Consider the following 67,846-nt stretch of genomic DNA (forward strand, 5'->3'; position numbering starts at 1 on the left):
CAGGAGTAAGACAGAGAAAGATGGGATGTGCTACACACTTTTCAACAACCAGATCTTGTGATAACTCACTATCATGAGTACACCACGAAAGGAGAAACCTACCCTCATCATTCAATCACCTCCCACCAGACCCATCTCCAACACTGGGGATTATAATTTAACGTGAGATTGGGGCAGGGACACAGACCCAAACCATATCACCCTCATACCCAAACCTGCCATACTGAAGTCGCGCAGTTAGCCTTGGGGAACTGTGAATACGAAAAGTTGGGCCTTTGTATATTCGAGTTTCACATCCCTCAAACACTGTATTTTCTATCTGAGTTCAGTTGAAAAAAAAAAAGCTGCATGTAAGTGAATCTTCGAAGTTCAAACCCATGGTGTTTGAAGGTCTAAGTAGTGCATTTTTCTCCCACTGATCTAAAATGCAAATTTATACAGGAATTTTGAGAAGTTAAAGTAATAGACATAAAAAGAACTGAGTTAAAAACATCTTGGTGGCTAGGCATGGTGGCTCACACCTGTAATCCCAGCACTTTGGGAGGCTGAGGTGGGAAAATCACCTGAGGCCAGGAGTTTGAGACCAGCTTGACTAACATAGTAAAACCCTGTCTCTACTAAAATTGCAAAAATTAGCCAGGGGTGTGGGTGCATGCCTGTAATCCCAGCTACTTGGGAGGCTGAGGCAGGAGAATTGTTTGAACCTGGGAAGCGGAGGTTGCAGTGAGCCAAGATCATGCCATTGGACTCCAGCCTGGGCGACAAGAGTGAGATTCCATCTCATGATGTAAAACCACAAAAAGGAGCAGACTAATAAGCTGGTTGCAGTAAACAGATTCTGCAGAAAAATAATGACAGTTAAGGCTGGTCATGGTGAGTCATCCCTATAATCCCAGCACCTTGGGAGGTTGAGGTGGGCAGACCACTAGGTCAGGAGTTCAAGACCAGCCTGGCCAATATAGTGAAATCCCATCTCTACTAAAAATACAAAAATTAGCTGGGCATGGTGGCACACGCCTGTAGTCCCAGCCACTTGAGAGGCTGAGGCAGGAGAATCACTTGAACCTGAGAGGCAGAGATTGTGGTGAGCTAAGATCATGCCATTGCACTCTAGCCTGGACAACAGAGCAAGACTCTGTGTCAAAAAAGAAAACAAAACCTGACAATCTGTATAAATAGATGAAGAGGGCGTGCAAAGGCTACTTATTCAGAGCGTGCCATAGCAAGGGAGTCAGTCACCTTTACATGCATTTTGGCAAAGACTCCCAAGTGTCCACAGAGTTTGGTCCAATCAGGAAGACTGGAATCTCTAATGTCATTGGTTATTCCAAACTGGCAGCCAGTTTGAAGAAAAACATAGAGGGTGGGCAAGGTGGCTCACGCCCGTAATCTCAGCACTTTGGGAAGCCGAGGTGAGCAGATCATGAGGTCAGGAGTTCAAGGCCATCCTGGTTAACACAGTGAAACCTTGTCTCTACTAAAATATAAAAAATTAGCTGGGTGTGGTGTGGTGCCGGCCTGTAATCCCAGCTACTCTGGAAGCTGAGGTAGGAGAATCGCTTGAACCCAGGAAGCGGAGGTTGCTGTGAGCCAAGATCGTGCCATTACACTCCAGCCTGGGTGACAGGGCAAGACGCCGTCTCAAAAAAAAAAAAAAAATGAAGTGAGCAAGAGACATTAAATTTCAGAGGGCACAGCTGAAACTGCTTTTGTTTTTTGATTTTGTTTTTATTTTATTTTATTTTTGTTTTTATTTATTTATTTTTTGGAAACGGAGGCTCACTTTGTCACCCAGGCTGGAATGCAGTGGTGCAGTCTTGGCTCACTTGCAACCTCTGCCTCCTGAGTTCAAGCGATTCTCATGTCAGACTCCTGAGTAGCTGCAATTATAGGCATCCACCACGAACTCAAATGATATCTATCTACTGTGGCTTTTTGAAATCCCTGGGTGAGGGGGGCAGGTGCAGTGGCTCACGCCTGTAATCCCAGCACTTTGGGAGGCCGAGGCAGGTGAATCACTTGAGGTCAGGAGTTTGAGACCAGCCTGACCAACATGTTGAAACCCTGTGTCTACTAAAAATACAAAAATTAGCCACATGGGGTGGCATGTGCCTATAATCCCAGATACTTGGGGAGCTGAGGCAGGAGAATCACTTGAACATGGAAGGCAGAGCCTGCAGTGAGCTGAGATCACATTGCATTCCAGCCTGGGCAACAAGAGTGAAACTTTGTCTCAAAAAAGAAAAAAAAAAAAAAAAGAAATTCCCCAGGGGAGTACCTGGGCTTATTTCGTAAAGAGGTACTGAAGGAAGCAGAGACATTCGGATGACTTTCCCACCCTGTGCAGGTATCTTGGCTCTGACATCTTGAAATGTATTATTTCATAGTCGCCCCTTTGATGACCTTGGCAGTGGACCAAAGTAACTTGTTAAGCCCTTTCGACAGCCCACATCAGTGCCAGAATTTCTGTTGCATATTTGATTTCCTTATTATTGGCATTGAGAAGGCCCCCTTTTCCAGATCGCCCCATGGGCCTGGACCACAGAGTTTGCGTCATGTGAGTCTGTAGAAACAGTCAAGTCCTTGTCCTGTCTCAGATCCAGGGCTCAGGTTCATGCAGATTTTCCCTGCCCTCTGTGCTGAAGTCCCTGTAAGAGGCTCTGGGCTGCTTTCCTGTAGGTAGAGTACTTCACATCCTGCCCTTCACTGGCCTCTTTTCCTGCAGCTCCTGCTGCCAACAGACCATGGCTTCCTTTTCTTCAACCACATCTGTGTTATTAAAACTCTGGAAGTCAGCCAGGTGTGGTGGCTCATGCCTCTAATCCCAGCATTTTGGGAGGCCAAGGTGGGCAGATTACCTGAAGTTAGGAGTTGAAGACCACCCTGGCCAAGATGGTGAAACCCCACCTCTATGAAAAATACAAAAATTAGCTGGGCATGGTGGCGGTCGCCTGTAATCCCAGTTACTCAGGAGGCTGAGGCAGGAGAATCGCTTGAACCCAGGAGGTGGAGGTTGCAGTGAGCCAAGATTGCATCATTGCACTCCAGCCTGGTGACAGAGCAAGACTCCAACTCAAAAATAAATAAAGGGAGAAATACATAAAATTTTCCCTATATTTATATTTATGTATATACATGTTATATATAAATATGACATATTTATAAAGCAATCTATATATTTAATATATTAATATGTTGAATATATATTTTATATACATTATATATACACACATATGGAAAGGAGTTTATCTGTTTCTTTGCTGTCTGACACTTCCCCGCTTATTCCCAGTTGTTTCAGTCTTTGTCTCTGATTCCTGGAGACAGACTCTGTGTCCTTGGAATTTCTTGGGTCATAGGCGCGTCTGTTACTCTCGGTGGCCCCCTAGGGTTACACCTGAGTTCATGCCAACCAGATGGCTTGGCAAGGGGTCACCCACACCAGATGATCAACCATGTGATTTGAAGGTTGCGACTTTGAGCCACGTGGTGTCAGCCCGACTCCCAGAAAGGAACTGGGGGCCTGGAGATGGACTCAGCTGCCTGGCCAGTGACTAAATCAACCCGGCCACTGTAATAAAAGCCCTGGATGTGAAAGCCCAGGGGAGCTTCCCTGGCTGGTGACACACATCCGTGTGCTGAGAGGATGGGGTGTCCTGAGGACACAGAGAGGGTGTCTTTGACACCCTCTCAGAGTGTGTGCTTTGTGTCTCTGCTTTTGGCTGGTCTTAACTTTTGCCAGTGATTTTCTTATATAAAACAGTTATGAAAGCATCAGGCCAGGCACAGTGGCTCACACCTGCAATCTCAGCATTTTGGGAAGCAAAGGTGGGCAGATCATCTGAGGTCAGGAGTTCAAGATCAGCCTGGCCAAAATGGTGAAACACTGTCTCTACTTAAAAAAAAAAAAAAAAAAAAAATTAGCTGGGTATGGTGGCATCTGTGTGTAGTTCCAGCTACTCAGGAGGCTGAGGCAGGAGAATCACTTAAACCTGGGAGGCAAAAGTTGCAGTGAGCCAAGATAGCGCCACTGCACTCAGCCTAGGAGACAGAGTGAGACTCCATCTCAAAAAAAAAAAAAAAAAAAAAAAAAAAAAAAAAAAAAAGGACGTATCATGTTTGGCTAGGCACAGTGGCTATGCCTGTACTCCCATCACTTTGGGAGGCTGAGGCGGGCATATCACCTGAAGTCAGGAGTTCGAGACCAGCCTGGCCAACATCATGAAACCCTGTCTCTACTAAAAATACAAAAGATAGCCATGTGTGGTGGCACACACTGTAATTCCAGCTACTAGGGAGGTTGAGGCAGAAAAATCACTTGAACCTGGGAGGTGGAGGTTGCACTGAGCTGAGATAGTGCCATTGCACTCCAACCTGGGAGACAGAGTGACACTCTGTCTCAAAAAGGAAAACAAAAAACAAAAAACCAAACACACTCTAGCTTGGGATCAACCCTCTCTTCTATTTTTTCCTTTTAAAAAAACTTTTTAAAAAATAGATGAAGATGCCATGTTACCCAGGCTGGTCTCAAACTCCTGGCCTCAAATGATCCTCCCACTGTCACCTCCAAAAGTGCTGGGATTATAGGTGTGAGCACTGCACCCAGCCTTATGTTTTTTTCTACATAAAAAATAATACAGGATTATCCTCCAGAGCTAATAAATATATTCAAGTAACCACAACCCCATTAATGAAAAATGTCACTTGACAGCTAATAATCAATTCAGAGCAATCTGATTGCACTTGCTGTGAAGGCGAGAAAACTTCATGTTTATTACGTTTTCCAAGAGATGCACTGCACTGTTCCCTTGAAAACACACAGCTCGTGGCCTCCTCCAAAACACACATCCTCTTCAAAGTAACTTACAAACATGTCAATACAAGGCAAAAATTACATCTGAATTCTCGCATTTCAGAAACATACACTTAACGTCAAATAAAAATTTATTTTTACCTGGATTTAGGGGAACTATCACATAGTGATAAATGTAATAGATATACTAAGTAGTATAGGTAAAAAGAGTGCTTGCTTCAGCACCACATGCATTAATAGATACAAAGATTTAAAGATAAAAGATTTAGAATAAAAAGAATCCTCTCATAAAAAGGAAAACAAAATTACATTTATGTGCATATAACAGCTATAACACCTATCACACAACTTTATAGGAACAGCATCTATTAAAAAATACTCGTATTTCCAAACTATTTAAAATAAATGTAGTAGTCATTCTGTGCCCATCTTTTTCAAAATAAACCACTAAATGTATAGTACATATTAGACATATTAGTATATATCTAAGACATGTTAAAAATCACAACTAAATTCTCAGAATTCAGTAACAAACACTAAACAGAGAAAAATTTGTATCACAAAAATTTAGGGGAACTACCACATAGCTATAAATACAATAGACGATCATGTAAGTATCATAAAGAGGCTCACTTCAGGAGCACATATCATAATAAAACAATTTAATAGAAGATTTAGGATAAAAAGAATTCTTAAAAATGAAAAGAAAATTATATTTATGTATATATAATAGCTATAACTCATAAAAAAACTCTACAGGAACAGCATGTTTTCAAAAGTACAATTTCCAAACTATTTGAAATAAACATATTAATTATTTGATGGTCAACATTTTGCAAAGAAACCACGAAAATGCATAGTATGCATGAAGTTATCTGTTACAATCCTATGGCACTCATATTTTACAAATTATTCCGTGCCAATCTGAGTGCCTGCACTGTGCCTTCAAATTCTCCTGGACTGTGGCGTCCAAGTCCATAGGAAACAGGACCTCCAGGTTCCACCCCAGGGAGGCTGGAATTCAGTAGCATAAAAAGGGAGGTGGCGCCGCAGGAAGGGGTGGAACCAGAAACACCCCTGGTTTCTCACTGTCCTCCATGGACTCCTAGAAGTACCATCTCCCTGCCCCCTACTCCTAGGAGGACAGCGTGATCACTCTATTCAGCTCCTTCTAGAACAGTCCAGGTTCTTCTAGTTGATCTCCACAAATGGCTCCTCTCCTCCTTTCTGGTGTCTGTCTGCCATTAGCATTGGAATTAACTTCGTGCTGAAAATCCGCATCTCCCCTGGGCCCGGTGTTCTGGAAGTGAGAGAGAGGATGTAAGGCTTCAAGGAGGCAGTTCTCTAGGAAGATTTTTTTTGGATACAGAGTATCGTTCTGTTGCCCATGCTGGATTTCCGTGGTGAGATCTTGGCTCACTGGTTCAAGCAATTCTCCTGCCTCAGCCTCCCAAGTAGCTGGGATTACAGGCGCACACTACCACGCCCAACGCATTTTGGTCTTTTTAGTGGAGATGGTGTTTCACCATGTTGGCCATGCTGGTCTTGAACTCCTGACCTCAAGTGATCCACCTGCCTCAGCCTCCCAGAGTGCTGGGATTACAGGTGTGAGCCACAATACAGAGTTTTAAAAGGCTCTCTGTTTTGATTGGCTTATAGCGCTACATAAGTACGTATGTAAGTTGAACTTGCCTGAATTCTTAGAAAAAGGGAAATTGAACTTCTAATGTTTTGATGTACTAGGAAAGCATTTTTTACTGAAACTAACTTAAATGTTTCAGGAATTCAAGTTCGCATATGGTTCTCACATATGTTACGGAGCAGTCAATGGGCTCGCTCCCCAAAGTGTACAGCAGCCAATACCATGGCTCCAGCTTTTGAGAAATAAAGCTTTTTTGGCCAGGTACAGTTGCCCCTGCCTGTAATCCAGCACTCTGGGAGGCGGAGGCGGGCGGATCACTGGAGGTCCGGAGTTTGAGACTCACCTGACCAACATGGAGAAAGCCCATCTCTACTAAAAATACAAAATTAGCTGGGCGTGGTGCAGGGCGCCTGTAATCCCAGCTACTCGGGAGGCTGAGGCAGGAGAATTGCTTGAACCCAGGAGGCAGAGGTTGCAGTGAGCTGAGATCGCCCCACTGCACTCCAGCCTGGGCAACAAGAACGAAACTCTGTTTAGGGGAGAGGGAAAGAGAGAGAAGTAAAGCTTTTGTGTAAGTCAACTGGCAAGAACACAGGAGGAGATGCTTAAAAACTGGTAAGAACACAGGAGGAGATGCTTAAATCTCCCTTTCCCAGCTGGGGGCTGTGTCAGGTTTTCTAAGTTTAGGATTTGATTGGATCTTGCAATGAAGGAATGTTGGGAGGTGGGATCTGACTGGCTCCTGCCATGGGGTGATACCAAAACTCAATCTGATTGGTTCCTGACTCCTGCCGAGGGTGATAACAACACTCAATCTGATTGGTTCCTGGCTCCTGCCGTGGGGTGTCCGCTTATTAGGCTTCTTAAGTGGATCGCGTCGCGTCTCCTCAGTCCGAGCTCTTAGGTTCCAATCCACGTTTGCACGCTTGGTTAATCTGGGCATGCTCAGGGTATGTGACCTTTAACCTGGGAGTCTTTGGCAATTGAAAAGTAACTGACAACTTTATTACTTAAAAGTTGAACGGAGGCCTGGAGCTGTGCCTCATGCCTGTAATCCCAGCGCTGTGGGAGGCTGAGGCTGGTGGTTCGCCTGAAGACCAGGGTACAAGAACCTGAGGTAAGGAGAGACGGAGTTTTGCCAAAAACGGTAAAACCCCGTCTCTACAAAAAATACGAAAATTACCCACGCGTGGTGGCGCATGCCTGTAATTGCAGCTACTCCGGAGACTGAGGCAGGAAAATCGCTTGAACCCGGGAGGGGGAGGTTGTGGTGTGTGGAGACTGCGCCATTGCGGTTAGGTTTCACTCCATGGTTGCACGCTTGGTTAATCTGGGCATGCTCAGGGAACCGGGAGATTGCATTGAGCTGAGATCTCGCCTTTGCACTCCAGTCTGGGCGACAAGAGTGAAACTCCATCAAATAAAAACAAAACAAAACAAAACAAAAAACACTAGTTGAACTAGCTTTGGTCTGATACAGTTACACATTTACAAACTGTGCCCCCAACCCCCTGCCAACACATTCCACTCCTCATTCATGAGGGAAGAGGGATGGAGGTCATGTTTCTGTATCTACTTCATGCTGACCAGGGACACTGAATCCCCTAAAATTGGAGGATTTAAACTCTTGGGATGCTGAGTCCAGGTGAGTTTTGGGGTCCCCCGGAGTTGCTGGAAGGGCTGGTATTGTTGTAATACAAACTGAAGGTGGAAATGTTGGCGCCTGGAGGAAAAACAGCTTACCATTAGTTTAATATACAGGACTGAAAAGTAAAAGAAGAGGCCAGGCGCAGTGGCTCACGCCTGTAGTCCCGGCACTTTGGGAGGCCGAGGCAGGTGGATCACCTGAGGTCGGGAGTTTGAGACCAGCCTTCCCAACATGGAGAAACCCTGTCTCTACTCAATATTTAAAATTAGCTGGGCATAGTGGCGCATGTCTGTAATTCCAGTTATTCAGGAGGCTGAGGCAGGAGGAATGGCTTGAGCCTGGAAGGTGGAGGTCGCAGTGAGCCAAGATTGTGCCATTGCACTCCAGACTGGGCAACAAGAGCAAATCACTGTTTCAAAAAAAAAAAAAAAAAAAAAAAAAGAGAAAGAAAAGTAAAGTAACAGGAAAACAGTGGCCATGAGGGGCCCCAGCAGAGGAAGAAACCAGGTGATCTCAGTGGTTGGCTGAATGTGGTGGCTCATGCCTGTAATACCAGCACTTTGGGAGGCCGAGGCAGGCAGATTACCTGAGCTCAGGAGTTCCAGACCACCTTGGCCAACATGATGAAGCCCCATTTCTACTAAAAGTACAAAAATTAGGCAGGCGTGGTGGTGGCATGTGCTATAGTCCCAGCTACTCAGGAGGCTGAGGCAGGACAATTGCTTGAATCTGGGAGGCAGAGGTTGCAGAGAGCTGAGATTGTACCACTGCACTCCAGCATGGGCGACAGCGAGACTTCATCTCTAAATAAATAAATCAATCTCAGTGGGTGAACTACCCTTGATATGGTTTGGCTCTGTGTCCCCACCCAAATCTCATGTGAAATTGTAATTTCCATTATTGAGGGAGAAACCTGGTGGGAGGTGATTGGCTCATGGGGGCCGACTTCCCCCTTGCTGTTCTTGTGATAGTGAGTGAGCCTCATGGGCTCTGGTTATTTAAAATTGTGTGGCCCCTCCCCCTTCACACTCTCTCCTGCTCCACCATGGCAAGATGTACCTGCTTCCCCTTTGCCTTCTGCCATGATTGTCCGTTTCCTGAGGCCTCCTCAGCCACGCTTCCTGTACAGCCCCCAGAACTGTGAGTCAATCAAATCTCTTTTCTTCATAAATTACCCGGTTTCAGGTAGTTCTTTATTGCAATGTGAAAAAAAGAGGAACGGAGGCTTCTGGTTGAAGGAATGCAGCCTTTCTGCTTATTTGACTATTTCCTTTATATGAACCTCTATTTCCCGGGAGGTGTTTATCCAAGTGCAATGGGAGGTATTGGTGACCGCACATACCCCTCAGTGTTCTGCTAGTAAATAGTTTAAGGTTGATTAGCGATATCCTGCTTTTCAGTCTGGCCTGGACTGAAAAGGTAACTGGTGATGGTATCAGTAAGCACCAGGAGGTATGGACATCCTCCAGGAGCCGCAGGCATCACATTGAAGTCCATTTGCCAGTATTCCCTGGCATGGTTCTTCTGAATTGTACTGCCTTGGCCAAAAGAGATATGGGAGGGGCTGGAGACAGTGGCTCATGCCTTTAATCCCAGCACTTTGAGAGGCTAGGATGGGTAGATCATTCGAGATCAGGAGTTCAATACCAGCCTGGCCAACATGGTAAAACCTCGTCTCTATTAAAGTACAAAAATTAGACGGGCGTGGTGGCGTGTGCCTGTAATCCCAGCTACTCAGGAGGCACTGACAGGAGAATCACTTGAGCCGAGGAGGTGGAATTTGCAGTGAGCCGAGATGGTGCCACTGCATTCCAGCCTGGGGGTGGGGAGAGAGAGACAGAGACCCTGTCTCAAAGAAAAAAAAAAGAAGTATGAGAGGTCTGGTTGGAGCATTGATATTCTTATGATAGACACAGTGGTCAGCCACTTGATCTATTATATTGTTTCCTTTCATCATGGGGTCCTTATAATGCCAACGAGCAAGCCGTGTCCTGCCTCTTTCCCTTAGTGTAAGGAGTCATGGACATCTTTTACAATAACCCAGTTTACATTTGCAGGCACTCATATCCTGCCTCTTCTATTTAGGCGCCACCTTACGGAACTCAGGTGATATCTATCTCTAGTGGTTTTTTAAATCCTCCAGGCAGGTGCAGGTGCAGTGGCTCACACTTATAATCCCAGCACTTTGGGAGACTGAGGTGGGTGGATCACGTGAGGTCATGAGTTTAAGACCAGCCTGGCCAACATGGTGGCACCCATCTTTACTAAAAAATCCAAAAAATTATCCAGGTGTAGTGGCAGGTGCCTGTAATCCCAGCTACTTGAGAGTTCGAGGCAGGAGAGTCACTTGAACCTGGGAGGCAGCCATTACATTGAGCTGAGATTACCCCATCCCACTCCAGCCTGGGGAACAAGAGTGAAACTTCGTCTCAAAAAAGAAAAAAAAATTCCTCAGGGAAGTACCTCGGCTTATTTTATAAAGAGCTACTGAAGGAAGCAGACACATTTGGAGGACTTCCCCACCCGTGCAGCTATCTTGGCCATGGCTTCTGAAATTTACTATTTCAGAGTCACCCCACTGATGACCTTGGCAATGGACTACAGTAAACTGTTTGGGCCTTTCCGTGGCCCAAATCAGTGCCAGTATTTCTGCACATTCGATTCCATGTTATTTGCATTTAGAAGGCTCCTTTTTTTTTTTTTTTTGAGACAGAATTTTGCCCTTGTTGCCCAGTCTGGAGTCCAACGGCACAATCATGGCTCAAGGCAACCTCCGCCTCCCGGATTCTAGGGATTCTCCTGCCTAAGCCTCCCAAGTAGCATGTGCCTCCACGCCCAGCTTATTTTGTATTTTTAGTAGAGATTGAGTTTCTCCACGTTGGTCAGGCTGGTCTCAAACTCCCAACTTCAGGTAATCAGCCCTGCTCAGACTCCCAAAGTGCTGGGATTATAGGTAAGAGGTCCCCTTTATTCCAGATCGCCCCATGAGCATGGACCACACAGATTGCATCTTGTGAGTCTGCAGAAACAGTGAAGGCTGGGTCTTGTCTTAGGTTCAGGGCTCAGGTTCATGCAGATTTTCCCGGCCCTCTGTGCTGAAGTCCCTGTGGGAAGCTCTGGGCTGCTTTTCTGTAGGTAGAGAACTTCATGGACTACCCTTCACTGGCCTCTTTTCATGAAGCTCCTGCTGTCTACAGACCATGGCTTCCTTTTCTTCTTCAACCACATCTGTGTTATTAAAACTCTAGAAGGTCAGCCAGGTGCGGTGCCTCATGACTCTAATCCCAGCATTTTGGGAGGTTGAGGTAGACGGATCACTTAAAGTCTGAAGTTTGAGACCAGCCTGGCCAACATGGTGAAACCCTGTCTGTAATATTTACAAAAATTAGTCAGGCATACAGATGGGTGCTGATAGTCCCAGCTACTCAGGAGGCTAAGGCAGGATAATCGCTTGAACCCGGGAGGCTGAGGTTGCAGTAAGCTGAGATCACACCACTGTACTCCACCCTGGGCAAGAGAGTGAGACTCTGTCTCTGCAAACCAAACCAAAACAAAACAAAACTCTAACTTGGAATTAGCCTTCTCTTCTAATTTTTAAAAAAATATTAAGAAAAAATAGATGTAGATGCTATGTTGCCCAGGCTGGTCTTAAACCTCTGGCCTCAAGTGATCCTCCCTCCATAACCTCCAAAAGTGGTGGATTATAGGTGTGAGCACTGCTTCCAGACTTCTTGTTTCTATATAAAAACAAATACAGAATTATCTTCCAGAGCCAATAAATATGTTCAAATAACCAAAACCTCATTAAGGAAAAATGTCACTTGACAGCAAATAAGCAATCCAGACCAATCTGATCGCACTCGCTGTGAAAGCGAGAAAACTTCATGTTTATTACGTTTCCCAAGAGATGCACTGCACTATTCCCTTGAAAACACACAGCTCGTGGCCTCCTTCAAAACACACATCCTCTTCAAAGTAACTTACAAACATATCAATACAAGGCAAAAATTGCATCTGAATTTTCGCATTTCAAATCATACACTAAACATCAAATTAAAATTTATTTTTACAAGAATTTAGGGGAACTACCGCTTAGCTATACAGGTAATAGATATATTAAATAGGTATTGTAGATAAAAAGAGGGCTTGCTTCAGGAGCACGTGTAATAACATACAAAGGTTGACAGATAAAAGATTTAGGATAGACTCCTCTCTTAAAAAGGAAAACAAAATTATATTTATATATACATAATGGCTATAACACCCATCACACAACTTTATAGAAATTCAAAAACAGTATTTCCAAACTCTTTAAATAAACGTAGTAATAATTCCATGCCCATCTTTTTCAAAATAAACCAATAAAATGTATAGTATATATTAAACATATTACTATATATCTAAGACATGTTAAAAATCACAACTGAATTCTCACAATTCAGTAACAAACCCTAAACAGGAAATAAAAATTTCTGTTAGAAGATTTACCGGAACTACTACATAGCTATAAATATATTAGATTATCATGTAAGTATCATAAAGAGTGCTCGCTTCAGAAGCACATATCATAATAGATAAAACAATTTAATAAAAGATTTTGGATAAACAGGATTCTTTCTTAAAAAAATTATATTTCTGTATATGTAACAGCTATAATTCTTATCAAAAACTCTACAGGAACAATAAGTTTTCAAAAGTACAACAATGTCCAAACTATTTGAAATAAACGTAGGAATAATTCAATGGCCAACACTTCCCAAACAAACCACGAAAATGCATAGTATGCATGAAGCTACCTGTTACAATCCGATGGCACTCATATTTTACAAATAATTCTGTGCCAGTCTGAGCACCTGTACTGTGCCCTCAAATGCTCCTGGAGAGGCTGGAACTCAGCAGTATAAAAAGGGAGGTGGTGCCGCAGGAAGGGGTGGAACTAGAAACACCCCTGGTTTCTCACTGTCCTCCACAGACTCATAGAAGTACCGTCTCCCTGCCCCTCCACCCCTAGGAGGACAGTGTGATCACTCTATTGAGCTCTTTTTAGAACAGTCCAGGTTCTTCTAGTTGATCTCCACAAATGGCTCCTCTTCTCCTTCCTGGTATCTGTCTGCCATTAGCATTGGAATAAACTTCGTGCTGAAAATCCGCATCTCCCCTAGGCCCGGTGTTCTGGAAGTGAGAGAGAGGATGTCAGGCTTCAGGGAGGCAGTTCTCTAGGAAGGTCATTCACATCCCACATCTATTCTAACAGAGTTCAGAGCAATTGATCAATCCAGTTTCATCTCCTGCCCTTCATTCTCTAGCCTGCTTCTGAACCGTGGTGTTCAATTGTGATACGCACACTTTGGTGACCCTGACTCCAAAACTCACTTAATACACCCAAGGCCATCCCCAGTGATCTGCTTCCTAGCCAGGACTTTGTGTGGGTCTGCCCAGGGAGTACAGCACCCTCAGACAATGTGGCTTTAGACTTCATCACACGTGGGGCCTTTTGTGTCACTTAAGATCTAAACTGGTAACCACACTAGATACGTTTCTAACGTGACAACATCACGAATCATGAGTCCCGGAGCCTAATCCATAATCCTACTTCCTAATGTTTAAGTCTCATGCTGAGTCCTCAACGTGGTTAGCTGCACAAGATGTAAACCAAAGCTTCACTGAATCCCTGACCCAAATAGGTAATCCAAGTGTGTCAATCCTACAGAACCTCCCGGAACTCAGTATTTCTGATGAATTTTGAGACAGGGTCTCGCTGTGTTGACCAGGCTGGAGTACAGTGGCAGGGTCAGGGCTCCCTGCAGCCCCGACCCCCCAGGCTCCAGTGATCCTTCCTCAGCCTCCCGAGTAGTTGGGAATAGAGATGCCTCCTACCCTGCCCAGCTAATATGTGAATTTTTGTGGAGAGTGGATCTCGCCATGTTGCCCAGGCTTGAAGCCGGGTCAAGCAATTGGGTTCCTTGGGTTTCCTAAATAGACACAATATTCTGCCTTGACCCTGGGGGACGAAGACATACTTCCCTCAGGCCGATGACCTCAGGCCTCCATGGTCCCTGGAGCTCTAGGAAAGGAGGGCATGATTTCGTGCCCACACCCAGTGCTCTGGGTCATAAGCCTGGATCTGCAAAAACAAATGCCCCTTGAGAAGACAGGGACTCCCAAGGAGACCCCTCCATCCCCTCATCCAGCCTCCAACCACCCGATTCCTTCCCACCTCCTCCACCTCCCCACACCCCACCCACCTCCTCCAGCTTCTTCAGGGAAACCCAAGCCCTGCAGTGCATGGAACAGAAGAACTAGAAGTAAAGCTTCTGGAACAAGGGTTGCTGGGAGCGGTTCTTCCCATACAGGAAGTAGAAGATGGCTTGTTTGGGGGCCCTCGTCGTCTTCCTCCATGTCATTGGCCAGGTAGCTGGGGGCAGAAATCAGGCTGCTGCTCAGGGGCACCACCAGGAGAGACCTCCGGCTGAGGTCGGCTTCCCAGAGAGGAGGGAGGGGAGACCGTCTTCAGCTCGGGACTGGCACCCACCCTGCAGAGAGCCGTGCCTTCCTCAGGAGGGCCCTGCTGGACAGAGGCCTGCTGAAGGGCGTCCCTCACACCTTTAGGATGGAGACCAAAAGCCATCTGGTGGCTGAGAGTGGTAGTTCAGGCCTGGAATCCCAGCACTTTGGGAGGCCGAAGAGGGTGGATGACTTGAGGCCAGTAGTTTGAGACCAACCTGTTCAACATGGCGAAATCCCATCTCTACTAAAAATACGAAAATCCCCTGGTGTGGTGGCACACACCTTAGTCCTAGCTACTCCAGAGGCTGAAGCACAGGAATTACATGAACCCAGGTGGCTGAGGTTGTAATGAGCCGAGATAGGTCTGCTGCATTCTAGCCTGGGAGACAGAGCAATACACTGTCTCAAAATAAATAAATACATAGGATGGGCACAGTGGCTCACGCCTGTAATCCCAGCAATTTGGGAGGCCGAGGCAGGTGGATCACCAGGTCAGGCAATTGAGACAATCCTGGTTAACACAGCGAAACACCGTCTCTACTAAAAATACAAAACATTAGCGGGGCCTGGTGGCATGGGCCTGTAGTCCCAGCTACTCAGAAAGCTGAGGCAGGAGAATCGCTTGAACCTGGGAGGCAAAGGTTGCAGTGAGCCGAGTTGGTGCCATTGCACTCCAGCCTGGTTGACAGAGTGAGGCTCCATCTCAAAAAAAAAAATTAAAAATATAAATAAAATTTAATAAATATGTAAATAATTGTCCAGGTGTGATAGCACAGCCCTATAGTCTGAGCTAATCAGGAGGCTGAGATGGGAGGATCACTTGAGCCCAAGAGATGGAGGCTGCAGTGAGCTATGATCTCACCACTGCACTCCAGCTTGGGGGACAGAGCGAGTCTCTGTCACAAAAAAAATAAAATAAGTAGAATACATTGATATTTTTCCAAGATCCTGCCTTCTACAGGCATCTAGTCTAATGGGACTGGGAGAAACCAGGGCAGATGTCCTAATCCCAATATCACATTATTATAGGATGTCACTGGCCTGCTATGGGCGTGCAGAGGTGGGAAGATGAGGGAAGGCATCACAGAGGCTGTGGGGTGAACTGACGTCAAGGAATGGGTGCTTCCCTTCAGAACCACATATGTGCAGGACCCCAGACAGAAAACACAGACACAAAGTCGAGTGGCAGGCATTTGGAAGGAGCGGTGAAACCAAGCCAGGAAACACCAGGATGGCGAGCTGGTTTGGCTGCAGAGAGATTGTAGAGAGGGGGGAATTGTCACTGTGGACCTGGCCTCGATTTCAAAAGACATCAGCTAAGGAAGCTGTTCAGGTGAGCAGTGGGGCGTGGGACCTGTGCTTTGGAGAGATGTTCAGGCTGCACTAGGAAGCCCCCTGGCTTGGGGAGGGGCTCCAGGAGACCCCAGCAGGGAGCATTTTAGCAGTGGATTCAAGTGAAGCGAGGGGGCCTGAGCTGTGGCTTCTGTCATGGGAACCCGGAGGAGGACGATGAACCATTGCATTTGGGGCTGATGTGGGAAGGAGAGAGAAGAACCAGAAGTGGCTGTGGCTGGGGAGGCGTCGTGTCTGCTCCTTTTCCTCTCCCCTTAGGAGGGGTGGATGTTTCCTTTGGTTTTATTCTTTTATTTTTAAACTGGTGTTTGAGTTTGGTTTTGTTTTAAGAAAACATCTTGCTTTTTCACTGAGGCTGGAGTTCAGTGGCTTAATTAATCGTAGGTCACTGCAACCTCTGCCTCCTTGGTTCAAGTGGTCCTCCTGCCTCAGCCTTTCAATCTTCTGGAATCTCAGGCATGAGACGTGAGCCTGGCCCGAAACCAAGCTTTCTTACCCCAATCACAGACCTTGAGCAAGTCTAGCTGAATCGTCTATGGCCTCCTAAGTCCCTCATGAGTGATCACTTCTTTTTTTTTTGGAGAGAGTTTCGCTCTTGTTACCAGGCTGGAGTGCAATGGCGCCATCTCGGCTCACTGCAACCTCCGCCTCCTGGGTTCAGGCAATTCTCCTGCCTCAGCCTCCTGAGTAGCTGGGATTACAGGCATGCGCCACGGTGCCCAGCTTATTTTTTGTATTTTTAGTAGAGACGGGGTTTCACCATGTTGACCAGGATGGTCTCGATCTCTTGACCTTGTGATCCACCCGCCTCGGCCTCCCAAAGTGCTGGGATTACAGGCTTGAGCCACTGCCCCCGGCCATGAGTGATCACTTCTGAGTGCTTAGGCATGGAGAGCTCACCAACTGGGGAAGCATATATTTCCCATGGGAAAAGTATGGTTACGGGAAGTTTCCTCTTTAAAGGAATGGGATTGGAGGTGCTCTCTGGGGTGTCCTCCTACCAATCAGCCTGTTGAAGGCCTGGTGGTGCTTATGGAGCTTGGGTGACACTCGCTGTCGCTTCAGTTTCATCTTCAGCGCCTGAAGCGTCTCCAGCACCCAGTTCTCAGGCTCAGGGGTACGCTCCTTCTCTGTCTCCTCCTCGGTCCCCTCCTCAGTCTCCTCCTCAGATTGGTCCGACCACTCCCTCTTCCTTTTCCGGCAAAGGAACCAAGGCGAACTGGGACCTTCCCAAGGAGATGAGTAATGAAAGCAGGCCACCGTGTAATGCTTCTGCAATTGATCACCTTAGACCCCGACCCCAAACCCCAAGGCACTCTCCATCCTCCCTGGCCCCGCAGACTGTTGGCTTCTCCCTTGCTGAACCCCATGTGCCTCTCCTCCTCCTCCCCATTCTTCCACCTGTCTGTCTTCAGAACGCTTCCTCATTTCCTTACCTGGTCCCTGGCTCTCTGAGCCCCTGTTTTTTTTGTTGCTGGTTTTTTTTTTTTTTTAGACTGTCTTGCTTTGTCACCCAAGCTGGATTGCTGATTGTTGTGGTGCAATCTCGGCTCGCTGCAACGTCTGTCACCTGGGGTCCAGTGATTCTCCTGCCTCAGCCTCCCAAGTAGCTGGGATTACAGGTGCCCACCATAACACCCAGCTCATTTTTGTACTTTTAGTAGAGACAGGGTTTTACCATGTTGGCCAGGCTGGTCTCATACTCCTGGCCTCAAGTGATCCTCCTGTCTTGGCCTCCCAAAGTCCTGGGGTTACAGGTGTGAGCCACTGCACCCAGCCTAAGTCCCTCCTTTCTTCCCCCACACACTCCCTCAGGTTCTCCTTCCTGACTTCTGGGTCTTTCTTTCTCTCTTTCTTCCTTTCTTTTTTGAGACAGGGTCCCACTCTCTCAACCAAACTGGAATGCAGAGACACAATCTCAGTTCACCATAACCTCCGCTTCCCAGGCTCAATAATTCTCCTGCTTCAGCCTTCCAAGTAGCTAGGATTATAGGCATGCACCACTACTGCCTGGGTAATTTTTGTTATTTTAGTAAAGGCAGGGTTTCACCATTTTGGGAATCTCATCTTGAACTCTTGACCTGAGGTGATCCAACCGCCATGACCTCCCAAAATGCTGTGATTACAGGCATAAGCCACGGTGCCTGGCCCTCCTCTTCTTTTTGGTCAGTCCTCTCCCATCTCTCCTTGCTCCAGTCCCCTCGCCTGATGGTCCTAGCACTTCATTGTCCACCACATCTGGGAGGAGTACCCTGAGGTGCTAGGGTGGGGACTCTCTTCCTCAACCTGGGGCTGAGGTTGACAGCCAGCCATGATCTCTCCCAAACTCTGTTCCCTCCCATGAAACCTGGTCCCTGTTCTGTCCAAAGCCTTCATCCAGACTCTACTAGGACTCAGAGGAGTGCGTTCTCTAGTCTCAAGGCTGGGGAGAAGTCGGGCGTGGAGAACAGCTCTGAGAAGATGCTGTTGTCCACCTGAACTCCCAAGCGCCCACGGAGTTTGGTCCTTCCAATCAGGAAGGTTGGAACTGCAGATATCTTTGGTCATTCCAACCTGGGAAACAGTTTGAAGAAAAACATAGAGGTGAGGCACGGTGGCTCACACCTGTCATCCCAGCACTTTGGGAAGCCGAGGCGGGCAGATCATGAGGTCAGGAGTTGGAGACCATCCTGGCTAACATGGTGAAACCTCATCTCTAATAAAAATACAAAAAATTAGCTAGGTGTGGTGGTGCTGGCCTATAATCCTAGCCATTCGAGAGGCTGAGGCAGGAGAATCGCTTCAACCTGGGAGGCAGCGGTTGCAGTGAGCCGAGATTGCACCATTGCACTCCAGCCTGGGTGATAGGGGAAGACTCCGTCTCGAATGAATGAATGAATGAATGAATGAGAAAAGTGAGCAAGGGACATTAAGTTTCAGATGACAAAGCTAAAACTGTTTTGTTTTTTGAGTTTTTCTTTCTTTTATTGTTATTTATTTTTTGGAGAGAGACTCTCACTCTGCCACTCAAGATAGAATGCAGTGGCGTGACCTTGGCTCACTTGCAACCTCTGCCTCCTGGGTTCAAATGATTCTCTTGTCTCAGCCTCCTGAGTAGCTAGGGTCACAGGCGTGGACCACCATGCCTGTCTAATTTTTGTATATTCGGTAGAGATGGGCTTTCACCATGGAAGTCAGTCTGGTCTCGAACTCTTGACTTCAGATAATCTACTCACTTTGGCCTCCCAAAGTGCTGGGATTACAGACATGAGCTTCTGCACCCAGCCTTGGTTTTTCTTCTGAGACAGGGTTTTGCTTCTGCACCCAGGCTGGAGTGCAGTGGTGCAGTCATAGCTCACTGCAGCCGCAAAGTCCTCAATTCAAGTGATGTTCTTGCCTCAGCCTCCCAATGTGCTGGGATCTCAGGCATGAGCCACCGTGCCTGGCCTGAGAAACCAAGCTTTCTTATCCCTATAACTGACCTTTTTCAAGTCTAGTCAGATTGTCTGTGGCCTCCCAAGTGTCTCTCAGGAGTGATGCTTATAGGATCCTCTGAGTCCTCCCACATGGAGAGCTCACCCACTGGGGTGCATTTCCCATTGGGAAAGCATGGTTATAGAAACTGTCCTCTATTTTAAAAGAACAGGATTAGAGGTGCTTTCTGGGGTGTCCTCCTACCAAGCAGCGTGTTGAAGGCCTCGTAGTTCTTAGGGAGCACGGGTGACACTCGCCGTCTTTTTAGCTTCATCTTGAGCCCACACAGGGTGTCCAGCACCCAGGTCTCCTCAGGCTCAGGGGCGCGCTCCTTCTCTGTCTCCTTCTCCAGCTCCTCCTCAGATTCGTCCGACCAGTCCCTCCTCTTTTGCCAAGAAAGGAAATTAGGCGAGCTGGAATCTACCCAAGGAGATGAGTAAAGAAAGCAGGCCACCATGTAATGCTTCTGCAATTGATCACCTTAGACCCCGACCTCAAACCCCAATCGACTCTCCATCCTCCCCAGCCCCACAGACTGTTGGCTCCTGCAAGCCATCTTTCCATCTTTCTCCCTTGATGAACCCCATGTGCTTCTCTTTCTCCTCCCCATTCTTCCATCTTTCTGTCCTCAGAATGCTTCATTTCCTTCCCTAGTCCCTGGATCTCTGACTCCCTCCTTTTTTTTTTTTTTTGAGACAAAGTCTTTCTCTGTTGCCCAGGCTGGAGTGTAGTGTTGCCATCTCGGGTTGCTGCAACCTCCGTCTCCTGGGTTCCAGTGATTCTTGTGCCTCAGCCCCCCAGGTATCTGGGATTACAGGTGCCCACCACAATTCCCAGCTCATTTTTATATTTTTTGTAGATACAGGATTTTACCACGTTGGCCAGGTTGGTCTCAAACTCAGCCTCATGTGATCCACCTGCCTTGGCCTCCCAGCATGCTGGGATTACAGGTGTGAGCCGCTGTGCCTGGCCTGAGTCCCTTCTTTCTTCCCCCATACCCACCTCAAGTGTTCCTTTCTGATGACTGGGTTCTTCCTTCTTCTTCTTCTTTTTTTTTTTTCCCCCACACAGGGTCTCACTCCCTCACCCAGACTGGAGTGCAGTTGCAGGATCTCGGCTCATTGCAGTCTCTGCCTTTGAGGCTCAAGCGCTTTTCCCTGCCTCAGCCTCCTGAGTAGCTGGGATTAGAGATGTGCACCAGTATTACCAGGATCATGTTTGTATTTTTAGCAGAGATAGGGTTCCACCATGTGGGCCATGCTGGGTTCAAACTCCTGACCTAAAAACAAAACAAAACAAAACAAAAAAACTCCTGACCTCAGGTGATCCACCCACGTAAGCCTCCCAAAGTGCTGAGATTACAGGTGTGAGCCACTGCGCCCGGCCCCCTTCCTTCTTCTTAGTCACTCCTCTCCCATCTCTTCTTGCTCCAGTTCCCTCACCTGGTGGTCCTGGCACTTCATCACCTACCACCTCCAGAAGGGAGTACCCCGAGGTGCTAGGCTGGGGGCTTCTCTCCTCAACCTGGGGCTGCGGTTGACATCTAGGCATGATCTCTCCCAAACTCTGTTCTCTCCCACGGAACCTAGTCACTGTTCTGTCCAAAGCCTTTGTCCAGACTTGACTAGGACACAGAAGAGTACATTCTGTATTCTCAAGGCTGGGGAGAATTCGGGAGTGGAGAACAACTCTGAGAAGATGCTGTCATCCACCTGAGCTCCCAAGCGCCAACACAGTTCAGTCCAATCAGGAAGACTGGAATCTCTAATGTCACTGGTTATTCCAACCTGGCAGCCAGTTTGAAGAAAAACATAGGGGGTGGGTACCGGGGCTCACACCTGTAATCCCAGCACTTTGGGAAGCCAAGGGGGGCAGATCATGAGGTCAGGAGTTCAAGGCCATCTTAGTTACCACAGTGAAACCTCGTCTCTACTAAAATATAAAAAATTAGGCCAGGCACGGTGGCTCAAGCCTGTAATCCCAGAACTTTGGGAGGCTGAGGCAGGTGGATCACGAGGTCAAGAGATCGAGACCGTCCGTCCTGGTCAAGATGGTGAAACCCTGTCTCTACTAAAAATACAAAAAATTAGCTGGGCATGGTGGCGCGTGCCTGTAATCCCAGCTACTCAGGAGGCTGAGGCAGGAGAATTGCCTGAACCCAGGAGGCGGGGGTTGCGGTGAGCTGAGATCGCGCCATTGCACTCCAGCCTAGGTAACAAGAGTGAAACTCTGTCTCAAAAAAAAAAAAAAAAAAAAAAAAATTAGCCGGAGTGGTGTGATCCTGGGCTGTAATCCCAGCTACAAGGGAAGCTGAGGCAGGATAATCGCTTACATCCAGGAAGCGGAGGTTGTAGTGAGCCAAAATCATGTTCATAGTATTTTACATCATCGTTTTCTTTTAAAAATCCTTTTGGGCCAGGCGCGGTGGCTCAAGCCTGTAATCCCAGCACTTTGGGAGGCCGAGGCGGGTGGATCACGAGGTCGAGAGATCGAGACCATCCCGGTCAACATAGTGAAACCCCGTCTCTACTAAAAATACAAAAAATTAGCTGGGCATGGTGGCGCGTGCCTGTAATCCCAGATACTCAGGAGGCTGAGGCGGGAGAATTGCCCGAACCCAGGAGGCGGAGGTTGCGGTGAGCCGAGATCGCGCCATTGCACTCCAGCCTGGGTAACAAGAGCGAAACTCCGTCTCAAAAAAAAAAAAAAAAAATTAGCTGGGCATGGTGGCGCGTGCCTGTAATCCCAGCTACTCAGGAGGCTGAGGCAGGAGAATTGCCTGAACCCAGGAGGCGGGGGTTGCGGTGAGCTGAGATCGCGCCATTGCACTCCAGCCTAGGTAACAAGAGTGAAACTCTGTCTCAAAAAAAAAAAAAAAAAAAAATTAGCCGGAGTGGTGTGATCCTGGGCTGTAATCCCAGCTACAAGGGAAGCTGAGGCAGGATAATCGCTTACATCCAGGAAGCGGAGGTTGTAGTGAGCCAAAATCATGTTCATAGTATTTTACATCATCGTTTTCTTTTAAAAATCCTTTTGGGCCAGGCGCGGTGGCTCAAGCCTGTAATCCCAGCACTTTGGGAGGCCGAGGCGGGTGGATCACGAGGTCGAGATATCTAGACCATCCTGGTCAACATGGTGAAACCCTGTCTCTACTAAAAATACAAAAAACTAGCTGGGCGTGGTGGCGCGTGCCTGTAATCCCAGCTACTTAGGAGGCTGAGGCAGGAGAATTGCCTGAGCCCAGAAGGCGTAGGTTGCGGTGAGCCGAGATCGCGCTATTGCACTCCAGCCTGGGTAACAAGAGCGAAACTCCGTCTCAAAAAAAAAAAAAAAAAAAAATCCTTTTGGGCTTGTAAGAATGGCATAATGAATCTGTTATTCATATATTCTTTGAGAGTGCGTTTTTACGATAAAATATGTTCTGCTCATTATCCCGTCTGCTTTATTTGTTTATTCATTTAGCGGCAGAGTCTCCAAATAAATAATAATTCAGGTCTCCTTCGCTTCACTCCAGTCCACTGCCAAATGCTCCCTGCTGGGGTCTCCTGGAGCCTCTCCCCAAGCCAGGGGGCTTCCTAGTGCAGCCTGAACATCTCTCCAAAGCAGCACGGGTCTGAACCCCCACTGCCCACCTCAACAGCTTCCTTAGCTGATGTCTTTTGAAATCGAGGCCAGGTTCACAGCGCCAATTCCACCCTCTTTACAATCTCTTTGCAGCCAAACCGGCTCACCATCCTGGTGTTTCCTGGCTTGGTTTCACCGCTCCTTCCAAATGCCTGCCACTCGACTTTGCATCTGTGTTTTCTGTCTGGGGTCCTGCACATGTGTGGTTCTGAAGGGAAGCACCCATTCCTTGACGTCAGTTCACCTCACAGCCTCTGTGATGCCTTCCCTCATCTTCCCACCTCTGCACGCCCATAGCAGGCCAGTGACATCCTATAATAATGTGACATTGGGATTAGGACATCTGCCCTGATTTCTCCCAGTCCCATTAGACTAGATGCCTGTAGAAGGCAGGATTTTGGCAAAATATATTCTATTTCTTTTATTTTTGGGGGACAGAGACTTGCCCTGTCCCCCAAGCAGGAGTGCAGTGGTGAGATCATAGCTCACTGCAGCCTCCATCTCCAAGGCTGGAGTGCAATTGCTATCTCACTGCAACCTCCACCTCCCAGGTTCAAGCGATTCTCCTGTCTCAGCCTCCTGAGTAGCTGGGATTACAGGCGTGTGCCACTGCATCTGGCTAATTTTTTTTTTTTTTTTTGTATTTTTAGTAGAGACAGGATTTCACCATGTTGGCCAGGTTGGTCTTGATCTCTTGCCCTCAGGGGATCCACTCACCTCTGCCTTCCAAAGTGTTGGGATTACAGGCATGAGCTACTGTGCCCAGCCTGTAATATTATATTTAGAAACTTATTTATTCAATTTTTACCAACTTCTTGGTTGTTGCTATTTGGACTGCATGGATTTCCTTCCTTTGTTTTTCCCTTCCTCTCCCTTCCTCTTCTCTCTCCCTCCCTCCCTCCCTTCTTCCCAAAGTTTAACTTTGTCTTATTTGTCTCTCTCTGTTGCCCAGGCTGGAGTGCAGTGGCACCATCTCAGTTTACTGCACCTCTGCCTCCCATGTTCAAGCGATTCTTGTGCCTCAGCCTCCAGATTAACTGGGACAATAAGCATATACCACAATGCCCAGCTAATTTTTGTATTTGTGGTAGAGACCAGGTTTTCCCATGTTACCCAGGGTGGTCTCAAAATCTTGGGCTCAAGCAGTCTGCCTGCCTCAGCCTCCCAAGGTGGTGAAACTACAGATGTGAGCCACAGTGTCTGGCCCTCACTGTATGGATTTTCTAAAAAGAAAAAAAAATAAATTTGTCTTATTTGCCAAAAGGGAAATTGACCTTTTCTCCTCTCCTTTTTAAAGGGTATTTCTGACCAGGTGCAGTGGCTCACACCTGTAACCCCAGCACTTTGGGAGGTCAAGGCAGGAGGACCACCTGAGGTCAGGAGTTCGAGACCAGTGTGGCCAACATGGTGAAACCCCATCTCTACTAAAAACACAAAAATTAGCTGGGCATGGTGGCAGGCGCCTGTAATCACAGCTAGTCAGGAGGCTGAGACAGGAGGATTGCTTGAACATGGGAGGCGGAGGTTGCAGTGAGCCGAGATCACACCTTTGCACTCCATCCTGGGCAACAAGAGTGAAATTTCATCTCAAAAAAAGAAAAAAGGGCCGGGCGCGGTGGCTCAAGCCTGTAATCCCAGCACTTTGGGAGGCCGAGGCGGGTGGATCACGAGGTCGAGAGATCGAGACCATCCTGGTCAACATGGTGAAACCCCGTCTCTACTAAAAATACAAAAAATTAGCTGGGCATGGTGGCGCGTGCCTGTAATCCCAGCTACTCAGGAGGCTGAGGCAGGAGAATTGCGTGAACCCAGGAGGCGGAGGTTGCGGTGAGCCGAGATCGCGCCATTGCACTCCAGCCTGGGTAACAAGAGCGAAACTCCGTCTCAAAAAAAAAAAAAAAAGAAAAAAATTACCCAGAACTCTACTTCCTGAAGAGGATGAGGTATAAGCAGAAAAAGAAAATTGCATTTTAACAGAAAATGAAGCACATTTGGAAGACCATGCTTTTGAGTTCAGCCTTGTTCATTATATGTAAGGTATTTTATACCACTTGAAAAATTATAGATAATTGATGCATGTTATGTTCTGTCTGGTGGAAATTGGTTGACTAACCCCAATCCCCACCAGAGAAAGTTTAGTTTTCACAGCATTTCTCTATTTACATAATCATCTCAATATTCCTGATCTGCAAATATGTCTGTTTCTGAGATTCTCTGTCACTCCTTTTTTTTTTTTCTTTTCAGACAGCGTCTTGCTCTATGGCCCATGCTGGAGTTCAGTGATGGTATCTTGGCTTAGTAGTTCAAAGAATTCTGCCTCAGCCTCCCAAGTAGCATGATGGCACAGAGCTTGGGACAGATCACATCAGACACGTGGGGCCCATCACGGCCACCTTTGGCCGTGGGGGAGGTGTAAGAAGGCGCATTCACCCCCAGCTCTGTGTCAACCAGAGCCACCGCACCACACCCTGCCAGCCCATGGGCACCTCCAACGTGGCTGCAGCTGTGGCCGGAAGTTCACGGTGGCCTAACCGGAAGCGTGGCGTTGTTGAGGCTTCTGGGAGTTGTAGTCCGTGTGTTGGGTGGGGGGTTCCCTTGCACAGAGTTTTTGAGGTGTGGGACTGCGATGTGGGCATTTCTGGACTCCGGGCTGTTCCCACGGGGACTGGCACCTCGGACACGTGTGGGTGGGGCGGGGCCCTGGCTCCAGGGCTGTGCCGAGCATGAGCGTGGCTGTCACTCACTTGCTTCAGAACCGGTGCCGCACTGGGGTCCTGGGAGTGGCTCCTCCTGATGTCTCCGCAGGGTGTCGGGTGCTGCCGAGTTGGGCTGGCAGAATTCACAGTTAGTGGGTCCCAAGCAGCGGCTGGTCCCTCATCTCACTGCCCCTCTCCGCTCCGTAGCTCTGCCTCCATGGACCCCAGCGTCCCCTGAAGCTCGTGCAGGGGACCTGCTGCTAGCACCACCTAGACGCAGGTGAGCTGGGGGCTTGGTGTCTGCACAGGGGATGCCGCTCTTCCCTAAGAGTGGGTTTGTTCCCATCCCTTCCCCTGGAGCTTCTCTGCCCATCCAGGCCCTTCAACTCCACTGCACTCCAGAGCCTGGGTCTCTAGGGGGAAGACGGGGTGCTGTTGGGGAAAGTCCTTGTCCCTTGCGGAGGGCGGGTAACCCCCTTCTTTCTCTTTAACCTGTCTCATGCAGACCCCCCATCGCAGCCAGTGGTGGGCACTTAGCTAGGAGGGAAACGAAGGCAGGATGTGGAGTGGTTGTTATTTCAGGCGTCTTTGGGCTCATTCAAAACATCTACTGAGTGCCTGGCGTCCGATCTTGGGGAGCACGGAGCTGGGGCTCCTCCTTGGCTGCAGTCCTACAGAGGTGTTGGCCATGTTAACAGGTGGCGGTGATCCAGGGGTAGGCTCCCTGATAGTTACCCCAACTATCAGGATGCATGAACACCCAGGGGAGGGAGGGTCAGTTTCAACTGGGGAAGGGGTGACTTCAGGTCAGACTTAAAGAAAAATAAGATCTTGCATGTGAAAGGGCGAAAGTGTCTTCCAGGACCAGGGAGGAGCTTTCGTAAGGGGTAATGATGAGCTCCTGGGGCTGTGAGGCTGGGGGCGGGGTGGGGGCTGACTAGCAGGGTCCAAGGCTGGGGTCTCCCTCTTGCTGCAGCTGCAAATGCAGTACTTCAAGGCAGAGGCAGGATCATATTTGGGTGTTGGCCAGAGTATCCCTGCAGGAAGTAGAGTTAAGAGAACTGGACTGAGGGTGTGAGAAAATTGAGGAGGAAGGTGAGAGATGGCAGATGGAAGGCAGGACTGTGCCAGCGCCAGTGTTACAGGCTGGTGGAGGAGGAGGCGGCTGTGCCAGTTCCGTGTAGACCGTCCTTTTCCAGCACTTGGTGAAGAAGGGTGAGCAACACTCACAGTGGTGGAGTGGGATGGTGTTGAAGGACGATGTCTGTCTTGGATGCTTTTTTTGTTTAAGATGAAACTGACTTGAGTTGGGAAAGAATGAAACTGGTACTATGGTTTTAAATCTTGATAAGGCCAAATGTTTTTGTTGTTGTTTTTCTATCACGACTTGTACTTGCGTCTTAATTGAAGGAAGCTTTTTTTGCAACATGTCCATAATTCTTTTTTGCTAGTTTTGATTAGTAATATTACAAGAGATGTAAATACATAGCAAAGTAAAAGAAAAAGAAGGCTTCACACTCATTAACTAAATTGAGCAGATGTCAAAGGTTTACTTCATCCTGAGCCCGATGGATGTGAAAAAAGTTTGCTGGGTTCAGATTTTCTTTCTTTTTTTTTTCTGTATAATAAATGATTTTATTTTTAATTGCATTTTAGGTTTTGGGGTACATGTGGAGAACATGCACGATTGTTGCATAGGTACACACATGGCAGTGTGATTTGCTGCCTTCCTCCCCATCACCTATATCTGGCATTTCTCCCATGCTATCTCTCCCCAACTTCCCACCCCCCACTGTCCCTTCCCTTTTTTTTCTTTTTTGAGATGGAGTTTTACTCTGTTGCCCAGGCCAGAGTGCAGTGGTGCAATCTTGGCTCACTGCAACCTCTGTCTCCCAGGTTCAAGCAATTCTCTTGCCTCAGCCTCCCAAGTAGCTGGGATTACAGGTGTGCACTACCACACCCAGCTAATTTAAAAAATTTTTCTTTTAGTAGAGACAAAGTTTCACCATGTTGGTCAGGCTGGTCTCGAACTCCTGACCTTAAGTGATCCACCTGCCTCGGCCTCCCAAAGTGCTGGGATTACAGGCGTGAGCCACTGCACCCAGCCAGGGTTCAGATTTTCTACAGAACTAAAACCTCACAGATACTGTTGACAACCCTTTGTACTCTTCCTCACTGAGATTAAACTCTTAAAATTGCTATATATCTTTTTCTCGGGGGTGGGGAGTGGGGAGAATGAGTCTCACTTTTGCTTCCCAGGTGGGGGTGCAGTGGCCCAATCTCAGCTCACTGTAACCTCCGCCTCCTAAGTAGGTGGGATAATAGGGGCCCACCAATATGCCCAGCTAATTTTTATATTTTTGGTAGAGACAGGGTTTCCCCATGTTGGCCAGGGTGGTGTCAAACTCCTGACCTCAAGTAATCTGCCTGCCTTGGCCTCCCAAAGTGCTGGGATTACAGGCATGAGCCACCATACCTGGCCAAAATTGCTATATATCTATGTTTTTATTTATTAGACAGGAGTGTAGCCACAGACAGTATGTAAGATTGCTTTGTACATTCATCACCTTCACATGTATTTCTTTTGGGGTTTTCTTATTTTTTAAGCATTTTTATTCATGTATTTTAGATATAAATTCACTTTGGGTTATGAACATTGCAAAAATCTTGAGTAGAATGTGATAAAATTACTGGTGTTTCCCTGATGACTATATTTTTTAGGATGGATCAATTTCATTCAGTGTTAAGTAGTTTATTCTGGTTTTCTGTTTGTCAATTTTAGTAATTTATATTTTCTAGAAAAGTGTCCTATTTAATTTGGAATTTATGGCAATTATTTATAGTAATATCTCACAATCATAAAACACCACTGTATCCAAATTGTGTTCTTCATGTCCAAAAATGGTTTATCTTTGCCTTTGCTTGCCCAGTTGTGGCTGGCTTCTGGCCAATTTTATTGACCTTAAGTACAAACCAATTATTTTATTAGGTTTAATCAAACCTTTCCAAGAGTTGATTTTAGTTTTCTCTTTGTAACTTCTTATTACAGTCCTAATGCATATCTTAAATCAAAAGACTGAAACTTAACCACATTCAGCTCATGTGGCTAGCATAGAAAAAAGAATAGGGGCTGGGCACGGTGGCTCATGCCTGTAATCCCAGCACTTTGGGAGGCAGAGGCGGGGGGATCATGAAGTCAAAAGATCGAGTCCATCCAAGCCAACATGGTGAAACCCTGTCTCTACTAAAAATACAAAAGTTAGCTGGGTGTGGTGGCATGTACCTGTAGTGCCAGTTACTCAGAGGCTGAGGTAGGAGAATTGCTTGAACCCGGGAGACGGAGGTTGCAGTGAGCCGAGATCTCCCCACTGCACTCCAGCCAGGTGACAGAGCAAGACTCCATTTCAGAAAAAAGAATAGAGAGCACCCACCCCCATTTGTCCAGTCTGTATCTCCCAGAAAAAAATATTTAAAAAAGAAAAAAAGAGCGAATCCCCAAAGGTCAAAGAGTCTGAGAAGAAATATGCAGAAATTTAAAAACAAGAGAGAAACACAGCTGGGCATGAGTGCCTGTAATCCCAGCACTTTGGGTGGCTGAAGTGGGTGGATCACCTGACGTTGGGAGTTCAAGACCGGCGTGACCAACATTGCAAAACCACATCTCTACTAAAAATACAAAAATTAGCCGGGCTTGGTGGTATATGCCTGTAATCCCAGACTTGGGAGGCTGAGGCAGGAGAATCACTTGAACCTGGGAGGTGGAGGTTGCAGTGAGCCGACATCATACCACTGCACTGTAGCCTGGATGACAATGTGAGACTCTGTCTCCAAAAAAAAAAAAAGGAGAGGAACAGTTACTCTGTTTTATGAAATAAAGTGTTATCCTGATTTTTTTTTTTTTTAAAGAAAGTAGGTTTAAAAAAAAAAATCTTGGTCAGGCATGGTGGCTCACACCTGATAATCCCAGCACTCTGGGCAAGTGGATCACTTGAGGTCAGGAGTTCAAGACCAGCCTGCCCAACATGGTGAAACCCTATCTCTACTAAAAATACAAAAATTAGCTGGCATAGTGGCACATGCCTGTAATCCAAGCTACTTGGGAGGCTGAGTCAGGAGGATCACTTGAACCCGGCAGGTGGAGGTTTGGCCTCGCCTTCACCTCCCAAAGTACTGGAATTACAGGCATGAGCCACCATGCCCAGCTGAATGTATTTTTTTAAGCACTTACGGGATACTTACAAAAAATGGCAAGCTAGGCCAGGTGTGGTGGCTCACATCTGTAATCCCAGCACTTTGGGAGGCCAAGGCAGGCAGATCACTTGAGGCCAGAAATTCCAGACCAGCCTGGCCAACATGGTAAAAACCCATCTCTACTAAAAACACAAAAATTAGCATGATGTGCTTGCTTGACCACAGGAGAGTGGAGGTTGCAGCCAGCTGAGATTGAGCCACTGCACTCCACCCTGGGTGACAGAACAAGACTTCATCTCAGGAAAAAGTACATTTGTTCATCATTTGAGTGCATTATTTTGTCTACAGCCGATAGCTCAGGCTTTTAAATTGTTATTTAGATCTGATTTTTTTTTTTTTTGAAACAGAGTCTCACTCTGTCACCCAGGCTGGAAGGCAGTGGCGTGATGATTTCGGCTCACTGCAACCTCTGCCTTCCGGGTTTAAGTGATTCTCCTGCCTCAGCCTCCCGAGTAGCTGAGATTACAGGTGTGTGCTCCCATATCCAGCTAATTTGTATTTTTAGTAGAGACAGGATTTCACCTTGTTGGTCAGGCTGATCTTGAACTCCTGACTTCAGGTAATCCACCTGCCTTGGCCTCCAAAAGTGCTGGGATTACAGGCATGAGCCACTGTGCCCAGTCTGTTACTTAGATCTTATATATCCTTGCTATTTTTTTGTATTCTACATCTTAGTTTCTAAAAATGGCATTAAAATCTTTTACTATGGTGATGGCTGGGCACCGTGGCTCAGTAATCACAGCATTTTGGGTGGCCAAGGCAGGTGGATCACTTGAGGTCAGGAGTTCGAGATCAGCCTGGCCAACATAGTGAAACCCCATCTCTACTAAAAATACAAAAAATAACTGGGTGGCAGTTGTGGGCACCTGTAATCCCAGCTACTTGGATGGCTGAGACAGGAGAATCACTTGAGCCTAGGAGGCAGAGGTTGTGATGAGCTGAGGTCACACCATGCACTCCAGTGCTGGAGAGAGAGAGAGACCCTGTATCAAGAAAAATAAAAAATATCTTTTACGGTGTTGGAGGATGTATTCGTTTCTCTTTCTTGTGTCTTTCTGGTTTTGTATTCATTTGCAGTGCATATCTGTGGACATGCACTTGCTGATGCTAACCTGAGATGAAATTAACATCTGTTTGTTGCTTTGTTTCTTTGCAGTGGGTTGTTTTCTCTCTCTGTTTTCATCTCTGGCCGTTTTTTTTTTCTTTTTTCTTTTCTTTTTCTTTTTTTAAAGAATAAAGAGGAAGAAAGAGGAAGAGGGAGAGACGATGTGGGTATTGCTTTATTGCCCGGGCTAGAATGCAGTCTAAATATGGGTATGCCTGTAATTGTCCTTAATAATGGAGACATAAAAGAAAATGAGGGAAGAGAATAACAAACAAGGAGCCAACCAACATTTCGTTTAAACTTGTAAGTTGATATGATGTGGAACTGATAAGAGTGTATATTTTATGTATTTAAAGTGGAGAGTTCTATAAATGTTAATTACGTTTACTTGTTCCAGATCTGAGTTCAAGTCCTGGATATCGTTGTTCATTTTCTGTCTCATTGATCTGTCGAATATTAATGTTGAAGTCTCCCACTATTATTGTGTGGGAGTCTAAGTCTCTTTATTAGTCTTGTATGTCTGGGTATTCCTGTATTGGGTGCGTATATATTTAGGATCTTTAGCTCTTCTTCTTGTTGCATTGATCCTTTTATCATTATATAATGTCCTTCTTTGCTTCTTTTGATCTTTGTTGCTTTAACGACTATTTTATCAGAGGCGAAAATTGTAACTTCTGCTTTTTATTTATATATTTTAGCTCTCTGGTTGGTTGGTAAATCTTTCTCCATCCCTTGTTTTGAGTCTTTGTGTATCCTTGAATATGAGATGGGTCTGGATGCAGCATACTGATGGGTTTTAGTTTTTTATTCAAATTGCCTGTCTGTCTTTGGATTGGGGGATTTAGTCAATTTAAATTTAGAATTAATAATGATATATGTGAGTTTAATACTGCCATTTAATATTAGCTGGCTATTTTGCCCATTAGTTGATGTAAATTCTTCATTATATTGATGCTCTTTTTGGTATTTTTTAGAAAGGCTGATACTGTTTGTTCCTTTCTATGTGTAGTGGTTCTTTCAGAAGCTCTTGTAAAGCAGGCCTGGTGGTGATGAAATCTCTGAGTGCTTGCTTGTTCACAAAAAACTTTATTTTTCCTTCACTTATGAAGCTTAGTTTGGCTGGATGTGAAATTCTTGGTTGAAAGTTCTTTTCTTTAAGGATGTTGAATATTGGTCCCCACTCTCTTCTGGCTTGTAGGGTTTCTGCTGAGAGATCTGCTGTAAGTCTGATAGGCTTCTCTTTGTGGGTAACCTGACCTTTCTCTCTGGCTGCCCTTAGTATTTTCTCCTTCATTTCAACCCTGGTGAATCTGACGATTATGTGCCTTGGAGTTGCTCTTCTTGAGGAATATCTTTGTGGTGTTCTCTGTATTACCTGGAGTTGAATATTATCCTGCCTTACTAAGTTGGGAAAATTTTCCTGAATAATATCCTGAAGAGTATTTTCCAGCTTGGATTCATTCTCTTAGTCACATTCAGGTACACCTGTCAAGCGTAGATAGTCCCATATTTCTTGGAGACTTTGCTCATTCCTTTTTATCCTTTTTTCTCTAATCTTGTCTTCTTGTTTTATTTCAATGAGTTGGTCTTCGACCTCTGATATCCTTTCTTCTGCTTGATCAATTCAGCTGTTAAAACTCGTGCATACTTCACCTAGTTCTCGTATTGTGTTTTTCAGCTCCATCAATTCACTTATATTCCTCTCTAAATTGTGTATTCTTGTTAACATTTCGTCAAACCTTTTTTCAAAGTGCTTAGTTTCTTTAGTTTGGGTTTGAACAAGTTCTTTTAATTCACAGAAGTTTCTCATTATCCACATTTTGAAGCCTGCTTCTGTAATTGGAACACACTTGTTCTCCATCAAGCCTTGTTTCGTTGCTGATGAGGAACTGTGATCCCCTGCTGAGGGAGAGGCGTTCTGATCTTGGGTATTCTCAGCCTTTTTTGGCTGTTTTCTTCCCTTTGTTGTAGATTTATCCATCTGTGGTCTTTATAATTACCGTCTTTGTAATTGGGCTTCCGAGTGGACGTCCAACTTATTGATTCTCAGCGCCGAAAATCTGAGCAACCCACTGCGCTGACTAAATCAGCGGCGTTAAGATTGATGGTGCTTTTCTGACTCTGCACCAAGAACGGACGCTCCGAGGCGCCGGCAAAACTGCCTCGCCGGTCACAAGAGTCGCGCTGGTGACCCGTGGGACTCCTCCGCTGGGAATCTCCTGGTGCGTGAGCAACAAGAATTCATGTGAAGGTGTGGCGTCCTCTCGTGCTTTGTGCTTTCACTGGGAGCTACAATCCCGAGCTGCTAGTGATCAGCCATCTTGGATCTCTCTCCCTTTTTTTTTTTTTTCTGGAAGGCTAGATGTGCATAGGACGGTAGAGACTAGGACATGGGCTGGTTCTGCTGAGCTGTTACTGTGTAAGGAGCAGGGAGGCCCGGAGGGTGATTGAGTGGGTCCAGCCAGGAGTCAAGTGGGAGATGGGCTTGTCACCATGGTTACCGCAGTGGACCACCAGCTTCACAATTCCCTAGCAACGCTTTGTGCTGTAAATGACCTTCCTCTCTTAATCCCCTCCTTGTGTTGACGGCTGCTGTTTGCATTTCCAGGCCTGTGGGTGGATGAGTTCTCTTTGTTGTCTCAGTCCTAGGTGGTCCCTGGGTCTCTCAGTCACAGTGATCCTGTCCCTCCCCTGGTGTCAGGAGACCTCCAAGTCAGAGCCCAGGACATATTCCTGCCCCTTGTTTGAGGGGGAAAGCACAAGGTCTTGCCTCTGCTCTGGGGGCAACAGGGTTGACTGCCATTCCCCTGGCAGCTTGAGGCTTTTGTTCCTCAGAAGAGTTCTGGAGGGGGCTTTGTGTGTTTCCCTTGGCACATGGCAGCCACACTCTTCTCCAGACCTTTACTCCCAAGGAAGTCTCTCTGGTCTGCCCAGCCCCAGTCTTTCTCATGAGCACCCTGGGAACATTTGTATTAATTTTATTTATTTTTATGGTTTTTTTTTTTTTTTTTGAGATGGAATCTCGCTCTGTTACCCAGGTTAGAGTGCAGTGGTGCCATCTCGGCTCACTGCAACCTCCACCTCCTGGTTCAAGCAATTCTCCTGCCTCAGTCTCACGCTGGGATTACAGGTGCTAGCCACCACGCCTGGCTAATTTTTGTATCTGTATTTCTATTTTTTTTTTTGGTGGGGGACAGAGTTTTGTTCTTGTTGCCCAGGCTGGAGTGCAATGGCACAACCTCAGCTTACCACAACTTCTGCCTCCTGGTTTCAAGCAATTATCCTGCCTCAGCCTCTTGAGTAGCTGGGATTACCGGCATGCACCACCACACCCAGTTAATTTTGTATTTTTAGTAGAGATGGGGTTTCTCCGCGTTGGTCAGGCTGGTCTCAAACTCTCAACCACAGGTGATCCACCCCCTCAGCCTCCCAAAGTGCTGGGATTACAGGTGTGAGCCACTGCGCCTGGTTATTTTTGTATTTTTAGTAGAGATGGGATTTCACCATGTTGGCCAGGCTGCTCTCAAACTCCTGACCTCAAGTGATCTGCTAACCTCAGCCTCCCAAAGTGCTGGGTTTACAGGTATGAGCCACCCTTCCCAGCCTATAGTAATTTTCTGTTGTTGTATGACAGATTGCTACTCATTTAGTGACTTAAAACCATACCCACTTACTAGGTCAGAGTTTGGGAGATCAGAAATCCTGGTGGGCTCACCTGTGGGTTCCAAGCTCAGGTAGCATGAGCTTCAAAGGCAGACATGGGCTAGGCTGGGCTTTTAGCCTGAGGTTCTGGGACGAAGCTGCCTCCAGTGCATTCAGGTGGTTTGCAGAATTCAGTTTTAAGACTCAAGTCTCCAGTTCCTTGCTGGCTATTAACTGGGAGCCATGCTCAGCTCCCTAAAGGCACCAGCTTGCTTTCCAACAGGGTCCTCTAACTTTTTCTTTTTATTTTTGAGATGGAGTCTTGCTCTGTCACTGAGGCTGGAGTGCAGTGGCGCGATCTTGGCTCACTGCAGCTTCCACCTCCCAGGTTCTAGCAATTCTCCTGCCTCACTCTCTCTGGTAGCTGGGATTACAGGCATGTGCCACCACACAGGGCTAATTTTTGTATTTTTAGGAGAGATGGGGTTTTACCATATTGGCCAGGCTGGTCTCAAACTCCTGACCTCAGGTGATCCGCCTGCCTCAGCCTCCCAAAGTGCTGGGGTAACAGGTGTGAGCCACCACACCTGGCCAGTCCCTCCATTTTCAAAGCCAGAAACAGAGCATGAACTTAGTCTCGTGTTGCAGGCTTTCTGACGTTCCCTTCTGTGACCAATTGGTTTCTCTCCATCAGCAGTAAAGGTATCCTGCTAGTGTCTTCTTTTCCCCCTGTAGCGGTGGGGTCTCTGTTGACGAGGCTAGTCTCGAACTCCTGGCCTCAAGCAATTCTCCTGCCTCAGCCTCCTAAAAGCACTGAGATGATAGGTTTGCTAATATTTTCATGTGAGGCTCACTGTGTCATTTTAATTTCAGGTTTTCCTAGTGTCTTTGTGAAAGCTCAGGATGAGACTTTGTCACCAAGGTGGCTCCCTCCTCTCAGCACATCAAGTTGGTTTCTACCCTGGTCCCAAGAGCTCAGAGGCTGAAGCTCGAGTCCCTGCCTGAAGGTAAGTTCTCAGCTAGGGAGCAAAGCCTTGGCAGTCAGGTTGATCTGCCCAAGTGTTCAAGACCCAGCCATGCCGGGAGTAAAAGCACTCCTGTCAAGAAGCTGAGCACGGGGAGCAGGAATCTACTATGGAAAGGGAGACCCCAGTTCTGAAACTTCTTCACATAGCTTAGGACTGAAGCTGGAGGGGCATATGGAGGCTGTCAGCTCCCAAGGTCCACCTTGGGAGGTGGGACCGGGCATGGTGGCTCACGCCTGTAATCCCAGCACTTTGGGAGGCTGAGGTGGGTGGATCACCTAGGTTGGTTGTTTGAGACCAGCCTGGCCAACATGGCAAAACCGTGTCCCTACTAAAGATACAAAAATTAGCCAAGTGTGGCAGTGAGTGCCTGTAATTCCAGCTACTTGGGAGGCTGAGGCAGGAGAATTGCTTGAACCCAGGAGGCGGAGGTTGCAGTGAGCTGAGATTGTGCTGCTGCACTCCAGCCTGGGCAACAGAGTGAGACTCCGTAAAAAAACTCAAGGTCCATGTACCTGAAATGGCCCCAACCCACTTAGGGACACAGCAAACATGGGTGCTCACATCAAGGGATCATCTTGGTTTTAGTTGAGTGCAAGGTTGCGGGCTACGGGCAGAGCATCTCCCTGGTGCTCAGAGGACAGTCACGGACTCACACTGTCTCTGGATCATTTGCATTTACCATCATCCTCTTTTGCCTGTGCCACCTGAGCACCAGCTCTGCCCATCCCACCGGCACCTCTGGACCTGGCTTCTACCAACATGGAACCAGGGGTTTGCAAGGGAGAGAATCCAGCCATGGCTTCTTAGTTTCTGTTTCTGATTGGGGCGGTAAAGCCCCTTCCTCATCTCTCTTTATCACTTATCAGTAGAGGCAGAAGTGAAAAGCCGTGGCTTTAGGCTGCTCAGCAAAACAGAAACAACAGCAACAAAATAAGGTGGATTAAACAAGCGTGAGTAAACTCCTATGCTACAGTAAAGTCAGAGAATTTTTTTTTTTTTTTTTTAATCTTGGTACTCTGCAACCTCTGCCTCCTGGGTTGAAGTGATTCTCCTGCCTCAGCCTCCTGAGTAGCTGGGACTACAGGTTTGTATTTTTGGTAAAGATGTGGTTTTGCCATGTTGGCCAGGCTGGTCTCAAAACTCTTGACCTCAGGTGATCCGCCCACCTCGGCCTCCCAAAGTGCTGGGATTACAGGCGCGAGCTACTGCTCCTGGCCAGAATTTGCTTTCTTAACTTGGGTTTTTTGTTTCTCCTTTTTATGTCAAAGACTAAAAAAAAAATGGGTGTGAGAGAAACATTCAGAACCATCAGGCTCAGTAGCGGGCGAGCCAGCACTCCGTCCCAGGGCTCCGGTGCACCAGGCAGGGGCTTCTTCCAGTGTTCCACAATTCATGGCTAAGACCTGCCCCATTTCACCATCTCCCCCTTCAGCCCTCTCCTGCTTTTCCTTTTGCCTGGGGAAAGACTTTGATAGGAGCCCACTGGGAGAAAACACAGTAAGATGATACATGTATATTCTTTTTTTATTTTTTAGACGGAATCTCGAACTGTCACCCAGGCTGTAGTGCAGTGGTGCGATCTCAGCTCACTGCAATCTCTGCCTCCTGGGTTCAAGCAATTCTACTGCTTCAGCCTCCCAAGTAGCTGGGACTACAGGCATGTGCCACCATGCCCAGCTAATCTTTTTGTATTTTTAGGAGAGATGGGGTTTCATCGTGTTGGCCAGGCTGGTCTTGATCTCCTGACCTCGTGATCCGCCTGCCTCAGCCTCCCAAAGTGCTGGGATTACAGGCATGAGGATACATGTATATTCTTATGAAATATTTACACAAGAAACAGCACCAATTTATCATTTAAGAAATTAGAAAATACCAATATATTAAGAAAAAAAATCCGTCCAGTGAGGTGACTCATGCCTGTAATCCCAGTACTTTGGTGGATTGAGGCATGAGGATCACTAGTTCAAGACTGGCCTGGGCAACACAGTGAAACCCGTCTCCACAAAAAATTACAAGAGTTAGCCAGGAATGGTGTTACGTCTGTAGTCCCAGCCACTTGGGAGGCTGAGGCCAGAGGATCACTTGAGCCCGGGAGCCAGAGACTACAGTGAGCTGTGAAGGTGCCACTGTACTCCAGCCTGAGCAACAGACTGAGACCCTATCTGGAGGAGGAAAAAAAAGCCTAACCAACAATCCTACCATGCAAAGATAATCACTGCCAATATTCTGTGTTTCTTCAAAATCTTTTTTTTTTCAGATGGAGTTTTGCTTTGTTGCCCAGGCTGGTGTGCAATGGCACGATCTTGGCTCACTGAAACTTCCACCTCCTGGGTTCAGGTGATTCTCCTTCCTCAGCCTCCAGAGTAGCTGGGATTACAGGCATGAGCCACCATGCCCAGTTAATTTTGTATTTTTAGTAGAGATTGGGTTTCACCATGTTGGCCAGGCTGGTCTTGAACTCCTGACCTAAAGTGATCCACCAGCCTTGGCCTCCCAAAGTGCTAGGATTACAGGCATAAGCCACTGTGCCTGGACCAGAATTTTTATTTATAGATGTATGTTTACAAACTCGTTAACAGGTACTATAGTTTGTAGTCAATGTATACAAACAAGAATCAGTCCAGTCACGGTGACTCAGGCTTGTAATCTCAACACTGTGGGAGATAGAGGTGGGAGGATCATTTGAGGCCAGGAGTTCGAGACTAGCCTGAGTAACATAATGGAACCCTGACTCTGCAAAAGGTGCACACACACACACACACACTTTTTTTTTTTTTTTTTAAGACAGAGTCTTGCTCCGTTGCCCAGGAGTATAACTCTGCAATCACAGCTCATTGCCACTTCTGCCTCCCAGGTTCAAGCAATCCTCCTGCCTCAGCCTCCCAAGTAGCTAGGATTACAAGAGTGAACCACTGTGCCTGGTCTCTACAAAAAAATTAAAATAGGCCGGGCATGGTCACTCATACCTGTAATCCCAGCACTTTGGGAGGCTGAGGCAGGTGGATCACCTGAGGTCAGGAGTTCGAGACCAGCCTGGCCAACATGGAAAAATCCCATCTCTACTAAAAATACAAAAAATTAGCCAGACATCATGGTGTATGTCTGTAATTCCAGCTACTTGGGAGGCTGAGGCACGAGAATCGCTTGAATCCAGGAGACAGAGGTTGCAGGGAGCTGAGATTATGCCCCACTACTGCACTCCAGCCTAGGCAACAGAGCAAGACCCCATCCCCCCCCACCAAAAGTTATATATATATATATATATATATATATTTTTTTTTTTTTTTTTTTTTTTTTTTTTTTGAGATGGAGTGTTGCTCTGTCACCGAGGCTGAAGTGCAGCGGCGTGATCTTGGCTAACTGCAGCCTCTGCACCCCAAGTCTGCTGGCTCAGCCTCTTGAGTAGCTGGGATTACAGGCATATGCCACAACACCCAGCTGATTTTTTTTTATTTTAAGGAGAGATGGGGTTTCACCATATTGGCCAAGCTGGTTTTGAATTCCTGACCTCAGGTGATCCACCTGCTTCGGCCTTCCAAAGTTCTGGAATTACAGGTGTGAGCTACCGTGCCCGGCCTGTTTCTTCAGAATAAATTTCTGTTAATTACATTTCTGGGGTAATTGGTGGGGGTTGGAGTAAATTGCACATTGACTTCTGAGACACAGATACGCATATTCATTAAGAAAAAAATCCAGTCGGGCATTGGTTCACCATGTAATCCCAACGTTTTGGGAGGCTGAAGCAGACAGATTGCTTGAACCTAGGGGTTTGAGACCAGCCTGGGCAATACAGTGAGACCCCATCTCTACCAAAAAATTTAAAAATTAACTGGGCATGTGACATAGTCCCAGCTTCTCAGGAGGCTGAGGTGGGAGGATAGCTTGAGCCTGGGAGTCCAAGGCTGCAGTGAGCCGTGATTGCACCACTGTGTTCCAGCCTGGGTGACAGAGTGAAACCTGGTCTCAAAACAAAGCAAAAATCCAGGTCAGGCCTCATAAGCTTGAGTCCCTATCACATTTCCAAGGTGAGGGCTTTGGTCTGGTAATGGGGATCCTTCAGAGAAGGCCCCGGGGCACCTGTGCCCCGGGGTGGGGAGAGTGGTGGGGTGGGGAGGCAGGGAGGCGGTCCCAGCAGTTGATTGGGAGCCCCCAGGCAAGCGTGGCCTCTCACATCCTCTCTCCCCTCCCGATGTCTGCCTTCACAGGTGTCTGCTTTCTGAGAACAGCAGAGAAGAACCATGTCCCAGGTGAGCGAGGTATTTCTTTCAACCACACTTTGTTTTCAGCAGGGATTTTGGATGCTCATAAGAATGGGTCTGATGAAAGCTGGGCACCATGGCTCATGCTTGTAATCCCACTGTGGGAGGCCAAAGTGGGTGGATCACCTCAGGTCAGGGTTTTACCACTAGTGTAGTCAACATGGTGAAACCCTGTCTCTACTAAAAATACAAAATTAGCTAGACGCGGGTATGGGTACTTGTAATCCCAGCTACACGGGAGGCTGAGACAGGAGAATTGCTTGAACCTGGGAGGTGGAGGCTGCAGTAAGTGAGATCACATCACCGTACTCCAGTCTGGGTGACAGAGTAAGACTCTGTCTCAAAAAAAAAAAAATGTATCTGATAAAAAAAAAATGCAAACAGAAGTCAGGATCAGTGAAAACAGGAAGAGAACAGAAGATCAAGGCTGTGGGAAGGGCAGGGTGGAAACACTGTAGAGGCTCCCACAGTTGTGTGATACCTTGTGTGTGTGTGTGTGTGTGTGTGTGTGTGTGTGTGTGTGTATGTGTGTATATATATATATACACACACACATATATATATAATTTTTTTGGAGATGGAGTCTTGCTCTAGCACCCAGGCTGGAGTGCAGTGGCATAATCTTGGCTCACTGCAACCTCTGCCTCCTGGGTTCAAGTAATTTTCCCGCCTCAGCCTCTTTACAGGCATGTGCCACCACACCCAACTAATTTTTTTATTTTCAGTAGAGACAGGGCTTTCACCACGTTGGCCAGGCTAGTCTTGAACTCCTGACCTCAAGTGATCTGCCCACCTTGGCCCCCCAAAGTGGTGGGATTACAGGTGTGAGCCACCACGCCTGGCCAGATGCCTTGTAAATTTATGTCTGACATTTCTGTCACTTCAAAAAGGCATGTGGATTCCATCTAGTATATGACTTGTGTTGTCTGTTTTGGACAACCGTGTCTACTTCTCAGGGGAAATAAAGCTCTTTTGGGCATTTAGAAATATATTTGATCTTTGTATTGGTGATATAGCAGGCCCCTTCCTCAATCACAGCCACCTTGAAAGAAACACAACACCAATCTCTTGTGACTTTTCTTCCCCCATGTAGAAACAGCAGGTATTACACCAAAGCAGACGTCTGTGACTGTGGTTGTTTAGTGATGAACACTCAGGTCTACAGGGACAGCCTTTTGTGGCTCCACGTGACCTAGATGTAACACGGCTTTATCTAGAGAAATGAATGAACTGTGTGTTCCTGAAATGGCTTGCCATGTCTACCGCCATACCACCCTGAACGTACCTGATCTTGTCTGAAATTGCTTGCCATGATGGTTTATTTATTTACTTACTTACTTGAGAAGGAGTCTCACTCCGTTGTCAGGCTGGAGTGCAGTGGCGTGATCTCGGCTCACTGCAACCTCACCTCCCGGGTTCAAGCAATTCTTCTGCCTCAGCCTCCTGAGTAGCTGGGATTACAGGTGTGTGCCACCATGCTCAGATAATTTTGTATTTTGTATTTTTTTTTTTTGAGAGACAGTCTTGCTCTTTTACCCAGGCTGGAGTGCAGTGGCACAGTCTTGGCTCACTGCAACCTCTACCTCCCCAGTTCAAGCGATTCTCCTGCCTTAGCCTCCCTAGCAGCCTAGCTCCCGTGTATGCCACCACGCCTAGCTAATTTTTGTATTTTTAGTAGAGATGGGGTTTTACCATATAGGCCAGGCTGGTCTTGATCTCCTGACCTTGTGATCCACCTACCTCGGCCTCCCAAAGTGCTGGGATTACAGGCATGAGCCACCGCGCCTGGCTGGTTATTTTTTTAAAGTTTTTTGAGATGGAGTCCTGCTCTGTCTCCCAGGCTCGAGTGCAGTGGCATGATCTCAGTTCACTGCAACCTCTGCCTCCCAGGTTTAAGTGATTCCCTTGCCTCAGCCTCCTGTAGCTTCGATTACAGGCATGCACCACCATGCCTGGCTAAGTTCTGTATTTTTTAGTAGAGATGGAGTTTCACCATATTAGCCAGGCTGGTCTTGAACTCCTGACCTCAGGTGATCCGCCCACTCAGAGTGCTGTGATGACAGGCATGAGCCACTGCTACTGGCCTTCCTTTGTGTTTTTTGTTACTTGGCTGTTAGCTTTCTTTGCCCGTGAGTGACATCGGTGTTTTCCCTCAGCCTGGAAGCATTCTCCTTCTGCTCCTCTTCACTGTACGTTCTAGGGATGTGTGAATGTGGAGTGCACTGGTCAGAAGTTATAATCCTTGAAGTTGTAAGAGCCAGAAATCCAACTGGAAGTAGGTTAGGATTTTTTTAAAAAGTAGTAATTCTAGAACTTTGGGAGGCTGAGGCAGGAGGATTTCTTGAGGCCAGGAGTTCAAGACCAGCCTGGGTAATGTGGCAAGACCCTGTCTCTACAAAAAATACAAAACTTAACCAGGCGTGTTGGCACATGCCTCTAGTCCCAGTTATTTGGGAGGCTAAGGCAGGAGGATCACTTGAGCCTTGGAGGTCAAGGCTGCAACGAGCTGTGATTGTGCCATTGCACTCCAGCCTGGGTGACAGAGGGAGAGCCTATCGAAAAAAAAAAAATCTACAAGGCAGCACCCAAGCCATGAGAAGAGCAGGTTTGCAGTCAGGCACCAGAGGCATCCAGCAACACAGGTATCATCAGGTATCTTGTTCCCTGCTTCTGTGACTTTCTTCTCACGCGGACTTTGTCCATGTGGCCAAAAGTAGCATGACTACAGCTCCTCTTCTCACATCTGCAAGTTCTGCCATGGTCAGGGGCTGAATCTCTTTTCCTTGGTCCAATGTGAAAGCTCTTCGGGGAAGATTCCGTTGGTCCAGCCTAGCTGGACCCAGGCCCTCTCTCCAGGCAGCTGTGCATAGGGAAGAGGGACAGGAGGGGGTTGGTCCTAGAGGAAGATGAGGCCTCGTGAACAAACATTACCTCTCCAACTCCAGGAAGGAAAACGTTCACAGGGCCTGGGTTTCTTTGTCAGTGCTTTATGAAGCCAAGGATGTCTGGGTGTTTCACACAAGAAATATTTCAGCAGGAGAGGCTAGAAGAAGGTGGTGAGCCACGCCTATCCTGTCCATGAAGCTGTAAGCTGGAGGCTTCACTTGCAGTCTTTTCATGGAAGCTACGGTGTTTTAGGAAGCCAAGTCTACGGGGAATGCCTCCCTATTAGGGCAGTCTGTGTACTGAAGATGTTAATAATGGTTTTAAATGCTGTCTGTCCAGCACTTTTGTGCTGGTCTCTGCACTTTTTATATATTATTTCATAAATAAACCCATGAGAATTATATCTACAGAAATGATATATTTACATGGAAATTATTTATGAATTACATAGACATATATTAAAATACATAGACATTGTGTATAAACTAGACACGTATGTAAACTACAGAGACATGTATGTATGTGTATATATGTATATGTGTATGTGTGTGATATATATATATATATATATATATATATATATATATATATATATATAAACTATGTAGATACTAGGCGGGGTAGCTTAGCTCATGCCTGTAATCCCAGCACTTTGGGAGGCTGAGGTGAGTGGACCACCTGAGGTCAGGAGTTTGAGACCAGCCTAGCCTCATGGAGAAACCCCGTCTCTATTTAAAAATACTAAATAATAATAAATTAGCTGGGCATGTGCCTGTAATCCCAGCTACTCACGTGGCTGAGGCAGGAGAATCGATTGAACCCAGGAGGCAGATGTTGCAGTGAGCTGGTATTGCACCACTGCACTCTAGACTGGGCCACAGAGCAAGATTCCATCTCAAAAAAATAAAAACAAACTACATAGACATATGTATAAACTAGAAATTATATGCATATATTGTTTTGAATACTGGAAAAAGAATTATATGTATGTAAATTATGTAGGAATAATGACATATGATCCACCTCTCCCCATCTTACAGATAAACAAACTGAGGCTAGAGATAATAAGCTGTCTGAGATCTCACATCTGTTATTAGGTGGTGGAGTTGGAATATGAATGCAGTCAGACTGTGGAACTGTAGTTGTGTCTACCAATCCCTGTGCCCAGCGCAGAAATATACTGGCATCCGTGCAGTCTATACCACACTGTCAAAGAACGTAGCCATTAGCCACGTGTGGCTGCAGACCTGAATTTTAAATTTACATTTAGATTTTAAAACTGAACCAAAGGAAAATATTATTCTGTTAAACACAATTTTATAATTTGGATAAGACTGTATTTTATTATAACCATTTAAAATAGTTTTTTTGTTTTTGTTTGTTTGTTTTTTGAGATGGATTCTAACTTTGTTGCCCAGGCTGGAGTGCAGTGGTGAAATACCAGTGGCGTGATCTTGGCTCACTGCAACCTCTGCCTCTCTGGTTCAAGCAATTCTCCTGCCTTAGCCTCCTGAGTAACTAGGACTACAGGCACCTACCATCACACCCAGCTAATTTTATGTTTTTAGTAGAGACAGGGATTCACAGTGTTAGCCAGGGTGGTCTCGATCTCCTGACCTCATGATTCGCCCACCTTGGCTTCCCAAAGTGCTGGGATTAGAGGCATAAGCCACTGCACCCAGCCTAAAATACAGTAACTTGATTGAGATGTGCTGTGAGTATAAAATACATATCTGATATGGTGTGAAAAAGAATGAAAAAATCAGTGATTTAAAAATGATTAGATGTCAAAATGACAGTATTTTGGATATATTGGGTTAAAAAAGAGATAGTAATTTTACCTGTTTCTCTTTTTAGGAAAACGTGACTGAAAAACGAAAGTCCCACACAGGGCTGGCATTCTCTATCTCTGTTGGACAGTAGCGGTTTGGTGAGTGAGAGGTCAATATTGATTTAAGACATCAGTGGCTTAGGCCAGGTGGGGTGGCTCATGCCTGTAATCCCAGCACTTTGGGAAGCTGAGGTGGGAGGATCACTTGAGCCCGGGAGTTTGAGACCAGCCTGGGCAACACAGGGAGGCCCCGCCTCTACAAAAAGTCAAAAACTTCGCTGGGTGAGGTGGCTTGCACCTGTGGTTCCAGCTGTGCTGGAGGCTGAGGCGAGAGGATCACTTGAACCAGGGAGGTCGAAGCTGCCGTGAGCTGTGATTGCACCACTGCACTCCAGCCTGGGCCACACAGTAAGATCCCATCTCAAAAAAAAAGGTCATTCTTTTAGCAGCCTTTAGCCCTTGGTCATGAGTCTTCTAGAGATGAGAGTGTAGCCTGAAAGAGAACGCAGGCTCCTCAGGGTGACTGGGGCTCTGGGTTTCTTTGTGGATTGCCTCTCCCCACTCCCACATACCTCCCAGTCCCAGCTGCTGCCCGCAGGCTGTGCCCTGCTTCCTGCCTCTCCTCTGCATGTGCTTGTCCCACTGTTGGAGACACTTTGGATCACCCATTTGGCTATAAACCTCCCTCACCACCCTGCTGAAGCAGCATGTGTCGGCAGGGCCCACCCCAGCACTACCAACATCCTCCCTCGACCTCTGCTGCAGTGATGAAAGCCCCCCAACCCTCAAATACCTTTTTAAGACAGTCTTGCTCTGTCACCCAGGCTAGAGTGCAATGGCATGATCTCAGCTCACTGCAACCTCTGCCTCCTGGGTTCAAGTGATTCTTGTGCCTCAGCCTCCTAAGCAGCTGGGATTACAGGTGCCTGCCACCATGCCTGGCTGATTTGTTTTGTATTTTTAGTAGAGATGAGGTTTTACCATGTTGGCCAGGCTGATCTCGAACTCCTGACCTCAGTGATTTTCCTGCCTTGGCCTTCCAAAGTGCTGGGATTACAGACGTGAGCCACTCTGCCCAGCCTCATTCCCATTATTTAAACTTTCATTAAACAAAATATAGTGAGACCCCCATGTCTACAAAAAATTTAGATAAAATTAGCCTAGCATGGTGGCACATGCCTGTAGTCCCAGCTACTGGAGAGTGGGGGCATGAGGCGAGAGGATGGTTTAAACCCAGGAGGTAGAGGCTGCAGTGAGCCATAATCACACCACTGCATTCTAGCCTGGACAGAGTGAGACCCTGTCTCAAAAAAAGAGGAGCTCTCTCTCTCTCATCTGTCTATATATATACACACACATGTATACACATTTGTATATACTTACATACATATATACATTTATACACATATATACTTTCATACACACATACACATATCTAGATATATCCTCTTATATTTTCTTCTAATAGGTATAAATTGAAAATGTTTAAATGGGGGTCTCTAATTCATGGAGCGAGGGGATGGGAGGGGTGACGAAGGCCCAGCCTGGTCCTGCATCTGCGGAATCCCTTCTCTGCATTTCCCTTGCTGCTGCCTTGTTGAGCACTATCTTACATTGAGGATTAGAATTGTGTGCTAAATGATCTTCTGTTATCCTCCCTTCCGGTGGCTCTCACCTTTTTTCCACATCAGATCATCTGTAGTTCCCTCCCTTAATTACCGTGATGTCCCCATTTCCTATAGGGAAAACAGTCACTTCTGTGAGCTGCTTGTGGGCTCTCTCCCTCTCCCACACACCCCTTATAACCTGCATTTCATTCTCTTCCTAGTTCCTACCAGACTTTTCTGTGCCTCCTTCGCTCATGCCAGGTGTCTTGCTAGGAATATCCTTCAGACATCAGATCACTGTTTATCTTTGATTCTGCTCACCCGTGACCTCCTAGGAAACTTCACTTGACATGAGTACATTGGATCTGGCTGCCGTCTTCCTCATGCCATTCTGTACGTAATCACATGTCTACCAGCGCCTTCGGTGCAATTGGAGCATACAGCTGTGTTCATGTGTTCATCTGGCAGCAGCACATTTAAGCACCTTTAGAACAGGAACAAGTCTGTGTTCAGCCCTTGACCCCAAGCACCTAGAACACCAGCAGCATGCCAGGTCCTTGGAAGATGCTTGATCACTGAAGGAATGAATGGAGATCCAGTAAGGAGATTTTTTTTTTTTTTTTTTGAGATGAAATCTCGCTCTGTTGTTCAGGCTGGAGTACAATGGCAGGATCTCAGTTCACTGCAACCTCTGTCTCCCAGGTTCAGGCGATTTTCCTGCCTCAGCCTCCTGTATAGCTGGGATTACAGGCACCTGCCACCATGCCCAGCTAATTTTTGTATTTTTAGTAGAGATGGGGTTTTACTATGTTGGCCAAGTTGGTCTCGAACTCCTGACTTCAAGCGATCCACCCACGTCAGCATCCGAAAGTGCTGGGATTACAGGCATGAGCCACCACACCCGGCCAAGATTTTTTTTTCTAATCTTTTTTTCTCTCCCACAAAACGTAGTACAAAGTTACGGGTGTGCTAAGCTTCCTATATTACTTAACATGGCGAAAGCGACCTTGGAAGATGGTAAGATCTATTTCCTCTATGCCTTTGCCATGGTACCCATTGCCAACCACTCCACATTAATCAGCCATGTGCTGTTCCAGGGGTCACTGTCCTTCGGGGACATGGCTGTGGGCTTCACCTGGAAAGAGTGGCAGCAGCTGGACCTGGAGCAGAGGACCCTGTACCGGGATGTGATGCTGGAGGACTGCAGCCACCTGGTCTCTGTGGGTGAGGAAGGGTTTCCAGTGTTCCTCGGGTTACATGACCTCTTTCCTTTCTTAGTTGTATAAAACTGGGAAGTCTTTCATGCACTAAAAGTGCTAGGCTAGGTGTGGTGGCTCATGGTTGTGATCCCAGCACTTTGGGAGGCTGAGGTGGGAGGATTGCTTGAGGCCACAGGTTCAGGACCAGACTGGGCAACATAGCAAGACTCAATCTATACAATTTAAAAATAAAAAATTAGCCAGGCATGGTGGCATGTGCCTGCAGTCCCAGCTACATGGGAGTCTGAAATGGAAGGATCACTTGAGGCCCAAGTTCGAGACTAGCCTGGGCAACATAGCAAGACCCTGTCTCTACAAAAAAGTTAAAAAATTAAACATGGTGATGCATGCCTGTAGTCCCAGCTACGCAGGAGGCTGAGGCAGGAGGATTGCTTAAGTGCAGGAGGTTGAGGCTGTGGTGACCTGTGATTGTGCCATTGCACTCCAAGCTGGGCAAAAGAACAAGACCTTGTGTCAAAAATAAAAGGGCTTGGCCTTGGGTTTCAGCAGTCAGAGAGTCTGGATCTCACTTGGAGTCTTTGTGGAGTTACCTCCCAAGTGAATCAGCTTTTCCGTGGCTGAGATGTCCACCTTTTGTTCTGCAGGCTGAACTAACAGTCCACTTGCTGGGAAGGCCCAGCTGGCTCAGCACAAATCCGATAACTGTTTCTCCCAAACAGGGTGTCAAGTTGGCAAACCAGCTGTGATCTTCAGGTTGGAGCAGGGGAAAGAGCTATGGATGGAGGAGGAAGAGGAGGAGATGGGCACGTGGCACTTCCCAGGTGAGCGGGCGGCCTGCAGGGGCCGGGGATGAGGCTCCTGGAAGTCTGCAAAGCAGAACCATGGATGTTCTCTCGTTTTGAGAACAAGTCTTATTCTGTCGCCCAGTTTGGAGTGCAGTGGTGCAATCTGAGCTCACTGCAACCTCCGCCTCCTGGGTTCAAGCAGTTCACTTGCCTTAGCCTCCTGAGTAGCTGGGATTACAGGTGCTCGCCACCACACCCAGCTGATTTTGTGTTTTTAGTAGAGGTGGGGTTTACACCATATTGGTCAGGCTGGTTTCAAACTCCTCACCCTGGGTGATCCACCCACCTCGGCCTCCTAAAGTGCTGGGATTGTAAGTGTGAGCCACCACACCTGGCTGGATGTTTTCTTGCTTAAAAGCCTGGGATCTTGGTCCAGCGTAATGGCTCATGCCTATAATCCCAGCACTTTGGGAGGCCAAGGTAGATGGATCACCTGAGGTCAGGAGATTGAGACCATCCTGTCCAACATGGTGAAACTCCATCTCTACTAAAATACAAAAATTAGCCAAGCGTGGTGGTATGCTACTCGGGAGGCTGAGGCAGGAGAATTGCTTGAACCTGGGAGGCAGAGATTATAAACTGAGATTGCATCATTGCACTCCAGCTTGGGCGATAGAGCAAGATTCTGTCTAAAAAAAAAAAAAAAAAAAGCCTCAGATCTTTGCAAGAAGCTGAGATCTTTGTTTAGGACATTCGGCCCTAAACCTTGAAATGCTCACTGATCCTGCCACTTGCACACATCACTGCACAATTCCTTTCCTGTTCCTGGATTTTAGAGAAAGTCATAGTCTATTTTCTCTTTTTCTTTTTGAGACAGAGTCTGGCTCTGTCACCCAGGCTGGAGTGCAGTGGTGTGATCTTGACTCACTGCAACCTCTGCCTCCTGGGTTCGAGCGATTCTCCTGCTTCAGCCTCCTGCTTAGCTGGGATTACAAGTGTGTGCCACCATACCCAGCTAATTTTTGTATATATATATAACTTTTTTAGTAGAGATGGGATTTCTCTATGTTGGCTAGGCTAGTCTTGAACTCCTGATCTCAGGTGATCCTCCCACCTTTGCCTCCCAAGGTGCGGGGATTACAGACTTGAACCACTGCACCTGGCCCTCTTTGAGACAAGGTCTTGCTCTGTCATCCAGACTGGAGTGCAATGGAGTGATCATAGGTCACTGCAGCCTCCAACTCCTGGGCTCAAGCGATCCTCTTACTTCAACCTCCTGAGTAGATGGTACTACAGGCACACGCCTTCACACTGAGCCAATTATTTATTTATTTTTGTAGAGATGGGGTCTCCCTATGTTGTCCAGGGTGTTCTCGAACTCCTGGGCTCAAGGGATCCTCCTGCCTCAGCCTCCTGAGGTGGGACTGCAGGCATGATCCATATGCCTGACCCTCTATTTTCATTTGTCCTTTTATTCTGCTCTGCCGTCCCCACTAAGACCTTGGTTGCTAAGTCTTCCTGTAGGATCTTCAGTCTTTTCCCTGTGGTTATAAAACAGGCTTTCTCATGTGTTCAGAGATTTCCTTTATCTCCCCTATGTTATAAGAGCTGTTATTTTGTGCCATTTGTTTTACTTTTCATCTTTTTCTTCCACCATGAAATGCCTCAAAAACATATTTGCTACATGTATAATTCAGTTCCCATTCTCTCTGTCACGCCTGCAAACTGGTGAAAGCCATTCCTGTCCTTTAGTGTAACTTGATGACTTGATTTTTTAAATTTCTTGTGAGATGGAGTCTCACTCTGTCACCAGGCTGGAGTGCAGTGGCACCATCTCGGCTCACTGTGACCTCCGACTCCCGGGTTCAAGTGATTCTTCTGCCTCAGCCTCCCAAGTAGCTGGGACTACAGGCATGTGCCACCATGCCTGGCTAATTTTTGTCTCTTTAGTAGAGACAGGGTTTCACCCTGTTGGCCAGGATGGTCTGGATCTCTTGACCTTGTGATCTGCCCACCTCGGCCTCCCAAAGTGCTGGGATTACAGGTATGTGCCACCACACCCAGCCAACTTGATGACTTTAAATCACTGCTGTCTCCCTCCCAGCTCACCCTCAGGTGGCACTGATTCATGCTGATCACCAAGTTTCTGCCACAGAAAACAAAGGGGCTGGGTTATTTGGAGCTGGCACCATCTATCCTATTAAATGCTTATTCAGGGGCCAGGTGTGGTGACTCACACCTGTAATCTCAGCACATTGGGAGGCTGAGGCAGACAGATCACATGAGGTTAGGAGTTTTAGACCAGCCTGGCCAACATGGCAAAACCCCATTTCTATTAAAAATACAAAAATTAGCCAGGCATGGTGGCATGCACCTGTAGCCTCATCTAATCAAGGGGCTGAGCGGGGAGGATCACTTGAGCACAGGAGGCTGAGGCTGTAATGAGCTGTGGTTCCTCCAAGTTTGAGTAACAGAGCGTAACCCTGTCTCAAAAAAAAAAAAAAAATTGAAGATCAGCTAGCACCCGTAATGGAATCAAATAATTAAACCCTCCAGGCATGGCTGCTGTCAATTATAGTCCCAGCACTTTGGGAGGCTGAGGCAGGAGGCTCACTGGAATCCAGGAGGTTGAGGTTGCAGTGCTCTCTGATCATGTCACTGCACTCCAGCCTGGGTCACAGGGCAAGACCCTATCTCTAGAAAAACAAACTTGGCTGATCTTCAGGGTTATTTTTGTGGAGATGTGGTCTCACGACATTGCCCAGGATTGTCGAACTCCTGGGCTCAAGCAGTCCTCCCACCTCCCAAAGCACTGGGATTACACGTGTGATTCACTGTGCCCAGCTGATCTTAGATGTTAATTTCAACTTTGTCTACTTCATGCATCTGATTACTATCCAGCCTAGTATGTTAACTTTTATATAACTTTTAAATGCCTTTTCTTTCAAAACCATGTAATATGGCTCCATTCTGCCTAATGGGCTATACGGGTACTCAGTATAACCCCATGGAGAGAAGAGCTGTTGTTTGTTTTGAGACAGAGTCTTGCTCTTGTTGACCAGGCTGTTGTACAATGGTGCACTCACTGCAACCTCTGCCTCCCAGGCTCAAGCACTTCGCCTGTCTCATCCTCTCAAGTAGCTAGAATTATACGAACGTGCTACCACACCTGGCTTTAAGTAGAGATGGGATTTCACCATGTTGGCCAGGCTGGTCTCAAACTCCTGATCTCGTGATCTACCCACCTTGGCCTCCCAAAGTGCTGAGATTACAGATGTGAGCCACCGCACCCGGCCAGAGCTATTTTACTTTTCATGTTTCTTTGAGAAGCTCTGGGGGGCACTCCTTTAATCCCTCTTTTGATCAGGTCAAGGATTCTTTGTCAGCATTTGTTCAAGGCACTGCTAATTAATTGGAGATCTACACCAAAGTCACTTGAGGAGCTTTAAAAATAGCCCTGGCTGGGTTTCACCAGAGAAATCTGATGGCAGAAATGAGCAGGTGGTTTTTACTTCTCAGGAATTCAGCTGTTCAGCTCCAGAACTTTTTGTTTTTGAGACGGAGTGTTTGTTGCTCAACCTGGAGTGCGATGGCACGATTTCAGCTCACGGCAACCTCTACTTCCCAGGCTCAAGCAGTCCTCCTGCCTCAGCCTCCCAAGTAGCTGGGATTATAGGTTCATGCACCATACCTGGCTAATTTTTCTATTTTTAATTTTCTATTTTTAATAGAGTTCACAATGTTGGCCAGGCTGGTCTCAGACTCCTGACCCCAGGTGATCTGCCTGCCTCAGCCTCCCAAAGTGCTAGGATTACAGGCATGAGCCACCACACCCGGCCAGGAACTTCTAACCCCTAACAGAGGAGTGACGCCCTTGACTGGACATAAGTGCCAGAGGTGAGGCAGAAGGTAGCGTCTTTGGTTTAAAATACAAATGAAGATACACCAGGTATGGTGGCTCATGCCTGTAATCTCAGCATTTGGGGAGGCTGAGCCAAAAGAATCACTTGAGGCCAGGAGTTTAAGACTAACCTGGGCAACATAGTAAAACTCCATCTCTACCGGGTAGGGGCGGGGGGACTAGGCATGAGCCACCATGCCTGGCTAATTTTTATAATCCCAGCTAACTGGGAGGCAGGAGGATCACTTGAGCCTGGAAGCTCAAGACAAGCCTGAGCAACTAGTGAGACCCCCATATCTACAAAAACAATTTTAAAACCTAGCTGGACATGGTGGCATGGATCTGTCACCCCAGCTAATTAGGAGGCTGAGGTGGGAGGATCGCCAGAGGCTTGGAGTTTGAGGCTGAAGTGAGACCCTGTTCCCAAAACAAAATCATCAAAGTGGTTTTGATGATCATACAGGCATCAGGAGACAGCAGGGAATCTGACTGAGGCCAGGATGGCTTGTGTGTACTCTAGTGTTCTTCTGCTGGACATCATAAAGATTCGTCAGTCCATGTGAGAATAAGTCACTGCAGAAAAGACCTCCAGCTCTAAGGTAATTTCTTTAACAATAAGGACCTACGGCCTGGTACAATGGCTCACACCTGTAATCCTAGCACTTTGGGAGGCTGATGTAGGTAGACTGCCTGAGCTCAAGAGTTCGAGACCAGCCTGGGCAACATGGTGAAACCCCATCTCTACTAAAATACAAAAATTAGCTGGGTGTGGTGGCATGTGCCTGTAGTCCCAGGTATTCAGATGGGATCAGGCACATTCAGGGTGGTATGGCCATAGACATTTCCAGCTACTCGGGAGGCTGAGGCAGGAGAATTGCTTAAACCCAGACAGCAGAGGTTGCAGTGAGCCGAGATCACACCATTGCACTCCACCCTGGGTGACAGTGAGACTCCATCTCCAAAAAATAAATAAGGACCTAATGGTCGGGTGCAGTGGATCACGCTTGTAATCCTAGCACTTTGGGAAGCCAAGGCGGGTAGATAACCTGAGGCCAGGAATTGGAGACTAGCCTAGCCAACATGGTGAAAACCCATCTCTACTAAAAATAGAAAAAATTAGCCAGGTGTCATGGTGGGTGTCTGTAATTCCAGCTACTCCAGAGGCTGAGGCAGGACAATGGCTTGAACCCGGGAGGTAGAGGCTGCAGTCAGCCAAGATAGCATCATTGGACTCCAGCCTGGGCAACAAGAGCAAAACTGTCTCAAAAAAAAATAAAAGACCTCATGCTTTGAGAAAATCCAGTCAGTAAACAGAATGAAAGGGAGCATAAGGTGGGGAGCACACAGGAAGTGCTGATCATGAAGGCCTTTGTGTAACGTCGGCCTCAAGGGAGGGACCAGGCACTTGCCTTTACTACTTTCTGGGACAGAGTTTCACTCCATCACCCAGGCTGGAGTGCAGTGGTGTGTGATCACGGCTCACTACAGCTTCAACCTCCCAGGCTCAAGCAGTCCTCCCTCATCAGCCTCCCGAGTAGCTGAGATTACAGGCAGTGAGGGTTGAAATCACAAAATGAATCTTCCCTTCAAGGTTTTCTGCACTAATTTTGTGATACAATACTCCAAGATTAATATGTGTATGGCGGGTGTGGTGGCTCACATCTGTAATTCCTGCACTTTGGGATGCCGAGGCGGGTGGATCACTTGAGGTCAGGAGTTCAAGACCAGCCTGGCCAACATTGTGAAACCTCATCTCTACTAAAATACAAAATTTAGCCAGGTGTGATGGCTCATGCCTGTAATCCCAGCTACTTGGGAGGCCAAGGCAGGAGAAGCACTTGAACCTGGGAGGTGGAGGTTGCAGCAAGCTGAGATCGCGCCACTGCACTCCAGCTTGGGCGACAGAGCCAGACTCCAGCTCCAAAAACAACAACAGCCAGGTCAAGGGATCAAGACCATCCTGGCCAACATGGTGAAACCCTGTCTCTACTAAAAAGACAAAAAGTTAGCCCAGTCAAGGGATCAAGACCATCCTGGCCAACATGGTGAAACCCTGTCTCTACTAAAAAGACAAAAAGTTAGCCCAGTGTGGTGGCAGGCACCTGTAGACCCAGCTGCTTGGGAGGCTGAGGCAGAAGAATCGTTTGAACCGGGGAGGCAGAGGTTGCAGTGAGCCAAGATTGTACCACTGCTCTCCAGCGTGGCAGCAGAGCAAGACTCCATCTCAAAACAACAACAACAAAGTTTGTGCTATTTTTTCCAGAAGAAGTTTGGCAAGTTGTTACCCAACCAGATAGACAGCAGCAACACCAAGACTAACATTTGAGCGATGCTGTCTTTTAGACGAGAAAGACTGGACCCGAAATGGGCTTCATGAATATAACCAACTTGGGGGAAAACTTCATCAGAACACAAACCTCGTTCCCTCCAAACAGGAGGTCACACCTGTGACTCGTGTGGAAAGTCCACCTGGACCTCACTCCTAACGCCTACCTGGCAAGGAGTAGATTTGAGTGTGACAGCCGTGGGAACTTGTTCTTCTATTCAAAGCTTGAAACTCCACCTTCAGGAGTGAATCCACGTGAATGTAGCCAGTGTAGAAAAGCTTTAAGCTGTAATGCAGGCCTTCAGGCAGATCAGGGAGCCAGTAGTGAGAAACACCACGCAGGCACAAAGTGTGGGAAAGCCTTCTGCAGATTGGACCTCATGGTACATCATGGGGTCCACACTGGGGAGATATACTTTGCGTGCAGTGAATGAGGGAATGGTTTCAGGAAGAAGGTTTGCCCCAACAGAAAGGGAACTCACACAAAAGAGAAACCCAGTAGAGCCAGCAGATGTGGTAAAACAATCTTCCAGAAGCTAGGCCTCTCTGTCCCTGGGACCACCCATGCCTCAGCAAAGCATTACCAGTGTTTGGAGTGTGAGAAAACCTTCTCCCACAAGCCACGCCTCATCAAGCACCATTGCTCCCACACAGGAGAGAAACCCTACGGCTGCAGCAACTGTGGAAAGACCTTTTTCCAGAAATCATACCTTATCCTGCATCAGAGGACTCACACGGGGAGAAGCCCTACAGGTGCGCAGAGTATGGGAAAGCCTTCTCCCAGAAACTCCTGCCTCATCACACACCAGCGGACTCACGTCACACACCAGCGGACTCATGGGGAAAAAGCCCTACCAGTGCTCACACTGTGGGAAGACCTCCCAGAAGGCAAACCGCACCCAACATCACCAGCTCCACACCAGTGAGAAGCTGCGTGGGTGAAGAGGAAACGGCGGGACTGTCACCAACTCACATCATGCCCAGGGACATCCAGGAGGGACATCAGGGAAGAGCCCTCCACCAAAACTACGACGCCACCTAGGCAGAGGCCCCATATCGGAATGAAATTCTGCAATTTGGTGGCTTAAGAAAAGCATAGTTGGCTGAGCAAGGTGGCTCATGCCTGTAATCCCGGCACTTTGGGAGGCTGAGGCAGGTAGATCCCCTGAGGTCAGGAGTTCAAGACCAGCCTGACAAACACGGAGAAAATGTCACTACTAAAAATACGAAAAATTAGCTGCGCGTGGTGGCGCATACCTGTGATCCAGACCTGTGATCTCAGCTACTTGGGAGGCTGAGGCAGAAGAGTCACTTGAACCTGGGAGGTGGAGGTTGCAGTGAGCCAAGATAACACCATTATTGCACTCCAGCCTAGGCAACAAGAGCAAAACCCGGTCTCAAAAAAGAAAAGAAAAGAAAAAAGACCAGCCTGGCCAACATGGTGAAACCGCATCTGTACTAAAAGTACAAAAAATTAGCCAGGCATGGTGGGTGCTTGTAATCCCAGCTACTTGGGAGGCTGAGGCAGGAGAATTACTTGAACACGGGGGGTGGAGGTTGCAGTGAGCCGGGCTTGCACCACTGTTCTCCAGCCTGAGTAACAGAGTGAGACTCAGTCTTTAAAAAAGTCTGTTTAAAACTAACGCTGGAAGGGTCATGGTGTGCTAGAATGATCTATTTTTGTAGGATAATTTTTATTTTTTTTGAGACAGATCTTACTCTGTCACCCAGTCTGGAGAGCAGTGGTGCAATCTCGGCTCACTGCAACCTCCATCTCCCGTGTTCAAGTGATTCTTCTGCCTCAGCCTCCTAGTAGCTGGGACTACAGGCATGCGCCACCACACCTAGCTAACTTTTGTATTTCTAGTAGAAATGGGGTTTCACCATGATGGCTAGGCTGGTCTCGAACTCTTGACCTCATGATCCACCCGCCTCAGCCTCCCAAAGTGCTGGGATTACAGGATTGAGCCACTGCGCCCAGCCAGGATATACTTAAAGACTACTGTGGATAGGAAGCTTTTTTTTTTCTCTTTTGAGACGGAGTTTAATTCTTGTTGCCAACACTACAGGAAGAAATGAAATCATTAAGACAAACGGATCTAAAAAGGCATCAGAACCACCCCAGAGGGACAGAGGGGTATGTTCCTGACTGTGCCACAGACAGGTAATTTTTGTTTTTGAGTTGCACTGGTGAACAGAACACAATTGTGAATTTGTAGACATATGTCACAATATGTTCAATATCTATCGAGGCTTTCTATACTAAATTATACCCTCTGTGTTTGTGATATATAGTGAGAATAAGATGAATGCATTATTAAACCAAAGGTCTGCTGCAGCACCTCACACCACTTCTTCTGTTGTGTGTTGTCACCTATTACAGAACTCCTGATCCTGGAAGCTAACAACTTCATGACAACTAGTAACTCACAATCAACTAGTGCGTAAGTTTTATTTCCTGCTGGGCGTGGTCACTCATATCTGTAATCCCAACAACTCGAGAGGCTGAGGTGGTTGGATCACCTGAAGTCAGGAGTTCAAGATCAGCCTAGTGAAAACCCATCTCTACTAGCCAGGCATTGTCTTGGGCACCTGTAGTCCCAGCTACTTGGGAGGCCAAGGCAGGGGAATCTCTTGAACCCAGGAGGCAGAGGTTGCAGTGAGCTGAGATCACACCCCTGCACTCCAGCCTGGGTGACAGAGCAAGACTCCATCTCACAAGTTATATTTCCATGTTGGGACTCCCTTTTCTGGCAATACGGTGGACTGTCTAAAGTGAAAATCACCGGGGCAGTGGCTCATGCCTATAATCCCAGCACTTGGGAAAGTCAAGGTAGATACTTGAGCCCAGGAGTTTAAGACCAGCCTGGGCAACATGGTAAGACCATGTCCCAACCAAAAAAAAAAAAAAAAAAAAAGCAGCTAGGCACTGTGGCAAATGCCTGTAGGCCCAGCTACTTGGGAGGCTGAGGTGGGAGAATCACTTACGCTTTATTACCCTTCTATACCCTTTCACACTCAAGCTTCTGAGTAAACAAAAACACATAGAACAGCTACAGCGTCAACTCACAAACTTTATTTCTGGCTTTCGGTACCCTCTACATAGCTGGCACCTGGAAACTTACCAGGAGGTTGAAGTTGCAGTAAGCCATGGTCACACCATTGCACTCCAGCCTGGGTGACAGAGCAAGACCCTGTCTCAATAAACAAAAATGAAGTGAAAACCTTTCCACCAAAAACAACCAGCCATGATGAACCACCACCAGTGACATCCTTTTAGATGCATAATTCAGCTCTTGGGAAAGTAAGTTTCCAGGTGCCAGCTATGTAGAGGGTACTGAAAGCCAGAAATAAAGTTTGTGAGTTGATGCTGTAGCTGTTCTATGTGTTTGATTTTGTTTACTTAGAAGCTTGAATGTGAAAGGGTATGGAAGGGTAACAAACAAGACCTTAGGGGCTGCACAGGACAGAGAAGTGGCTCTGAAGTAACTCGGAAGTGCAGAACCTTCTACACAAGCTGTACTTCCAGGGAGAAGGCAGACTGGAGACAGAAAGCTTGTCTGTCTATCTTGGGCTCTGGGTAGGGCAAGAGTTTACCTGGCTGAGTCCATATGCACTGACCTGTATCTCATCTAAGTTAGAATTTGAACTGGCCGTATTCATATCCCAGTTAAGAAATGGAACAATCAGGCTGGGAGTGGTGGCTAACACCTGTAATCCCAGCACTCTGGGAGCCAACATGGGTGGATCACCTGAGGTCAGGAGTTCAAGACCAGCCTGCCCAACATAGTGAAATCCCATCTCTATTAAAAAATACAAAAAGCCAGGTGTGGTAGCACACGCCTGTTGTCCCAGCTACTCAGGAGGCTGAGGCAGGAAAATTGCTTGAGCCTGGCAGGTGGAGGTTACTGTGAGCCAAGATCGTGCCATTGCACCCCAGCCTGGGTGACAGAGTGAGACTCTATCTCAAAAAAGAAAAAAAAAAAATCAGAAATGTCATGGTCTTTGAAACAGCTTTTGGAAGTAAACAAAATATTTTAGAGACAGACTCCCTCAACCCATGTTTCTCAGGAATCTGACATAGATAACCTTAATGAGGTGCATCTTATTTAGGGTTGGGGTAAATGGGATGTCTCGGTACCTTCCTCTGAATTGTGCTGTGAACCTAAACTGCTCTAAACAATAAAATCTCTAAAAAGAGCTGTCCTAGGCCAGGTGCAGTGGCTCATGCCTGTAATCCCAGCACTTTGGGAGGCTGAGGCGGGCAGATCATCTGAGGTCAGGAGTTTGAGACCAGCCTGGCCAACATGGTGAAAACCCCATCTCTACTAAAAATACAAAAAATTAGCTGGGTGCTGTGGCAGGCACCTGTCATTCCAGCTACTTGGAGGTTGAGGCAGGAGAATTGCTTGAACCCGGGAGGCAGAGTTGCAGTGAGCTGAGATTGTGCCACTGCACTCCAGCCTGGGCAACAGTGCAAGACTCTGTCTCAAAAAAAAAAAAAAAAAAAAAAGCTGTCCTCAATTTCTCTCTTAGAGGCATTCACATCCCACATACCTGTAGCATTTGGGGGAAGGTTGGGAGGCTTTCCTGCTCCAGGGCTGGGGCTTGTGTTTCATGTTCCCAGACACAAGCCTCAAGCCACAGATAAGGATGGAGACAGTATGAGAATAGACTCTTCCTCTTCCCAAGACTTCTGAGGCCATTGGCAGCTTCCTTCTTGGTGCTCCTCACTGGCATAGACATAAGACAGGTGTGCACGTTTGCCAGCCAGGTTAGGTAGGCAGAGGTTAACCTGCACAGACTATGCCTCTGAGGTTCCTGACTCCTAAATGGGCCCTTCAGGAGGTATTTTTTTGTTTTGTTTGAGACAGGACTTTGCTCTGTCACCCGAGCTGGAGTACAGTGCTGCGATCATAGCTCACTGTAGCCTCCACCTCCTGGACTCAAGCAATCCTCCTGTCTCAGCCTCCCACCTAGCTGAGCCTGCAGGCACACAGCGTTACACCTGGCCAATTTTTGTAGAGATGGGGTTTCACCGTGTTGGCCAGGCTGGTCTCAAACTCCTGGACTTGAGATCCTCCTTCCCTGGCCTCCCAAAGTGCTGGGATTACAGGCATGAGCCACCTCACCCAGCCCAATAACATTTTTGATCATCACAGGGAGGAGTGAGGTGGAGGATGCCACTGGCATTCAGTGAATAGAGAAAGACCTAGGATGTGGCTGAGCATCTTATAATGCATGGGACATCCCCTAACAGCAAAGAACTATCCAGTGCAAGATACCAATAGATGCAGCTGTGCTAGGCTAGAGTTGGATTGGCGGGACTTGAGTGCCCATACACTTAGGTATACGTCCAGTAGGCATCGGGGAGGCTCAGATGGCTCTGGAATGGTGAGATTCCCCCATCCCCCTCAGTGGGGGAAATCTCAGAACAAACACTACCTGGCACCAGCATCAGGCGAGATCCTCATGGTGGCCCATCCCCGGCGTCCTCTGGCGGACCGCACGTTGCAGGGCCCCCTGCATGTCCCGGTTCCGCAGCGTGTAGATGGCCGGGTACAGCAATGGGGTGAAGTTGATGTAGATGAGCGAGACCAGCTTGTCTTCCTCGAGGGAACGGCTGCTCAGGGGCCTGGCGTACATGGCCGTGGCACAGCCGTAGTGGAGCACGGCCACGGTGAGGTGGGACGCCACCGTGTTGAAGGCTTTGCGGCGGCCCGCAGCTCCCCCAACACCCAAGATGACCACCAGCACCCGGGTATAGGAAAGCAGGATGAGGAGCAGGGGCAGCACCAGCAGCAGCAGGCAGGTTGCCAGGAGGACGCGTTCCTGCAGGGCCCGGGACCCACAGGCCAGCACCAGCACAGCTGGGAGGTCACAGAAGACGTGATTGACCAGGCCGCCACGGCAGAAAGGCAGCTGGAAGATGGCCATGGTGAGGCCCAAGGCCAGGACGGAGCCACCCATGCAGCAGGCAGCCAGCAGGCCCCAGCAGACACTTGTGGTCATGAGCTGAGGGTAGTAGAGCGGGTGGCAAATGGCCAAGTAGCGGTCTAGGGCCATGGCGGCCAGCAGCAGGCACTCGGAGCCCCCCAGGGCCACGAAGAGGCCCATCTGGGCGGCGCAAGTGGAGGGGGCCATTGCCTGGCCCCCAGGGGGCAGGAGGAAGCCAGCCAGCATGCGTGGCGTCAGCACCAGCGTGTAGGCTGCCTCCACTGCGGACAGCGCCCCCAGGAAGAAGTACATCGGTGAGTGCAGGGCAGGGTCCACCAGGGCCAGGCCTAGAATCAGCAGGTTCCCCGCCAGGGTGGCCAGGTAGAGCGGGAAGAGGAGGGCGAAGAGCACGACACGGAGCCCCGGGGGCCATGTGGAAAAGCCCAGGATCACGAACTCCTGCAGGGCCGTCCAGTTGGACTCCGGCCAGCGGCTTGCGTTGGGGTCTGCGGTGGGGACAGGTGTGCAGGCTGGAAAGGGGTCACCATGAGGCCTCCCTTCCAGACACCGGCATGCCTTTTGCCTGTCCTAGCCCCCAGAACCCCATGCCCAGCCACCTTTTTTTTTTTTCTGAGACGGAGTCTCACTGTGTCGCCCAGCTGGAGTGCAGTGGCATGATCTTGGCTCACAGCAACCTCCGCCTACCGGGTGTGAGTGTTTCTCCTGCCTCAGGCTCCGAAGCAGCTGGGATTACAGGCGCCCACCACCACACCCGCTCATTTTTGTATTTTTAGTAGAGATGGGGTTTCCGCCATATTGGTCAGGCTGGTTTCGAACTCCTGACCTCAGGTGATCCACCACCTTGGCCTCCCAACATGCTGGGATTACAGGAGTGAGCCACTGCACCCAGCCTCCCCATGCCCAGCCTTTTGAGGCCCACCCCTTACTTCTCACTCCCTGACCCCACACTCCCCCAGGAACCCAGAAACCTCCCCTCAATCAGTCCTTGGCACCCTTCACTTCCCAATGTCCAGTTTCCCCAGAAATTCAGATGGCTGGAGCTGCTGTGCCTTGCTCTGCGCGCTTCCAGGCACCCAAGGGGTCTCCTTCAAACCTGGCCACCCGCCCGTCCCAGTTCTGTCCCGCCTCCTAAATCCCACTTCATCCATACCTAGGGAGCCAGCCATCTTCTTTTCCAGCCTACAGGGAGGAAGAAGAGTTGCACCCGGTGAGGAAAAGGACTGGAAGGAGCCGCGGTTCTCCTGGCTGATCTCTGCGTGGAGTGGGCTGGTGCTCAGCGGCAGAAATGACCGGTCCTGCAGACAGAGTCACGTGAGTGAAGGCTCTGGAGCAACGTGAGAATCCTCCAGGCACAGAGGCCACCTGACCCCCTGCACGCCTCCCAGCCCAGTGCTGATAGAATAACGAATCCATTATCCCTCCTGTCCCAGGATGGTTGGTTTATGATTCCCTTTTCTTCCCATTTGCTGAATTCAGGACAAACCCATTGCAATCCTGGGTTCATCATTTCTCTCTCAGTCACAGAGAAAATATCGACCAGGAAAGAGTGTCCACCCTGTCCAAGAGGTCAGCCACCTTATGAGGAAGAGCAGCCTTCATGAGTCAGAGCACCTGCTGCCATGGTCAGGAGAATTCCAGTCCTTCCTCTTAGATGTAGAATCATAGATCATCATCATCATCATCATCACTTTTGAGACTGGATCTTGCTCTGTTGCTGAGGCTGGAGTGCAGTGGTGCCATCTCAGCTCACTGCAACCTCCTCCTTCCAATGTTCAAACAATCCTCCCATCGCAGGCCCCCATGTATTTGGGACCACAGGTGTGCACCAACTCATCCAGCCTTTTCATTCATTCATTCGTTCGTTCATTTGTTCATTTTTTGAGACAATGTCTCACCTCACTTTGTGGCTCAGGCTGGAGTACACTGGCGCCATCTCGGCTCACTGCAACCTCCTTGCCTCCCAGGTTCAAGCGATTCTCCTGCCTCAGCCTCCCGAGTAGCTGGGACTACAGTCACATTCCACCATGCTCAGCTAATTTTTGTATTTTTAGTAGAGATGAAGTTTCACCATGTTGGCCAGGCTGATCTCAAACTCCTGACTGCAGGTGATCCACCCATCTTGGCCTCCCAGAGTGCTGGGATTACAGATGTGAGCTACCGTGCCTGCCCATATTTTTCTATTTTTTGTAGAGACAGGGTTTCACATTACCCAGGCTGATCTTGAACTCCTGGGCTTAAGCAATCCATCTGCCTCAGCTTCCCAAAGTGCTGGGATTACAGGCCTGGGCTACCGCACCCTACCTATTATTTTTGAGACTCTGTTACCTAGGTTAGGGTGTGGTAATGTGATCACAGCTCACTGCAGCCTCGACCTCCCAGACTCAGGCAGTCCTCCTGCCTTAACATGTCTGAATCCTCCTGCCTCAGCGCCTCAAGTAGCTGAGACCATGGGTGTAATGTGGGAGAACGAGGTGGGCAGATTATGAGGTCAGGAGAGTAAGCACTTTGGGAGGCCGAGGTGGGCAGAGCACGAGAGGTCAGGAGAGTGAGACCATCCTGGCCGACGTGGTGAAACCCCGTCTCTACTAAATATACAAAAATGAGCTGGGCGTGGTGGCATGTGCCTGTAATCCCAGCTACTCTGGAGGCTGAGGCAGGAGAATCGCTTGAACCAGGGAGTTGGAGGTTGCAGTGAGCCGAGATCGCCCCACTACACTCCAGCCTGGCAACAGAGCTAGAGTCTGTCTCAAACAACAACAACAAAAACACAAAACAAAAAACCACCCCAAACCTTAAAGTATCTGCTTTTTTTTTTTTTTTTTTTTTTTTTTGAGACGGAGTTTCGCTCTTGTTACCCAGGCTGGAGTGCAATGGCGCGATCTCGGCTCACCGCAACCTCCGCCTCCTGGGTTCAGGCAGTTCTCCTGCCTCAGCCTCCTGAGTAGGTGGTATTACAAGAGCCTGCAACAATGCCCAGCTAATAGATGGGGGTTTCACCATGTTGGTCAGGCTGGTCTCGAACTCCCAACCTCAGGTGATCCGCCACCCTCAGCCTCCCGAAGTGCTGGATTACAGGTGGGAGCCACCACACCCAGCTAATATATGTTTAAAAAAATTTTTAACTTCTTTAAATTTTTTTTTAAAGATTTTAAAATTTTTTAATTGAAAAAAGTTTTTAATTTTAAAAAGCAATTTTTAAAAAATTTAAAGAACTTTTGTTTTAAAAAACTTTAAATTTTTAAATTTTTAAAAACTTTTTATTAAAAAAACTATTTTATTTATTGATTTATTTTTTTGAGACAGAGTCTTGCTCTGTTGCCCAGGCTGGAGTGCAATGGTGCAATCTCTGCTCACTGTAACCTCCATCTCCCAGGTTCAAGTGATTCTCCTGCCTCAGCCTCCCGAGCAGCTGGGATTACAGGCACTCACCACTGTGCCCACCTAATATTTGTATTTTTATTAGAGACGGGGTTTCTCCAGGTTGGTCAGCCTGGTTTCGAACTCCTGACCTCAGGTGATCCACCTGCCTTGGCTTCCCAAAGTGCTGGGATTACAGGCATGAGCCACCGTTCCCAGCCTTTAAAAACAAAAAATAAACAAACAAACAAAAAAAAACCTTAAAAAAAATTTTTTTTTAATTAAAAAAGTATTTTTTGTAGGGATGGGGTCTAGCTATGTTACCCAGGCTGGTCTCAAGCTTCGGGCTTCAAGCAAAACTCCCACCTCAGCCTCCTGTGTAGCTGGGACTATAGGTGTGTACCATAACACCTGATTAATTTTTTGTGTGGAGATGGGGGTCTTGCTTTGTTGCCCAGGCTGGTCTCAAACTCCTGGGCTCAGATGAGTCTTGGCCTCCCAAAATGCTGGGGTTCAGGCATGAACCACCACACCCAGCCCAGAACCATATTTTCCACTGCCTTCTGAACCCTTCCACCAACCTTTCCAACTCAACCTGTCCCAAACTCCATTTGCTACTTCTAACCCAAGCCTCCCTCTCTTTCTGGGAATGGACCTGTCCCATGCCAAAATAAGGAAGATTCAATCTAGATTAATCCTCTTTCCTGCACCCTCAAATGAAACTGGACACCATGAACGCACTTCCACCTCGGAGTTCATCTCTCTCCCCTGAGTTCTGTTTTCTCTTTCCTTACTGAGACCACCTCACTGTGTGGCCCAGGCTGGAGTGCAGTTGCATAATCTTGGCTCACTGCAACCTCCACCTCCCGGGTTCAAGCAATTCTCCTGCCTTGGCTTCCAGAGTAGCTGGTATTACAGGTGCCCACCACCGCACCTGGCTAATTTTTGTGTTTTTAGTAGACAGGGTCTCACCCTGTTGGCCCAACTGGTCTCTAATTCCTGACCTCAAGTGATCCGCCCGCCTTGGCCACCCAAAGTGCTGGCATTACAGGTGTGATCTGCTGTGCCTGGCCCTGTTTTCTCTTTCCTAACAGACACTCCTGATCCTCCAGTCTCCAGCCAACCTCTGAATCACTTTCCCATGCCACCAATCAGAACGGCACCTTCTGATCCACAAATATCAGTTCTTTGCTTAACAGTCCCTCTCAGCCATCAGGGTCAAATCCACACTCCTTAGCATGGCACGTGTGGTCGTTCACAAGGTCACATTCGGCATCGTCTTTTGTTCCCTTCCCCTGTCCCTGGATTGGAGTGAGAGACTCACATGACTGTGTGCAGGCTGTCTCGAAGGTTCCAGTCATCCTCCAAGGCTGCACGCCTATGCCATGTCCTGGCTGACGACCCTTCTGCCCAGGCAGGCTCTGTGTCCTCCTCTAATCCCAGGTGTCATTTTTGCAACTCCACTAAACTCAGTTTCCCGGAATCAAAGATTTGAGGTCTGTTTATCTGTGGTGTTTGCTGAATTATTTTAAAATGTGAAGGAATTAGTTATGCTATCCTTATTTCTCCCAAGTTTGTGCCTCTTCTCAATGTCCCCCCTGACTTGGGGTTCTGGCCCTGGAACCTCAGAGAGCCAGAGGCTCCAGCCTTGTGCTGTAGTCAGCTGCTCTGAATTCTGTTGGATCCTTCCCTAACAATGCCCCTTGGCATTTACCATCAGCTACCATCAATCTCAGATGAGGTACCTGCAGTAAATCATCTTTATGGTCAATACTGCTCCAAATTACTAGAATCTCGTCCAGCTGCACACCCAGCCGAGGTCAACCGTCCTGCCTTACTCTGGAGGCACTCAACTCAGACACATTCTTCTCCTCTTTTTCTTCCTATAGCCTAATCCTTAAGACTATACTACTTTAAATATTCCTTAAAGAACTACAAGTAGATCTACCATTCCATCCAGCAAGCCCACTCCTGGGTACCTACCCAGAGGAAAATATATCATTATATGAAAAAGACACCCATATTTATAGCAGCACAATTCAAAATTGCAGAAATATGGAACCAGCCCAAATGCCCATCAGTCAATGAGTAGATAAAGAAAATGTGGCATATCTATACCATGGACGACTACTCAGCCATAAAAAGAAACAAAATAATGGCATCCACAGCAACCTGGATGAAATTGGAGACCATTCCTCTAAGTGAAGTAACTCAGGACAACGTACGTTCTCACTCATAAGTGGGAGCTAAGCTATGAGGATGCAAAGGCGTAAGAATGACACGATGGACTTTGGGGACATGGGGAAGGTTGGGATGGGGGTGAGGGATAAAAGGCGACATAATGGGGCCGGGTGCAGTGGCCCTTAATCCCAGCACTTTGGGAGTCCAAGGCGGGTGGATCATGAGGTCAGGAGTTTGAGACCAGCCTGGCCAACATGGTGAAACCCTGTTTCTACTAAAAATACCAAAACTAGCTGGGCGTACCGGCGTGTTCCTGTAGTCCCAGTTACTCAGGAGGCCGAGGCAAGAGAACTGCTTGAACCTGGAAGGTGGAGGTTGCAATGAGCCGAGATTACACCACTGCACCCCTGGAGAAAGAGCAAGACTCCATCTCAAACACACACACCCCGAAAAACTACATAATGCGTATGGTGTACACTGCTTGGGTGATGGGTGCACCAAAATCTAAGAAATCACCGCTAAAGAATTTATCCATGTAACCAGACACCACCTGTTCCCCAAAAACCTACTGAAACAATAAAGAAAAAGCTTTACTCCTTTGAAACGTAACACAAACTTGCCTCACCTTCCCTAAGAAGACTTACCTGGCTAGGTTGATGCACTGCTTCAAGACACTACACACCTACCAGGGCGGATATCTACCAATGCCCATCAAACTACTAGATCAGGTTGATACTGACATTTCATCATCATCAGAGCCACTCCGTGATATTTAGCTAATGGTTCCTTTCTGCACAGGAGGCTGGTAGTACGCTGAGGTCATTTTTGTGGCACTTAAACCAACAGCCACTGCATTGAGAACCATGACATCCATCTTTGAATGTCTACTGTGTAAGGGTGAGCTCATCAGTGCATGAGCCCATTTCCTCACCTGAAATAAGAGTTGGACTAAATGATCTGAATGTTTCTTCTGGTTCTGCTACTTTTTTTTTTTTTTTTTTTTTTTTTTTGAGACAGAGTCTCACTCTGTCATCAAGCTGGAGTGCAGTGGCGTGATCTAGGCTCACTGCAATCTCTGCCTCCTGGGTTCTGCCTCAGCCTCCCAAGTAGTTAGGATTACAGACATGTGTCACCACACTTGGCTAATTTTTGTAATTTTAGTAGAGATGCGGTTTCACCATGTTGGCCAGGCTGGTCTCAAACTCCTGACCTCAGGTGATCCACGTGCATCGGCCTCCCCAAGTCCTGGGATTGCAGGTGTGAGTACCACGCCTGGCCCCCGTTTTGTTTTGTTTTGTTTCTCCTGAGGCAGCAAGAATTGCTTGAACGAGGGAGGCAGAGATTGCAGTGAACAGAGATCATGCGGCTATACTCCAGCCTGGGTAAGAGTGAGACTCCATCTAAAAAAAAAAAAAATTAAAAAAGGCTCTTTCTAGCTCTATGAATGCACTTATGTAAGTGCCCATTTGCACAGGCTTGTGCCAGTGTACAGTGCCATCTGGGATGTGGTTGGCTCCTTTATCCACCTCCGGGATCACCACAGGGAAGTCTGGGGCTGGAGTTGAGAGGTTTGGTCCCTGTTCCTGTCTGGCCTCTGCAATGGCATGTGGCGTTGACAAGTTGGTTACATTCTTTCCTCTGGGTCTTAGATTCTTCATCTACCCGCTTGATGAGGCACTCAAGTGCTGTGGTTACTGAGAGTGCCCCAAGGTCGAACTCTCCAGTTTCTTGAGGGCAGGAGCCTAGCTTTGGTCTTTGCTCGGGGCACAGTGGAAC

General features: G+C 47.6%; 1 protein-coding gene across 1 annotated transcript; it reads left to right on the forward strand.

The window, feature by feature from the left end:
• The first annotated feature begins 7,341 nt into the window (after positions 1–7,341).
• On the forward strand, positions 7,342–57,043 carry LOC141582515 (zinc finger protein 37A-like). The gene is made up of 8 exons (XM_074390757.1): positions 7,342–7,569; positions 35,605–35,738; positions 39,965–40,006; positions 44,762–44,834; positions 47,294–47,566; positions 48,282–48,383; positions 56,644–56,738; positions 56,958–57,043. The coding sequence occupies exons 5-7, from the start codon at positions 47,335–47,337 to the stop codon at positions 56,721–56,723; spliced, it is 414 nt and encodes a 137-aa protein (XP_074246858.1). The 5' UTR covers positions 7,342–7,569; positions 35,605–35,738; positions 39,965–40,006; positions 44,762–44,834; positions 47,294–47,334; the 3' UTR covers positions 56,724–56,738; positions 56,958–57,043.
• The last annotated feature ends 10,803 nt before the right edge of the window (positions 57,044–67,846 follow it).

This window comes from Saimiri boliviensis, chromosome 20 (genome assembly GCF_048565385.1).
Source record: "Saimiri boliviensis isolate mSaiBol1 chromosome 20, mSaiBol1.pri, whole genome shotgun sequence".
Classification (NCBI taxonomy): Eukaryota; Metazoa; Chordata; class Mammalia; order Primates; family Cebidae; genus Saimiri; species Saimiri boliviensis.

What these genes read in the sequence shown, in the direction of transcription:
- LOC141582515 (XM_074390757.1), top strand. Translation starts at nt 47,335, where the DNA reads ATGGCGAAAGCGACCTTGGAAGATGGTAAGATCTATTTCCTCTATGCC. An exon ending in CAGCCACCTGGTCTCTGTGG is followed by an intron (nt 47,567 to 48,281) that starts GTGAGGAAGGGT and finishes TCTCCCAAACAG; the next exon opens with GGTGTCAAGTTGGCAAACCA. An exon ending in GGGCACGTGGCACTTCCCAG is followed by an intron (nt 48,384 to 56,643) that starts GTGAGCGGGCGG and finishes CCAACACTACAG; the next exon opens with GAAGAAATGAAATCATTAAG.